Source organism: Pseudochaenichthys georgianus, chromosome 11 (assembly GCF_902827115.2).
Source record: "Pseudochaenichthys georgianus chromosome 11, fPseGeo1.2, whole genome shotgun sequence".
Classification (NCBI taxonomy): domain Eukaryota; kingdom Metazoa; phylum Chordata; class Actinopteri; order Perciformes; family Channichthyidae; genus Pseudochaenichthys; species Pseudochaenichthys georgianus.
The window spans coordinates 14581641-14642588 of record NC_047513.1 but is presented as its reverse complement, the minus strand read 5'-3'; the positions used below and the strand labels follow the sequence as shown (position 1 = coordinate 14642588).

General features: G+C 40.5%; 4 protein-coding genes and 2 long non-coding RNA genes across 12 annotated transcripts in view; 3 read left to right on the top strand and 3 right to left on the bottom strand.

Annotated features, from left to right (window-relative positions):
- Positions 1-1443: 1443 nt before the first annotated feature.
- LOC139434767 (uncharacterized) lies at positions 1444-2783 on the bottom strand. The gene is made up of 3 exons (XR_011644072.1): positions 2570-2783; positions 2158-2339; positions 1444-1685 (listed from the first exon to the last, which is right to left on the bottom strand). It is a non-coding gene; the product is annotated as an uncharacterized lncRNA (long non-coding RNA).
- A 9176-nt stretch (positions 2784-11959) lies between these two features.
- On the bottom strand, positions 11960-13858 carry s100a10a (S100 calcium binding protein A10a). Its single transcript, XM_034093787.2, has 3 exons — positions 13749-13858; positions 12336-12497; positions 11960-12223 (listed from the first exon to the last, which is right to left on the bottom strand). The coding sequence occupies exons 2-3, from the start codon at positions 12474-12476 to the stop codon at positions 12062-12064; spliced, it is 303 nt and encodes a 100-aa protein (XP_033949678.1). The 5' UTR covers positions 12477-12497; positions 13749-13858; the 3' UTR covers positions 11960-12061.
- Positions 13859-25846: 11988 nt separating this feature from the next.
- Positions 25847-26778, top strand: LOC117454667 (uncharacterized). Of its 2 annotated transcripts, XR_004553013.1 has the most exons (4): positions 25847-25872; positions 26032-26068; positions 26239-26400; positions 26517-26778. It is a non-coding gene; the product is annotated as an uncharacterized lncRNA (long non-coding RNA). The 2 variants fall into 2 exon arrangements; XR_004553012.2 differs by lacking the exon at positions 25847-25872 and having other exon boundaries at positions 25900-26068.
- A 900-nt stretch (positions 26779-27678) lies between these two features.
- Positions 27679-42345, top strand: trim46b (tripartite motif containing 46b). 4 transcript variants are annotated; one of them, XM_034093934.2, is made up of 12 exons: positions 27679-28097; positions 30731-30992; positions 31225-31414; positions 31810-32008; positions 32775-32921; positions 33478-33573; positions 35845-36098; positions 36292-36413; positions 37041-37379; positions 39578-39807; positions 40364-40431; positions 40928-42345. In XM_034093934.2, the coding sequence occupies exons 1-12, from the start codon at positions 28011-28013 to the stop codon at positions 41379-41381; spliced, it is 2448 nt and encodes an 815-aa protein (XP_033949825.1). In that variant the 5' UTR covers positions 27679-28010; the 3' UTR covers positions 41382-42345. The 4 variants fall into 4 exon arrangements, with proteins under 4 accessions (XP_033949825.1, XP_033949826.1, XP_033949828.1 ...); XM_034093935.1 differs by lacking the exon at positions 27679-28097 and adding an exon at positions 28811-28877; XM_034093937.1 differs by lacking the exon at positions 27679-28097 and adding an exon at positions 29016-29105.
- An 8275-nt stretch (positions 42346-50620) lies between these two features.
- dpm3 (dolichyl-phosphate mannosyltransferase subunit 3, regulatory) lies at positions 50621-54091 on the top strand. Of its 2 annotated transcripts, none has more exons than XM_034094508.2 (2): positions 50621-50824; positions 53148-54091. In XM_034094508.2, the coding sequence occupies exon 2, from the start codon at positions 53195-53197 to the stop codon at positions 53471-53473; it is 279 nt and encodes a 92-aa protein (XP_033950399.1). In that variant the 5' UTR covers positions 50621-50824; positions 53148-53194; the 3' UTR covers positions 53474-54091. The 2 variants fall into 2 exon arrangements, with proteins under 2 accessions (XP_033950399.1, XP_033950397.1); XM_034094506.1 differs by lacking the exon at positions 50621-50824 and adding an exon at positions 52851-52927.
- Positions 54092-59637: 5546 nt separating this feature from the next.
- The window catches only part of efna1a (ephrin-A1a), a 13769-nt gene continuing 12458 nt past the window's right edge, over positions 59638-60948 (bottom strand). For both annotated transcript variants that reach the window (XM_034094449.2, XM_034094448.2), the window contains exon 5: positions 59638-60948. This exon is cut by the window's right edge. The gene's annotated coding sequence lies outside the window, so the exon portion shown is untranslated.

Below are 60948 nucleotides of genomic sequence, written 5' to 3'. Positions count from 1 at the left end.
CGTCCTCATCTGGAGTAGCTTTTAATATCCTTTGGGCCAGAGGAAGTTCCGAGTTCTACGCCAGCTCCGGGAACAACCCCTCTCTTGTGTGTCAGCTAAAGGCCCTGACACACCAAGCAGTCACCAGAGGACTCGCCGACGCCGACTGTTGCGTCGCCGTGTTCTCCTGCGTCTTGGCCATGTGTCGCACGGGAACACACCGCAAAGACTTCAGTGCGTGAGTGACAATAACTCTCCTTACCAGCAGGCGGCGGTAGTGTGTATTGGTCATTCAAAAGAGGCAACAACCGGAAGACAGAGAAGAAGAACAGACCGTGATATAAACAAACAACAAATAGCGTGTGCGTTCCATTTTCACTCTCGTCCATCGAAAACATGTTTCTTGCGGCACTGGAGCTAGATTTGGGTTCTGCCCGCTCTGTATTAATGGCATGTTGACAGGTTATCATCATGTAGGCGTTGATAAAAGCTCATTCTAATGTTGTGTTATGTGTGTATGAAGTTGCGAAATAAAGTTTTGCATTGCCTATCCTGCTATTTGTGTTCTTTTAATCACACAGCGATAAGAAACAATAACAATGTGCCTACATAACTGTCAGTTGCAGCCCTAGCATTAGTATTGTTTATAGTAACAGCGACAACATTAAAATACTTCTAGGCAGATTGAGGAGGATAATGGGAGAATGAACAGAGAAACATCCATCTGAATAATAATAACTTTATTTGTATCGCACCTTTCATACAGGGGATTGTAGTTCAAAGTGCTTTACATCAGTAAGAAATAAAATCAGTGTAAAACAAGCAGCAAGAGCAAAGCATAAAGTGGGATCAAATAATGCAGATATTATATATATATATATATATATACAGTTGCAAGAAAAAGTATGTGAACCCTTTGGAATTACCTGGATTTCTGCATAAGTTGGTCATAAAATGTGTTCTGATCTTCATCCAAGTCACAACAATAGACAAACACAGTCTGCTTAAACTAATACCACACAAACAATTATATGTTTTTATTGAACACACTATGTAAACATTCACAGGGCAGGGTGGAAAAAATGTGAACCCCTAGGCTAAAGACTTCTTCAAGAGCTAATTGGAGTCAGGAGTCAGCCAACCTGGAGTCCAATCAATGAGACGAGATTGGAGGTGTTGGTTAAAGCTGCCCTGCCCTATAAAAAATACACACCAGTTTTGAATTTGCTATTCTTAAGAAGCATTGCCAGATGTGAACCATGCCTCGCACAGAAGAGCTCTCAGAAGACCTACGATTAAGAATGGTTGACTTGCATAAAGCTGGAAAGGGTTACAAAAGTATCTCTGAAAGCCTTGATGTTCATCAGTCCACGGTAAGACAAGTTGTCTATACATGGAGAAAGTTCAGCAATGTTGCTACTCTCCCTAGGAGTGGCCCTCCTGTAAAGATGACTGCAAGAGCACAGCGCAGAATGCTCAATGAGGTGAAGAAGAATCCTAGAGTGTCAGCTAGAGACTTAAAGAAATATCTGGCACATGCTAACATCTCTGTTGACGAATCTACGATACGTAAAACACTGAACAAGAATGGAGTTCATGGGAGGACACCACGGAGGAAGCCACTGCTGTCCAGGAAAAACATTGCTGCACGTTTGAAGTTTGCAAAAGAGCACCTGGATGTTCCACAGCACTACTGGCAAAATATTCTGTGGACAGATGAAACCAAAGTTGAGTTGTTTGGAAGGAACACACAACGCTATGTGTGGAGAATCCAAAGGGTTCACTTTTTCTTGCAACTGTGTATATATATTAATCCCAACAGGCCACCTTGTTTATGGTTTGAGAGGTACATTGTAGACACATTGTGATGCTCTATTCAGATGCTATAGACATACTTCTAGAAGATTCAGAACACTACAAAATATAAAGACATATTTTATCATGTATTATTATAGGTTAAGATAAAAGCATTATTGAACCCATGGTGAATTTCATAAGCTACCCAGCAGTATATCATGTAATTTCAATTAGCTCCTCCTTTACCAGCTGCAACATTAAGGTGATGAGCACATCAATAATTATATTTAACACTGTAACCACCAAATGAATGAAAATAATGTTTTTGTAAATGAAAGAAGCAAGAAACACTTATTTGTACTCAACAAATAAAATAGTTACCGTGATGGTGAGGTTCGAAGTACTCTACTTCCTTCTTGTGTAGGGCTCTAAAAACGGCAGCCTGGTTATGATCCACTGCTGTCTGCCAGTCCTTTGTGCTCCACAACTACCCGAAGGGGCAAGTCTCCTGTACCGGGTGTACTGGGTTCGCAGAGAATCCCACTTCTTCCTCAGCTCTTTCTCTGAAGCACACAGATAAACGATGTAAGCATTGTGGCTAGTTAGCATGTCCAATTCATATCTATATGCAGTGCCAAACGGCACAGCTAGCAACAGCTAGCAACAAGATAACAACAAAACACAAGGTTGAAATAACAAATTACATTTCACGTTACATCACTGTACGCTGGCAAACAATAAAAAGCCAACGGTATCTGCTGAAGAGCTCAATTGATGAAAAAGATAATCTTACCCGAGAAACCAAGTTGCGTTTCAATCTCTCGCCAGAGTCCGGTTTTCACTACTCGGTTCGAGTACCTTTTCTCTGTGATGTCGTACAGAGCTGGCCTCTCCTGGATCAAGGTGATGAGCAGGTCTTCGTTTGCGTCATTCCAGATCGCCATGATGAGATGAAAATGAATAGCAGTCTGTGTGTGCCTTCTTAAATCGTTTGTTTACGTCCCTCACTTCCGTTTCGCTTCTCATGCACTGATTCGCTAGCTGAACAGCCAATCAGAGTGATTGTTTGGTCCGACTGCCTGACCCGATGCATGGCCGATTCAACATGTTGAATCGGCCATGCATCGGGTCAGGCAGTCCAAATAAGGTATGTCACGATCGACGGTGCGGGACACACCAAATTGAGTTTGGGCGACAGGACACGCTTCGTCTTCCGACTTACGAAAACAGCCGAAATCGGCCTGGTGTGTCAGGGCCTTTGAGTCGTACTGTCTCTCGGTCGGCGGGTATTTAAACAACAAAAGGCAGGAGCAAGCTGACCCCGGCATTCCCAAAGTACCTGCCATCCTGTCCTACCATCTCGAAGTAAAATCAGTGCTTGAAGCCTTTAATTCCACGATATTACCATGAACAAACTCGATTTCCTCTACTCAATGTAAACAAATGTTTCTACTTCCGCTGACGTCACACCCCCGAGGATTCACAAGTTCTAGCTTCCTGCCCCCTGCAGCAGCAATTCCTTGTGCGAACGCAGCATTAGGAATCGCATCTTGGCAGGTATATAATACTATTCTGCATAAGCAATGCTTTATTATGGAAATATTTGGCCTGCAGTAAGTCATATTTGAGGCAATTATACAGAAGTTGTAAGTGTACAAGTATACTACTATACATGGAAATAAATTAATCATTTCCGTTACGTGAATATGAAGGGAAGCGCGATACATTTTTGACCATCATTTTAGACTTCAATCAGCTGTGACTTCAGGTGTTCATGCTACCGACATACCCGTTTCAGATCCTCATAGCAGATATCAAGCAAGAGCGAGAGGAGAAGACCTCCATCCGCGGAAACACGGGTACGTCCGGCCGTCTCGGCATAAGTGAACAAGCCGATCCGGCATCAGAACCGAGTCGAAGCCCCTCGATCAGCTGATCCGTGAACACGGAAGTGGCATTACCACAAGCCGACCGCGTGCAGGCCCTCTACGCCACATTCAGTAGGCTTGTTTGAGACAAGCAAGACCTGCGCAGTTGCGATCAACGTCTTGCTAGTGCGTTGCATGATGGTTAGTCATTTTGTCCGACTTGCTCTGGAGGCTCGCCCACATGAGACTTTGAAATCTCGTGGGACAAAGACACCCGCAGCCTTGAAAGCGAGGCGAGGCGAGTTGGCGCAGCGAAATGCTTGATGGGAAACGGCTCGCTGGTATCTCGAGCTGAGCGCTCATTGGTGGTTTTTACCACTTGCTGCTGATGCAACTCTCCAATTGGCTGGAAAAAGTTTGTTGTCGTTTTGTGTCCGTTTTACGTCGCCACATCCATTCCCATTTTTCATCATTGTTCCACAATGTTTATCATCATGAAATTAATATCTATATATTTTATACTATACTGCTTACCGTTTTCATACTTTATATATCTTAGCATATTCATACACACTGTTCATACTGCTCACAGGCTGATATCTAGTGTATTCATACCCCACTGTTTATTCATCATTCAATTCATTCTATATGTTATTCTGTAGATTGTGTACATTACTTTCCACTTCACTGCTTGTTGCACCTGGTTAGAAGATAAACTGCAGTTCGTTGTCGCAGTACCTGTAATATGTGCAATAACAATAACGTTTCTCTTTAAGTTAAACCAAATCATTAAAATAAAATCTATTGTAATGTAATGATTTGGTTTAACCTTATTTATTGAATACATCATTTAAAATGGCAAGATTAAATCAAATTAAGAAATAAAAAGATACGTAATTACCTCCGCAGACGGTGTTCATCTTGTCATTCTCCATACAATACAGGTGGGATTGCATCCACTTCATCTGCAACGAAAAACGCCAACGCAATTTCCGCCATTGCAAACCCAGCCAGTCAAGCCGACTCCGAGTCCGAGCTGTCCGATTTAAGACGAGCTTTTTGACACCTCCCCCGGCTGTGATCGGCTACTCTCGTCTACTTTCGAGGCGAGCCGCAATGTGTCTCAAACAAGCCTAATCCCTCCCAGGAAATTCAACAAGCAGATAAATGACGTTTATCCGTGTTCACAGCACGTTTAGGCATGATCGCCCCCGTGTCTCATCAGATTCGTATCTCGGCACCCCTTTGGGTTGGGGAAGTCCGGAAAAAATAATTATATATTTAAAAATGAATAATATAAAAGAAAGGAAGAATGCACAGGTTCTCCTTCATACTTTCATGCATATAACTGGTGGTGGTGCAAACCGTGCTTGCTTTAATGATCATACGATCCCCTCTATCTGGTACCTCAATAGCATACCTCAGCTAATGTCTCAGTGCACACTTTTCCGTCAAGCATAAGGAATGGATGCAATATAAACAACTCATGCTCAATGTAGTCTTGCAGCGTATGTCTCTCACAGCAATGAGTCACTCACTCGGCTCACGTTTTAATCATCTGCAGAATACCTTCATTGCATTACATTATTCATTAATCAGCACTTCCCCAGAACGGTTTCATCTAATTGCATCCCTGTCCTGTCATTCTCTGTTTTATAATGATTGCTTATTCTGCCCTTGTGCGTGTAACCACACGTCCGACTATCCGACCTGATATCCGCACCGTACTGGCTAATCAAAAACTGTTAAACTCCTACGGTAAGCTATGCATATAACTGGTGGTGTATCACATCCTTCTAAGATAATGTTTTACCACATGCTATGCCTCTCTCACTTATTCCAGCAGACTGCCTGAGCGATAAGAAGTCTTGCAATAGCCAGCAGACTGCCTGAGCATCAGAAGTCTTGCAATAGCCAGCAGACTGCCTGAGCGATAAGAAGTCTTGCAATAGCCAGCAGACTGCCTGAGCGATAAGAAGTCTTGCAATAGCCAGCAGACTGCCTGAGCATCAGAAGTCTTGCAATAGCCAGCAGACTGCCTGAGAGGTCAGAAGTCTCACAATAGCCAGCAGACTGCCTGAGCATTTGAAGTCTCACAATAGCCAGCAGACTGCCTGAGCATCAGAAGTCTTGCAATAGCCAGCAGACTGCCTGAGCGATAAGAAGTCTTGCAATAGCCAGCAGACTGCCTGAGCGATAAGAAGTCTTGCAATAGCCAGCAGACTGCCTGAGCATCAGAAGTCTTGCAATAGCCAGCAGACTGCCTGAGAGGTCAGAAGTCTCACAATAGCCAGCAGACTGCCTGAGCATTTGAAGTCTCACAATAGCCAGCAGACTGCCTGAGAGGTCAGAAGTCTCACAATAGCCAGCAGACTGCCTGAGAGGTCAGAAGTCTTGCTCCATGCAATAGTCAGTATCACAGAGAGCGCAGCTCACCCCATCCTATTTTCCTTCTCTCTCCATGATGTTATGTTCATTCTTTTATAAATGACCTTGCGATGTCTTCAGATCCTCTCTAGTTACTTACAGATGCTGCGCCTTCTGCTGGTTCGGGGGATTTCACAATGAGTGGTTGCCCCACCAGCTTGCCATGCCCTTCGTTCAACCAAATGACTGGATCTACACGTCAAGCCCCTCAAGGATTTCCCATATTCTGCCTCCAACCAAGAGCATGATTCAAAGCATACAATTCAGCTTGGTACTTTATCTTCTTCTGTCCCAACCTCCTCTGTGTACTTATGCAATAGATATAATAGTTGTTCATGCATTAATTGTATTTTCATTCAAATCCTGCAATCTTCAAGTGCTAAGTATTAAGCCACGCTAGAGTTCATTCATTTGCTCCTCAAGGGCCTTAAGCAGGCAGGTCCTCCACGCAATGATAAAGACTGCCTCTTAACTTCGCACCCGTGCAAAGGTTAATGTATAAGTTCAGGCAAAGGGGTTTCACTATACATTGATAAACATTGATAAGCTTTCTATTGGTTTGTCAGGTGGTGAATATACACAGACCTCTCACCTTTTAATCCTCAGCATAATCTCTCCCTTACTGAATTAACTTTGGAGATCAAATATACACATTGTTTTGAAACATTCAATGTCTGATATTTCTGTTTGGGGAGTCAAGGAACACTGTTTTCTTTGTCCTTTATCTTCCATGCTGAACTTCTCACATCATTGCCCTCTGACACATGCGTCGGCACCCATGTGTATTCGATGGCTGCAAACCCAACGACGAGGGTTCTCCTCCAAGCTGCGTGATCTCTGCCTAAACTGCGACCTGCCCCCAGATCGCTATTCCCACTGTTTAAGAATCTGCACAGCCACAACCGCAGCTCGATATCCACCTACCTCAACCCTGAGTATCCTGGGCCGTCGGTCATCTTCTGCCCACCAGCGCTATATCATGCCTCACATGAATGAGATCCTTGCAGCACAAACAACCATGAACTCTTGCATTACTCGATGATGAGTAAACGTTCAAAGATGTATATCTGTAGAATTCTGTTTTTGCATACCAGGTGGTTGCTGGGTTAGATTATATTTATTTCATTATAGTATATTCCCCTCATAGCTGCATGCTTGGGGGGGAAAGCTCATTGTTGCTGCCTCAAAGACCTAGACACAGCAGTCTTGATAGGTAGTATATTCCCCTCAAAGCCGCGGTGCTGGGGGGGGGGTCGGCACTGGTCACTTCCAGGCCTACACATAGCAGTCTCTCGAGGTAGTATATTCCCCTTAAAGCCACGGTGCTTAAGGGGGATGGCTTTTCGGGCTGTTCCGGGCCTTCACATAGCAGTTTCATTAGGTAGCATATATAGGTAGTATATTCCCCTCAAAGCCGCTGTGCTGGGGGAGGATGGCTTTCGGGGTGTTCCCGGGCCTTCACATAGCAGTCACTAGGTAGTATATTCCCCTCAAAGCCGTGGTGCTTAAGGGGGATGGCTTTTCCGGCTGTTCCCGGGCCTTCACATAGCAGTCACTAGGTAGTATATTCCCCTTAAAGCCGCGGTGCTTAAGGGGGATGGCTTTTCAGGCTGTTCCCGGGCCTTCACATAGCAGTTTCACTAGGTAGTGTATATAGGTAGTATATTCCTCTCAAAGCCGCTGTGCTCGGGGAAGAATCGGCTCTGGGCTATTCCTCAGGCCTACACATAGCAGTCTCACTAAGTAGTATGTTCCCCTTAAAGCCGCTGTGCTTAGGGGGAATGGCCACATGGCAGCTCGCCAGACCCTCTACTTATCAGATTTACATCACCAGCGTCAGGCTCGGGCTACGCAGTTTTGGGGGTTAGTTATTTGATCATCACTCATCGTGCTATGTATATCTATGGAGTGATGATGCCCGAGCCTAGTCGCCAAACTTAACTATATGCTGCTTCTAATAAACATGTTAAAGAAACACGTGAGTTGTCTGACTGAAATGGGGCGAAGCCTGCGAGCTAGTTCAGACAGTCAACTCGAGCACTTATGCTGCATTCATAACGCCCCCTTGCCGCTCTACAACCAACCAAACAGAGTCTCCTTAATATGCCGCTCTATTTAACCTGCCAGATCTCTCTCCATGCATTGCTTGCTGCTGCTATTGCTGCAGCTACCTCTACGTCGCTGCTGCTTGCCTGCCCCACCACCACCCCAGCTTCCACCTGTAGGCTCGGGGGTTAGTTATTTGATCATCACTCATCGTGCTATGTATATCTATGGAGTGATGATGCCCGAGCCTAGACGCCAAACTTAACTATATGCTGCTTCTAATAAACATCTTAAAGAAACACGTGAGTTGTCTGACTGAACTAAAGTAATATCACTTTTTTGCATGTGCATGATAAATTATAAATCCACCCTTTTGTTTGAGTGTACTGTTTGTCCTATTGTATGTTTGTTTTGAGTTAAAACATTTTTTTTCTTCTTTTGCCCAACCAGGTATCAAATAACACTTTTAATTGTAACTGTTCCACTATTTTATTCTTTATATATAATGACTTTTTCTATTTGTATTCAATTGTTTGAGATGTGCATGATTAAAAAATGAAACTTTTGGGCACAGTGACTCACTGAGGGCCGATGTTATGGTCCTCCCTTTCTTGCAATTTTCTGGTGGAAGCTGTGACTCACAGTCATGTCCCTGAAGCTCATGAGTCACGCTGCAGAGACCAGAAATCACAGACATAAAATCTGCACGGTGGCAACTCTCTGTGCTTGTGTTTTTCAATGTGTTGTGTGTGGTCTGTTGCATGACTTTGAGTTAGAGATATCAAAGGTCTTTCCTGATGTCTGTCCTCTTTGGAAAGGCTGCAATTGTTTTGGTCTCTAATTAACAACTTCAATCAAAGTCCAGCAGGCCTACAGATCATAGGATAGAAATCAAGTCACTCTCGCCATCTCTCATTTACCAACATCTGAGATTCGTAAGCACTGTCCTTTTAGCTTTGCAGAAAACTCCACTCAAACATTTTTCTCTGTTTTTTTCCATACCCAAGTCTGCCAAACAGTGAGGGAGTACCCATGGAAACCACATCCTGTTTTAATTCCAGCTGTGAGTCATATGAAACTATTTGCAGTACAGCCAAATACTCATGGCCAACATCATGATTACACTCTTGTGCCATCTAGTGGTCAAGCAGATGAACACTGACGAGAACGTTTATTTTCCTTGCAGCCATGTTACTTAAAAACAGATGTCCCAACTTGACCTAAAACGCCCTTACCAGCAGTACCCTTACCAACATCCAATGTTAGTACTAGTAGTCACAAATCTCCACAATAAACCCCACCCCACCCTCTGAAATAGTTGCCCAGAAACAAAAAATGAGGTTGCAAAGGAGGTAGAATGTGGGCTTTGGTGGCATTTTAAGCCTTTTTTAGAGCGACAAAGTAGAAAGATGATGGAAAGTAATGCAAAGAAAAAAGGTGTGTGTCAAGAAACAAAAGTTCCCATAGTAGTGGCTCACATTTAAGTGACAGGAAACAAAACACAGACACAAAGTACATCACTTTTTTTATATTTCAGCATGATCACAATAGTTTGAAGTCATTTCCCTCTGCAGCAGCTTCAACCCGGATGTTGGAAGGGCTTGGTGCGTTCAGAACATCATTGCTTTTATTGTTTAGCAGATTGCATTGTCCACAGAGAGGGGCTGTTCTGCCTCTGTGTGTGTGTCCAAGGAAGGTGAATGTTTTCTAATCTCTAAAGTGACACCAATACACACCTTCACTGTGTACCAGTTGAGAAGAAGTCAAGCTGGATGAGAGTTATTCCAAAGGTATTTCTCATTAGGGGAACACGCTTGGGGCAGTACATTCAGTGACCTCACAGATCCAGAGTTATTCATCTTCACAAATGATTGTTTTGTTTATCTATCATTGCATTCAGTAAACCTCAAGCTCAACTAAACAAAAGGGACTTTGAGAAAACAGACAGCAGAGTGGGAAGTCCCTGCTGTAAACTCAGCTGTGGGTCACATGGGTGTGATGCTTTTGTAGACGAGGGGTAAAGACACACACGCATGCACACACACGCACACACACACACACACACACACACACACACACACACACACACACACACACACACACACACACACACACACACACACACACACACACACACACCACACACACACACACACACACACACACACACACACACACACACACACACACACACACACACACACAGCATGGTAACCTAGCAACGTTGGTATTTGTTCTGTAACCATGCACACTGGAAGGCCACAGATAGCTCTGGTGTGGTTAAGGCTGTTAAGCATTTTCCCCCCCTGATTTTTGCCTTCGAGGCAGATCTTATATGTTGCTTTTAAGAACGTTTTTATTATTGTACTCTTTTATCTCACCATTTGTATGTCTTTGTATCTGTTATCTTTGTGTTCACATGTGTACCTTTCCTTGGCCTTTCCCTCTACTATACTACTCCTACTCAGACTGTTTAAGTTCTTCCCAGTTAATTAAATGGGATCGTCCAACCCTGACCTCAACCGTGGGCCAAGCCCTAATTTACAGGAGACATACCTTTCTAACATTTATGACTAACGTGTTAGTAGAGCTTTTCAGTGCCAGCAGCATAGCCTGAGCAGAAGTGCTGCCTGAGAGACTTTATTTAAGCCTCTTTTCAGTTCAGAAATGGAGTCAGAAGGCGAGTGTTATTCTGATCATCTCTCTGGTGTTATCCAAATGTCACCAAACTTGAAACACAATGATAATATTTGGTGCATGACCCACTGTGCCATGTGATTCAGCTGTCGAAATGTCTTCACAGTGCTCAGACTTGACAAGAATGCAACAACACAAAACGCACCTTTCACTAGTATCGAAGAAAACATACATAAGTGGATGTATATGTATCGTGATTAAATCTGTGATATTAACATAAACATGTTTGTGTGACACATATAAATCTAGTTTTAAATTAATCTGCAAAGATATTGTGCATTCTTTCCGTAACAGGATGCAGTTGCGTAATCCCCACTAATCTCCTTGGAGACACAACAGACACACGGTCTTGTTGTATTTACTCTTTTATCTAATTGCAACGTGGGAGAAGTCGCGGGATTCGGGAACAATGAGCGTTTAGGGTTACACTAAATCACATAGCGGCTTTTTCAAAGACAAAGGCTGCTTGATTAAGGGTTTGGGCGGAGAAATATCTCTCATTCCCCTCAAGTATCAACTGTTGCAACACTGACATGATAAATGTTTTAACAATGCTGTATCTGTATTCTTATTCTATATTTGATCTTATTAGAAACTGGAGGTATAACTGACAACTGTATGTGGAATTATCTTCTCAACTACACTATCATAAATACTAGTCTTGCTTGGTCTACATGATTCAGTACTTTTTTCACTTGTAGATTATGTTTTTTAGGTATAATCAGGTAAAAGAAGTTTCACTAAATAGATGGATCCAGCAGGATATATAAATATGTTTTATCAGTGTCTGCTGGTTTATCTGTTCATGCATTTATCAAAGTTTAGAGAGTTGCAACATCAGCTTTACAGAGAGGTATTCATTACTGGAACATTCTGCACATTCCTCAGAGCAGCGATAAGCAGGACTTTATCAAACAGAGAGGGAGAGGTCCGTCTGCACTTCACACACAGGAAGCCATAAAGTACAGGTGGCAATGGCATTACAACACCTATTGTCAGTGCCACAGTTCCCAAGGGATTGTAGCCATTATGGAAAGTGCATTTATGATTAAATGAAATAGATTTATGATAACTTGCAGGCAAACACATGTGTCAAAGTATACAGTAACTTGTGCATTTAATAACCACCAGACTTGACACCAGACTTGACAGGTTTGAAATTCTTCAGTACATTTTAATGAACAAAACTATCTTTACAAAACTTGAAATGCTTTTTGGTTTCTTTTCCTTTCTTCCGCTGTTGTTGTTTACTTCTTCCCCTGCTTCTTCATGTGCGTCTGATAGCATTGCTCACAGGCAATGGAAAGTCCAACAACCAGAGAAACAAACTCCTCAAAATCCACCTGGCCATCACCGTTGGTGTCCAGGTCCTTCATGATTTTGTCAATAGCAGCAGGGTCCTTCTGGGACTGGGTTCAAGAAGAAATATGTTAGTTGGGCATCAACAAGAAAGCTATGTGATAAGTGATATTATAAATGAATTCTGGACACGATGCACTCTACATATCAGTCTCCACTCACCAGGAGGAAGTTGGATAGCTCGTTCTCCATCAACTCTCTGAGCTCTCGCCGGCTCAGTGTGCCGGATCGCCCATCCTTAGAGGCGTAGCGGTGGAACACCTTGATGAGGGACTCCATGGCTGTTTCCAGTTCAGAAGGCATGGTTGCTTTCGTTCTTTAAGACTATAACAGAGTTCAAATAGACAATGAATTGATGATATGATCAACTAGTTTATCTTCTTAGGGAAACTTTCAAACAAGACCTTAAAGAACTTTCATGAAAAAATGGCAGTGATACTTGATGATGAACTAATCAAATTGCTCTTTTACAAGAACATGGTTTACTGATGATGAGCTTATCGGAGGATTTTAACGGGCATGGGGGAATGAAACGTGAAACAAATGCTAGATTGACATGTAAACAACAATCTCCCTCCTGAGCTCCATTAGGGGATCTAGCTGAGAAAGTAACAACACTTTTTTCCCAACGCCCTTCCCATTGATGAGTACTACTTATGGGAAGTGAGAGGTCTGTTATTAGTGCTAAAATGGCCACTGGCATGAAAAGTTACAACATCAACCACAAATCTCAATCCATTCTGCGCACTGTAGAATTTAAACAGCAGAAGTGGGAGGGCAAACAGGGGTTGGATGTTATTTGTGTTAGAGGGAATGGAAAAGTCTCGCTGAATGAGGGGGGAAATGTGCATAGTCAAAGAGGTGGTGATGCAGCAAACTATGGCAGCGGAGTACATGTGTGTACAAGCCCACATAGTCCAACCACACCCTTTGCTGTGTACATATGATATACATGGACTCAACTGTGTTAAGATAACAAGAATCAATCAATCAATCAATCAATGTTTATTCATATAGCCCAATATCACAAATGTTACATTTGTCTCAGTGGTCTTCACAGTGTGTACAGAATATCAGTATGACAATACGACACCCTCTGTCCTTAGACCCTCACATCGTACAAGGAAAAACTTCTGGAGAAAACCCACAGTTTAAAGGGAACATGGGAGAAACCTCGGGGAGAGCAACAGAGGAGGGATCCATCTCCCAGGACGGACAGACGTGCAATAGATGCAGTGTGTAAATTGAAAAGATAATACATTTGCAACATAGGTAGTCCAAATGAGAGACATTCCAGTGGAGTCAATTGTGATCAACTTGAGGAAAAATAGTTAGCGTGTGCTTACTGTAATAACCAATCTTCTATAATTCTTGTATAACTTTTTAAAAGATGTAAAAAACGTTTTGATAAAGTAGAAACTTCTTCTTTATAAATGCTTCACTACAGAAAACCACTTTTACAGATAAAATGAACTAAACTAAATCAATTTCTTCCCCACCCTACCGTTATTTCCTGCTGTGAAAATCCTTACAAAGCAAAGTCAGACAAGTCCTTTAAATTCCGTTAGTTCTTACCGTCAGAGCTGAGACGTGGTCGGCGGAGGAGAGAATGTGCAGAGGTCGCGAAAAATGTGGAGCAGAGGTTTTATAGCGAGGCGACGCCCTGCTGCTGTGAGTCAACCTGCGGTGGACACTGGACCCGGGAAGAGAAGTGAGAACGAGCACACGGTGGTGGGCGGTAACTCTAGAAACACACTTTATATTACTGTCTTGGAGTTGTTGGAACAACTTCTAATTCCTTATGAGATTACAGTTTAGTTATGAAAAGGGATTTAAATAGATATGCTACACATAGACGGATCTCTTCAGACTGTATAGAGAAAATGCGACTATAATGCGAACAATAATCGATAAATCGTCTTACAAATGAAACGTTCTTGTGCTATTTTAAAAAGTCCGTTCCTGGCACTTTACATATTGCATACAATGGTAGAAAAAGTATCAAGATTCTTTACTTGAGTACCACACTGTCAACACGCTTAATTTCAAGTAAAGGTAGGCCTACTGCATCAAGAGTGGTACTACAAGTACAATGTAAGATTAGGAAAATTAATTTAAAGTATTGGGAGTAATAATTTCTGAAAACAAATATTTTTAAATGTTTTAAAGCAAAGTAACAAATCTAAGAAGCTGGAACTTTGACACATTTTTAACAAAAAACTTCAGAATTGCTGCTAATTTATTTTCTATTGATTCACTAATGGTTTTAGTTATATAATGTTCGATGGTTTAATATATAATATATCATATATATATATATATATATATATATGTGATCAAATAATCACATTTTTATAAGATTTTCACTTAGTATAGTTGTGTCAACATCTGAATTTATAAACTAACTATACATCTGAAAAGAAACATGTAGTGCACTAAAAGTACAAAATTGATCTACAAAATGTAGTAGAGCACTGAGAGCAGAAGTATACAGCCTGTCCTCCTACAAAAAACGACCAAATAGGTCGATTGTTTAAGCACCTTAGATTACGACCCATAGCCACGTTTTAAAGTGTAGCACCTCTAGTGGTCGTGTAAGAAACAACATGCTCCCGTTTATTTACAAATAACCCTCTCTGGAAAATCCTAAATTGTAGAACAGTTTGGCCATTAAAATGCTTTTTGATTAGATTTCTAGCGAGAAGTGTATATTGTACTTTTAGAATCCACGTCCAGTGGAAGTGTAGGATCTATAGTTTGATAGATATTACGAAGATGATTTGAGGTCTCGCCAGGAGAACGTGTATATGCGGCAGGTTCCATGTAAAGTTAGCGCGGGTGAAAACAGTATTTCCGGTCTCGAAGTTTTCAAAATAAAACCGGATATATTCCCCTCACTGTCAAATGATTACACAGTGATATCTGCATTACTCATCCACTAAAAAACATCAGTTTATCCTTGTTAATTACACAATATTGATTGGTTTAAATGGTGTACAATGCTTTTGTGTTTTTAACCTTCGAGTCAGAGAAACAAATAGTTTTTTAGGAGTTTAGACCATAGACTGTATATATAAATGGACGTAGGGTCCGTGACGTCACCCATAGGATTCTGCAGAGTTGCCGTGAAGCCCTTAGTAGGCGGAGTCGGTCACTAACGGCTCAACAGTGACGTCAGAGTTCAACTCCCGCCTTCTCCAAATAAGGGTAAAGAGGCGGAGCCGAGGCGGGACCTGCTGCCACCGAGCTGGAAGTTCCAGGGCTAGCTGAAGCTACCAAGCTAAGCTAACATGCTCCCCATCTGCACGCTGCCGTCGCATTTTACGTTTCTAAGGTAAGCGGGCTTGAAACTATTCAGCAAAACTATAAATAATAATCTAAGTTATTGAGTTTTTAGCATAATACTTCAGAATCTTAAAACCCCTTAACGTTTGTATGCAATTGTGCTAAATTCAACACTGGAATCAAGCAAATATTAATGTTTGCATGACATTAGTTATTTATATTTTGATATCACTTAACTATATGTTTAATACATTTAAGTCAAGCTAAGGTACATGTGATGGTAGCTAGTTAGTGCTCTTACCTGTGAGGCCTCCTCCATACAGCATAATAACCAGACTGTATCATTCAAACTAAGTACCAGTTCTAGATCCTTGACTTTAGACAAACAATTCAAAAGACAAAATGTATTTAAAGACCAATCTTTATTTGAAGGTGCCTCTTAACCTGAGATATTAGTTATACAGTAATAGTATTGACAATCTAAAAAAACGGAGCAACTCAACAGTCAACTTTATATTTCTTATTGTCTAAAGCATTTATTATTTTCATTTTCCCCCTCTCATATTCAGTGTGGACGGATTGAGACAGCCTGGTGTCCAGAGAGCAGCAGAGACTTCAGGGAGAAACATCTGTGTGATGGACGTCCTGTCTGTTGGTTTGGAGAGGACTGAGGGTCTTTCCTCTGCGAGGAGGACCAGGGCTGATGGAGGAGCCCATGCTGGGCAAAGCTGATACCAACTGCACAGGCCTAGTCTGTCACGTTATTTGACTAAATGTGTTTACTTATACATTTAATAGGTTTACACCTTCTGTCCATAATATGTGCTTTTTATTTAAAATATTTGATTAACTTTTGGTTCACATTTCAATAAATTGTATTTGTATCCTTTTGTCCATTATTCTTACTGAAAATGTTAGATTACACATTCACATCTGACTGAAGATTGGCCCCATTTATTTGTGACGTTGCAAACTCTGCGGTACAAGGCACAAGTGATGTGAAGCTCATAAAGTGAGGCACATAGAAATAATCAGCGGATGGAGTGTAGATGTGGAAATAGCTGCATTCGATCAGCTGACTGTTTTTACAATAAAAGTAGTTTCTTAGTGAATGTCCTGTCCTGTACTGGTCTTAAAATCTCATAATATCAGCTTTTAATGATCCTCGTGGATGTTCTTCTTGACCCTCAGAGAAGGAGAAAATGTCGTGTCTTTCAGGCATGTCCTTTCCTAATAAAAATGACAGGAAACATAAAACATATTATTGCAGAACAAGTGTGTTATTTATGAAAGCGGTGTGTTTGTGTGTTATGGGGCTGTAGATATAATTATTTTGTAATTGTAATGTTTTTATTTTATTTTAACAGTGAGCTACAAAGACGATCAGATTATGAATGAACAGTATGAAGTTCATCAACATTGAAATATATGTTATTATCAAAATAATATGTAACTGTTACAAAACGTAGTGCAACTGTAGAAGCTTGCTCTGTTGTCTCACTGAAAGAATAACTTTTACCACGTTTTACAGACAATATTGAGAGATAAATAGTAGCAGTTCTCACTATGTGTTAAATATCTTTGCCTTCAATACATTAAATTAGAAAGCTGACAAAGTCATATTGCTAAATATCTAAATGTAACTTTTTGCATGGAATAAACCCTCAACTTAACTGATGTGTAGGTGATCTGGTATTTAGTATTGTTTATTGGAATGTATATCAGTGTATTCAAGTCAATACTTCATTCATTTAAACCAATATCTTTCTTGATTCTTTGTACAGTATGAAAAAAGAGTCTTAGTACCTGTGCTGAAGTGCACTGCTGTGAGGAGTCCAGTTCTGCCTCACTCTCTGGTCCAGCCTGTCTGCATCACCTGGACACTTTAAACAAACAGATATATATATATATATATATATATATGTAAAGTACCATGTGTACAAACAATATAACTGATTCTCTTCTGTTGAACATGTTGGATTGTGTATTGTCCGAGTCAGGGTCCTTTTTATTTTACTTTAACTTTGGAAGTTGTGTTACCAATGCTTACTGTTTATTTGATACCCATTTGGTAATGCAATTAATAAAAACAACAAGGTTTGGGTTCGTTCTTCAGATGACTGTGACGTTAACGTGTAAGCTCAATAATGAACTCCAGCTCAACCAACCATATTGTAATATCTAAGTAATCATCTTGAAATATGACATTAATAATTGTAATATACACACATCTTATTGTGAGGTTGATTTCACATACACTACTTCGACATTAGCTTGTCTACATACTTGAGCATAGCCAATTTAAATTAACCTTAGATGCATACAGTTCTACCTACATAATAAAATATCTCTAAGTTACAAGGATGTAACCTTATTTTATCAACCTCAAACAGAAGCCGTTTGTTCAACAGTATTATCCCACTTAACACTTGTCTATTTCGTTTTAACCTTTATATATACAGTCTATGATTTTAACTTGGAGGCTACGATTAGCATCGTTAGCACCGATGTAGCTACCACTAGCTTACATGCTAACCCAAGCCTTACCATTCATTACGTAGCTGATTAAAATCATTAACACATAAATAAAGCACTCGAATTTTACTTACCGCATTCATGCACCGTCTGTTTTAACCGCAGAGCGAGTCACAATAGTCCGATATATAAGCATGAAGAACAAACAACCACGGCCGGCTACAAGTTGTGTTTCCTGGATGAGCTGAGCAGGCAGAGTCCCTGTAGCTAGCTTCACGGATCAGCTAGCAGAGAGACAAGAAGCTAACAGCGGCAGGCACTTGACAGAGCCGTCACTCAATGTGACCACGCCCTAATTTATGTACAAACTTTAAGACCTAATATAAATAAATGGGTCGCGTTAGAAAACAATTCACTCACAGATCCATAATCATGAAGGTGCAATCTAACTATATCGATAATAAAATGTATGGAGCCAGGGGTAGAAACATGTTTTTTTCTGCTGTAAAGTTGGGCATTTTAACATGGGGGTCTATGGAAATTGCTCCTTTCTGCAGCCATCGCCTATCGGCCAATATATGAACTGCAGTGTGTGGCACTTCCGTATTGGCTTCCCGGCTCTTCCCCAGAGTTTGCCGCTTGGTTTAGACCAGGGGTGCCCACACTTTTTGGGCCGGTGGGCTACTTTTGAAATGACCAGCTCACCGAGGTCTACCAACCAAAAATAAAATCCCAAATTGCAAGGAGCTGAATAACACGTGTTATGTATGGGATATATATGTATATATATATATATACATATATATATATATATATATGTATGGGATGTATGGGATAACTACAACAACGCTATTTGGGTTCTTGAACAGAAACAAATACATGAATACATAAAACTAAAATGGCATGTTAACCTCTCTCTATTTCTCTCTCTCTCTGTTAAGAAACACATAACAAGCAGGCTAAGAAACCACTCTCCATGTCCTGAAATCTTAAACATAAAACACAAATATAAGTACAAGGAATACAATAAACGAGTAGAACAGTCAACTTAGACACCAGACTCAAATGGGTCCTATGAACAGTCTCTCAAAGTTATAATGGAATAGGCATATTCTCTCTCTCTCTCTCTCTCTCTCTCTCTCCGTTTTTTTGTTTTGTTTGCGGAGGGATCTAGATCGGCATGAAGGCACATTATGCAATCTGCAATGTGCACATTATCCCGCTTATTACACATGGCCACATTCTCAACAAAGTAACGACATGACTCCCAATATTAATTGAAATGCTTTTATGGATTTAGAAAATGATTTTATTGATTTAAAAAATAGTTGTATGTATTGATTTAAATTGACATGCATCCGCTAAGAAAAGTAGTCCGTTGTTACTGTTTGAACTAACGTAACAAAGGCAGGAACTGCTTCGATAGTGTTTTTGAGGAGCTTTTTTATTACAGATTTGAAAACATCGTTGCTTGCACAATGTGCACAAAGTAGCACAATTGCTGCAGCCTAGCAGCTGATCTCAAAGCACGCTCCCCTCTCCTGCAGGGGGGCGTGGTCAGCTGCAGCTCACAGAATCAGATTCTGTCAATCAAGTAAACTCCTGAATTAAGTGGCAGGGAGGACAAGGGAGGAGGGATCAAAACCTGTTTTGTCTATTTTAACGGAGCTTGATTTTTTTTTTTTTTAATGAATGACTCGCGGTCTACCAGCATTGCCCCCGCGGGCGACCGACGTACTGGGCACCTCTGGTTTAGACACTACAGTTTCCGAAGACACTACACTACCCAGAATCCCCAGCTATCGTTTGGGACTACAACATCCGCCTTGCTTTACAAACCCCGTGATTAGTCATCAAGCCCTGTGATTGGATGTTGGAGTGGCAGTGCGACAAGGTTACGCTGTCAAACAGCTCTTTGAAATGGAATGGAACCACGGCAGACTTTCCAAAACTGGAATTGGACGGGTCCAGCCCCCGGCTCCTGCTTCCCTCCCCCCCCCCCCCCCCCCCCAGAACTACACGTGCTGACTATTGTGTGTTTCGCAATATATGGCACGTCTCTTTATAAGACGTTTTCGTATTTCCCACAATTAGAAGTTGGCAGTATTAAACGTGTACACCCTGGAGGTTTAGGGGATACGAAACACAGTGGTGTTATCAATTGTAAAACATATAATTAATAAATGGTGAAATAATATACCCACATGACACCTAAGGTCAGAAGAGCTTTATTTAACAGATGGTTTTATGTCTACCCCTCCTGTTGTTCATTGATAAGCCGGAAACATGCACTTGTCAAGGTTTAGAGGCACATTTTGCAAATATGGCAGTAGCCATCGATCATCTTAAGATAAGATAAGATATACTTTATTGATCCCAAGTTGGGAAATGTTTTTGTTACAGCAGCATGTACTACTTTGTTCTACTCCACTACAATTCAGAGGTTAACCTGGTATTTTTACTCTACTACATTTATTTTTGTTACTTTGCAGATTCTGATTAATGATGTGAAATATAAACAACCCTTAAATCAGACTTTAGTTACACCTGAGTAAAATTCAGCCTTATCAGTTTGTCTGTTTTGCACATCCTCCTGTTAATATCTTTGGACGTCCTGCACTAAACTGTTTTATTGTAGAGATCACTACAGTATCTTCTTGATATTTTCCATTCTATATTTCTATCATTGACCCCTATGTTGTATGTAGGCTACTCTTAATATTTAAATGTTTTCATCAAATATAACTTATTCTACAACTAAATTCAATAACGTGCTTTAACCACTAGGAGGTGCGGTTTAGACCAGTGGTCTAGTTAATACAACATAATAATATCGTACATAATATGACTATCCCTTTATATCAGCTGTGCACCTTTATGGTGTAAACACAGCCTATCTACTAATTGGATCAAATATAAAAGTCAGCCGAATTAGTGTTGATACTGCAAGAAGACGTATTGTGTGAAAAGAAATGGAAGATGTTGTTTAATTGTTGATATATGTATGGTCCACGTGACGTATTCAGTTTTGGCGGCATCTCTTCCAGTTTGTCAAAAGGTCTTCTGATCAGGGCTCTATAAATACATATCTACGGCAGATCTGTAATATTTAATGCAGCCGAACCGTGTATTGCAATGCCGTTATGTGATGACTTTCAAAGAGAAAAGCAAGAGCACTCGGAATAAAGTTTTATTATTATTTTTTGAATGTTTTCCGATTTCATATCACATAAACACCATATCCCGACGTGCATTGCGGCGTGATTTTAGCCTATCAAAACCTCTGAAAACAGAAAGGTGTCTCTCAGAATCGAAAGAGAAAAACCTATGGGAAAAACACAAAAGCATTGAACAGAATTTAAACCAATTAATGTCGTATAATTAACTAGGATAAACTGATGTTTTTTAGTGGATGTGTAGTGCAGATATCACTGTTAAATCATTTGATCATTGGTTTTATTATGAAAACGGCCAGACCGGAAATACTGTTTTCAACCCGTAACTACATGGAAGCTTGCCGCATATACACGTTGTCCTGACCAAACCTCAAATCATCTTCGTAATATCTATCAAACTATAGATCCTACATATCGACTGGACGTGGATTCTAAAAGTACAATATATACTTCTCGCTAGAAATCTAATCATAAAGCGTTTTAATGGCCAAACTATCCTACAATTTAGGATTTTACAGAGAGGGTTATTTGTGAATAAACAACCCTCTGTAACGTTTGCATTGAACGGGAGCACTAGAGGCCGACAATTTTAAAACGTAATTATAGGTCGTATTAAGCGCTTGAACAAACGACATATTTGGTCGTAATAAGGTTCTTAAACAATCGACCCATTTGGTCGTATGAGTTGGAGGACTTGTTGGAAGTATAACGTAGTATAAAAACGAAATACTTGGGTCAAGTACTGTACTTAAGTACCTCAAATGTGTACTTAATTACAGTAATTGAGTAAATGTACTTAGTTACTTCCACCACTGGTATCATACTGCACAGATTTTGTTCTCAGACTAATGCTGAATTACATAATTGCAAAAATAAACAGGTTAATGAGTGACCAGAGGATTTCTAACAGATAAGCCTTTTGGACTGATGTCAACAGGAAATGATGAATGGGGCGTAATGTAATCAGCAGGTTAGCCAGTAGAATTTTTCCACACAACAACTACTGTCTCTGAGTGACTCACAGCAATCAATACAAATCATAATGAGAGGCGTAGACGGAAGTCAAAAGCTCTTCTAAATGTACAGTGTTTTTTTTGTTGTGTTTATCTTTATGAACTGCTTTAAAGCATTTATCTCGTGGAATTTGAGCATGCAGACAATCATTAAACCATTTTTTTTTACTTTTCGCCTCTCTTCTATTACGAAATGTTGTTTCCATTTTGTTTCCAAGTACATCAGGTTGCTTGCTTACTTAACTATCTCATAATATTAACATTTTCTGCCACTTTATTACATCTTGCACAGTAGGTCTACTGATATTTTATGCTGAAATCTTCAAACTTAAACGTGACTAAAAGTAACAAATACATGTATATATTACCAAATCCCACACTTCCCCCATACAAATCTTAATCCAATAACTTTATAAACATTTACATGCAAGGAGCTATTATCCAAAATGAGTACTTTTGGTTATTTAAGTTAATTGTTATGCCAATTAGTTACTTTTACTTAAGTGAACTTAAATGCATGCCTTTTACTTCCAACAGTATTCATATTTCTGCACTGTTATTGCTAACAGTAATGAACTTCTTCGACCCTTGACTAAAAACTGACTATTTGCACGTTTTATTAGATGAATGGCAGCCCCTCTTGTGGTTGAAACACGGTATTACACACACAAATACAGCTCTGTGTTCTTCATCAAAGAAGTCTGCATTGTTTTTCTTAAAATAGTCTTATTCTCCTGTCATGCCCATGAACAGACTGAGCAATGGATTATTTAAAAAAGAAAAGATTATTAAAAGTGGTAAAAGTATCCAGATACAAGTTAAAGTAAAAACATACTGAAACATAAACATCCTCCATTCAAAATAACAGTTCTGCATTCATAAAGTAAGTACATAAGCAGTTATTTATCCGTAGGTTTACTTGAAACATCAAAAATATGGCGATGTTATTTTTCTATATATTCTAATGTTGGATTATCAGGGACACGTTATTGTACATGCAACAATGGCATTGCTGTTCAAAATATAGCTAATTTAATTTGTTTATTGTAACATAATTTACTTTTTGCCATCCAAAAATCAGCATTTATGTAAATTCCTTATCTGAAAAATAAACTGTCAGATCAATGTAGAGCAGCAGTAAAAGTTGTGTGTGTGTGTGTGTGTGTGTGTGTGTGTGCGTCATCTTGTGGATTTAACTGGTAGTGCCTGAGGGTCTGCATTTAATTTCTGCTGTAGCCAAACTTCATGGTTAATGGATAAGTTCTATGTTTATGTGAGAATTGTTGTATTGCTGCCCAGCAAATAAACAACAATACCAGAGCTGCTGTTCTTCCTCTGTTATGCTCTATTGTGAAGTATTTAATTACTCAAATCCTGTCAATGGAGGTAGGCCTACTTGTACTTTAATTGAGTATTGTCATTTTAACGCTACATTATACTTCCACTCTAAGGGAAATGTACCTTTTATAGAACCACATTTTTTTGAAAGCAGAAAAAAAGGTGTGTTTTCTCAGTTTACTTGACAACACAGTGACTGTTTCAGGTGTAACCATTTAGTTTCTCCATACATTTCAAACTCCATACCTTAAACTTGGGTTTGCCTGGAAAATATATATATATATATATATTTTTTTTTCTTCTGTTTATGTCATGGCCAAAGTAGACCAAGTTAAGGTCACAGATAAATTGTATAGTTAACTCGAACAACATGTTTCTTTGCATCCATTGCATGCAACTGTGACGGTGTTTGTTGAGCGTTGAGCGACTGCACATAAGATTCCCCGAAGTTTGCACTTCCCCAGCACTCACAGTGCTTTCTTTCATGCATTTCCACATGATGTGCAGCCTGGTTATGATACTGCAGGAGAGTATGATTTATTACAGAATGAATGCAATGTTTCCTAAATGGCATCCTTTTCATCTGTCTGCTGTGGCTTAATCAGATTCACCCTTCCTTTGTTAAAACAGTATTGTGGTTTATCTGGTTCTGATATAGGGAACACATCAAACATAGAATAGAATAGAATCGTTTACTGTCATTATACATGTACAATGAAATAATAATAAATGCTTCTCCCTTTCAAGGGTGCCATCAAAACAAAAACAAAACATCACAACATAAGACAACAAAATACACGCAGCATACATACTTAGGAATAAGGAATAAAGGAATAAGGAATAAAGTGCAGTAATTATTTCCAGGGGTATACAAATAAAATCTGTAATGTAATAAATAATAATAATAATAATAGTGTGTATTTATAATAATAATAATAATAATAATAATAGTAATGATATATATGTATATGTACAGAGTCCCATTGATTCACATGATTTAAGAGCAACGATGGCTCTTGGGAAAAAACGGTCTTTGAGTCTGTTTGTTTTGGATGTGATCCACCTGTCGCGCCTGCCGGAGGGCAGCAGGTTGAACAGGTGAAAGCCGGGGTGTGAGCTGTCCTTGATAATGTGTTTGGCTCTACTGAGGCAGCGGGAGGTGTAGATGTCCATCAGGGAGGGGAGAGGGCAGCCGATGATCCTCTGTGCTGCTTTTACGACTCTGGAGCCTCATCCTGTCGGCCTCAGAGCAGCTGGCGTACCACACTGATGCAGTATGTCAATAGGCTCTCGATGGTAGAGCGGTAGAAGGTCACCAGCAGCTTAGTGGCCAAGTTGCTCTTCCTGAGCACCCTCAGGAAGTGCAGACGCTGCTGGGCCTTCTTGATGACAGCTGTGGTGTTGTCCTTCCAGGAAAGGTTGTTGGTGATGAGGACGCCGAGGAACTTGAAGGTGTGGACCCTCTCCACACACTCACCGTTAATGTCGAGGGGAGCGAGGTCGGTAGTATTCCTCCTGAAGTCTACGATGATCTCTTTGGGTTTTGTGGGGTTAGTGCCACTGAACTGAGAGCTTCAGTACCTCACTCCTGTAGGCCGACTCGTCTCCTCCTGAGATGAGCCCCACCATAGTGGTGTCGTCAGCAACCTTGACGATGATGTTCTCTGGGTGGGCTGGACTGCAGTCGTGGGTGTAGAGCGAGTACAGGAGAGGGCTCAGCACACAGCCCTGAGGAGAGCCGGTGCTGAGAGTGCGGGTGGAGGAGTGATGGGGGCCAAGTCTCACACGCTGGGGGCGGTTAGTGAGGAAATCTTTGATCCAGGAACAGGTGGGTGGGAGAAAGCCTAGGTTTGACAGTTTGCAAACTAGAATGTCCGGGATGATTGTGTTGAACGCTGAGCTGTAGTCAATAAAGAGCAATCTGACGTAGCTCCCACGATGCTCAGGTGGCTCAGTGCAGAGTGGAGAGCTATGGCGTCTTCAGTGGATCTATTTGAGGCGAACTGGTGTGGGTCGAGGGTGGGTGGAAGGCAGGCCTTTATGTGATGTAACACCAGCCTCTCAAGACACTTCATGATCACAGGTGTGAGTGCAATGGGGCGGTAGTCATTAATGCTGTCTGTGGTTGCTTTCTTAGGAACAGGAATGATAGTGGCAGTTTTAAGGCAAGGTGGGATAACAGCGAGTTTCAGGGAGAGATTAGTTAAATCTTAATTAACTAATGCAATATGAACAGTGTTCACATTCCTGGTGAAGTTTAATGCAATTAAATGAGTGTTTAGCAGCATTAGGACTTGTTCGACAGGATTCCTTAAACACCAAGGTGTGCCAGAGCCAGGGAGCGTCCCCATGTGCTCCTATATTTAAACCCTGCAGACGGCGCTCTCTTCACCGTGTCGACTCATCTCTCAGGTAGGAACGGTTGTATCAATGCATTCGGGTGTACCTTTTCTTTTACAGCAGGGTTTTCTCCGTAAACGTTATACCTGTTTTGATGCTTGACTGTCGTGACTCGTTGGTGATTTTATCTCAAACTGCAAGCAGCAACATCTTGTATGGTTGTGATTTCAGGTACTAACTTCAGTAAGGCTGCCTAACATATTGACAGGTGCGTACACAAATATTTTAGAGAAATGCGAAAAATGTGTTAAAAAATCTTTTTAGAATTTGGTTTGTGGATGACTCAGTCTCCATTCCTATTCTCCATCCTGTTAATATTTTAGTAATATTATGACAATGATTGTCATTGTTATTGATGTTTTTCTATTATCTGTTCAGATCATCTACCCTCTGGAAATGGAAGAGTGCATGAACCTAACTGGATTGGAAATCTCTCTGGTTTCCATGTATGCTGTCTTTGACGGGAACAAAAACAAAAATGGAAAAATGGACAAGGATACGTTTTTGAGAGTGTTGAAGGAGGAACTGCCTTTCTTTGCGGTGAGGGGAATCATTGTATTTGTGTTGTGTACACTGCGTCTTGTTCTACAGGCATTTACTTAATAAATTACTCTTTCTATTCTTTAAAATGAATATATTCATTTTTTTCATTCTAGCAAGCGGCAGCTAAGAACAATTGTGACATGTTCAGCAAAGTGGACCTTGACAACGACGGGTTCGTGGACTTTGAAGAGTTCTCCAAAATGGTTTGCAGTTGTGCTTGTTCCAGCCATGACGCTTTGGAGGAAGCCCACAAAAAACATGAGCAGGAGAAGGAATAAAACAAATGACCGTTTATGAACATGGCTAATACTTTTTCAGTACTTTCTGACGAATGTGATTTCATCTTACAATAATAAAAGTGTTTTTGTTCCAGTATTACTACTTGTTTAGTTTTTTTAATTCTTTTTTTATTAGGATTGATACAACTTCCAGTACTTCCTACCAGTTTAAAAAAAAGTTTTTATATATGAAATGCTCTGTTTAGTCGCTCTGCTTGTAACTGATCCAGCCAGCAGCAACAACATTGGGGAGTGTGATGTAATGCCAGCTTGTAATAACAAGCACGTTGATTTTGCAAATAGTGGGGATGATGAATACAAGTAGAATTTCAAGCCATTAAAATAGACGTTATTTTTATTTCTATCACAAGAGACCCCAACACTTTACAGAATTAATCCAAAAGAAGATTTAGTGTCTCATTGTGTTATATGACCCTCCAGCAGAGGAGAAGTGTATGGGAGGGAATGGGGATGCCATAGTTTTAACATCGCATAATACAAAGTGGTGTAAGTGATTTACTACATTTGACATTTTTTAAATATTTCTATTTGATTTGGGTATTTCCATGTTCGTGGAATTAATACTGTGACTCGGAAATGTTGTTTATTCCAAAAATAGTGAAAAGAACATAATATGACATGTCTCGCTTTTAATATTATAAATACACTAAATAAGTAGAGGAACTGAATGTCTTTATTCACGGCTGACAAAACAGGCCAATTCCCCTTTATGTAATTACACTTTCTGTTATAACAGTTATACAAAACATTGTGACCTATCTCATTTTACCATATGTTCTGAGTATCCTGCAACGTTTAACGCAGCCTTTAAATGAATGTAAATGGTCGGAGGTGTTATTCTGAGGAAACAGAAAGATTTTATATAGATGTATATTTGTTTTATAATTGAGGATACAGACCGTTTCTCCTCTCCTGACATCAAGCTTCTATCCTGCTGTGCCACATCATTTGAAGGCATCCGGTGCGGGATGGGAAGGGTGGGGGGTCGGGATGTCTGGGTGAAGAAATAAGCCACAGGCATCTGTAAGTGTGAATGTACATTGACGTTAACAACCAATGTAGAAATCGTTGTCTTTCTATTACAATATCTGTTTCGACAGCCCAACATAGGTTGATGCTACAGCGTTTTTTTGCGTGCGTAAAAACGCCCAGACCGAGTCTCTTTTGAAGAATCACCAGAAAACGAAGGATTTACTAAACGGTATACCGGCATAGATTGTGCTATCCACAAAGGTTGCATATAAGCCTTGAGTCTTTTGATATGTACCGTGTGGTGTATGGAATAGACACATCGCGTTTTATATCCAGATGATGAAATCAGGAGGTGGCTATTTTCAGAAAATGGCAGAGATGGATTGTAAAACAACAACGATGGAGGCATTGGTTCGTATGAGTGTGAGTATCCATGTTCTGCTGTCAATGGATGTATTTTTACATAATATTCTTCTTTACTCTTAATAAAAATACATGCAATTCTGAATAGAGAACAGACTTACTGGTTGTAGGCTGTCTCAATGTTTCACCTGCGGACAATGTATGTGAATGGGCCTTCATATCATTTTCTTTACCAGGAATAAAGGCAGTTGAAATGAGAGAAAAAACATTGCTTAGATAATCTGAATTCATTTTCTACCATGGAATTATAAAATATTTCGTTACGCAGGCTAGTAATGCTGTTAATGTTCCTAAAAATGCCTCGGTACACAGACTGAACTCCTCCTCTGAAATGTCAGAAAATCAATGCTCTTTCTACGTTTTGAAACAAGGTTGTTTTAAACATCATCAAATGCAAAAACAGTGTGGTTGCAGCCACAAATTACACATTTAATTTTTTTGGGGGGGGGGGGGTGAACGGGTTTCCATGGAGACGGGATGCAGGACATCGGGTTGTGTGGCTGCACCAGCCGGTATAGGGTTAAAACAAAAAAGAGATGGTTACAATACACCATTGTGGGCTGACTAGATGCATGTTAACGTTGCCTTCACCAACTATTTGGGATATAATGTGCAGCATCTTTTGCTGCTGCTGCCACCAGCCTCTCATCTAGACCCCATCTTTCTTGCTCATTCCTCGCGATGCCTCAAACCCCTCCCCTATTTCCCAGAGACAGCGCTCTCTTGATGCTGCATATATACACGTAGTCTACTGCTATGGCGCCTAGATTCCAGGTGAAGGTAAGGATGCCCTGTCGCATCGCCTGTTTTACGCCTCCACCTCGCTGGGCTCAGCTTTAGCAATGCGCACTATCCGTTTGAGATGGATACAGCAGGGCTACAGGCTCGCGTGGTGTACATAGCCAGCTGGAATTGCAATATCCTGAAAACGAAATACGCTACATTTGCTAGTGGATGAGAGAAGGGCAGGCCGGAGTTGACATTGGAGAATGACACAGAGAGACTGAGGTGGGCTGATGGAGAAAGTAGGTTATTTTGATTTATCCAATTAATCCAATGTAACGTTTCAGAATGGGTCTATCATTTTTTACCATGCTGCTGTAGCCTCTTTCTGGGTCATCTGAAAACGTGTAGCAGTTATTTTATTGGACTATTTAGCTTTCGTCAATCTACTTTTTTATATAATCCCAACTGTGTTAACATCACGTGAGTGCTTAATAAAATCAAGAGATCATGCAGGAATAGTGATCCCCTGTATTTAATCCTGCTTCTGCATCCACACCCCCAGACTCAGTGGTTTTAACAGTGGTCTCCGGTGTGCTAGCTGTCCCGATGCTACATCTTATCACACCAAAGTGACCAAATCCCCAAGCCCCCAATGCAGCAGGCAGTTTGTCTGTTTTTGTCTTTGCCTGTTTTTGAAGTTAACTCACAGTGTCAGTGATGTTCATGTTTTGCAGCTTACACTGCAACAGTTTAAGGTTGAGGTTGCATTTTAAAGGCATCCAAAAAGCCAACAGGCCATTCTGTAGCAATATGACAGAAAGTGTAATACTCCTCCTGTGTGCTGCACTAACAAATGCTGACTGAACACAAACAACTAGAGCAAAGGAACAGATCCTTCTCATTGAGGCAGTATATTAGTGTGGTGACACTGTAGCTGTGCTCTGTGCAGCCAGTGTGTCCTTTTCAGTCAAACCCATGTCCTTGAGCAGCAGGCCTATGACACACCAACTGCTCCAGTGGGGCGGCCTTCACACCCACCATCTCCAGCTTGGGCCACTGTGCTTACAAGGTGCTGGTTCAGCATTGAGGTATTCTTGTGCATCACTCCTCTAAATACAAGAAACCAATGAGCTCTGGATTATGTGGTGAATAGCGATCAAATGACCTAAAAAGTTTAAAGTATTCTCAGTGAACATTCTAATGCACTGTGAATGTTGTCCCGTTTACCGAAATGCCACATTTACCTCTAAAATGCCTTTTTTTTAAAAAAATTGTCATAAAGGCAGGAAAAGGCTGCACCATCTCAAAGCATAAGTGACAACTGGTTAAAGAGTTCATGTTCATATGCAGCGCTGCGATTTAAGGGATGCACTCTGTGCAGTGGTTGAATAATTAATGACTGGTCTTTATCCATATTTAACAAGAATGATGGCCTATGTCACATGTCTTTGATAGTTTTTCACATTGCCCGGTACCTCACTCTCTCTCAATTCATTTCCTATGATGCTGAATCTCCTCAGAAGTACAGGCTGAAAGGTGTTCGTAGTTCTGGACTGTTCAGAAAACTGGCATTGAGTTTCGGTTTGACTTTTTTTATCAGATATTTTCTTAGTCAAATGAAAGTGTTGCAAATATTAGACTTAAGTTATTGTATGCTTGTGTTGAGATACAATGTCACATTTGAAATCTTTGGCTACTTTTATAAGGGTTTTTTGAAAAAACAAACAAGGAAACATATCTCACAGTTAGGTGCTGAAAAGAAGATTTTGCTATCAGAAAAAAGAATTGAGGTATTATTTCAGCATTAGTATTAACAAATGCAAGTGTTACATGTCCACTCAAAAGCTATTTATGCACATTTGTGTTCTTATGTGCATACCCTAATCTCTCTCCTCTGTGCCTCACAGTCTAACATGAAGAGCCTGGAGCAGGAGTTGCATTGCAGTGTGTGTAAGGACATAGTCAAACAGCCCGTGGTGCTGCCATGCCAGCACAGCGTCTGCCTCATGTGTGCCTCAGAGGTGTTGGTGGCAAACGGCTATCCGCCTCCAGATCTTCCCCCGGAGCCCAACTCCCCCGCCTCAACACCCAACACCCGCTCACCGCGTCAGGTTCGAAGGCCTACACCCAAATCTGAGCAGCGACCTATTGACCGCGTGCTGCGCTCAGGTAGGAAGTACTTCTTAATTCGTCATTTTAATCAAATCTCTTGAGGGGGACGTTTATGTCTTGTTTGGATAAAAGTGGAGGCCCTTTGGATTGACATGCAAATGATTCTATTTACACCTAAACCCACTCTTGATGTTACTCTAAGTCAATGATCAAACATATCTATGTAAGGAAAAGCTATCCTGTCATTTTCTGTCTCCTGCTTATAACTGGATTCTCTGTTTGGTTTGAGGTCCCCACCTGCCTTCGCCATCCATGCCCCGGTCTCCGGGCTATGGCACGTATCAAGGGCGACGGCGTAAGGAGGCCCCCCCCCTGGTGATGATGTTCCCCTGCATCCCCTGCGGCCAAGATGTAGAGCTGGGAGAGAAAGGCCTTACTGACTGTCTGCGCAACCTCACCTTGGAGCGCATAGTGGAGAGGTACAACCCGAGAAACACACGTATTATGTTCTGAAGCCAAACATACACAAATGGAATGATTGGGTGTGAAAACCAGAGGGTGTGGAAACATTTCCAATTCAGATTAATCAGCAGAAACTAAGCTGTTGAGGAATCCTGCAGAGCGTGCACTGCATACTGTAGCTTCCGACTGAGTGCTGCCACAGTCTAGTTGTTTTCTGTGTACTTTATCACCTATTCAATACTGTTCGGCTCAATGTTTCACAGTGAACCCTTTGCGCTCTCATTTCAAAAGCTTCCACAACCTTTCATTTTATGTTTTGGTAGATGATGCTTAATACAAGTTATTCAACCACTTCAGAAGAAGCCCTATATAAAGGCTAACACAATCTGTTTTCTCTCCACCCCTCCACCAGGTACAGACACACAGTGAGTCTGGGCAGTGTGGCTGTCATGTGCCAGTTTTGTAAGCCTCCTCAGGCTCTGGAGGCCACTAAGGGCTGCGCTGACTGCAGGTCCAATTTCTGTAACGAGTGTTTCAAGCTGTATCACCCGTGGGGGACACCACGGGCACAACATGAACATATCCCACCTACACTCAACTTCAGACCAAAGGTGCGACAACAGGACAAGTACAATTTATTATATTGAATATGAATATATCATAAGCTTTATCGTACTGCAAGAAGAAACGATTTGTTTTAAAAATCACAACATTTTTTAATTTTTGGTAAAACTTTGTAAAATGTCTTAAATAATGGCTTCATTAATGGTCAATACATCTTTAATAATACCTTACAGATCAGGTGTAAGTAAACTATAAAACATGTTTGGCTTTCTGTGAGAACATTTCTTTAATTGGCGTTATGTTTGAATTATTAACTTGTAAATGTTGGTCATTTTTTAATAAGCCACACACCTGTAGTTTGAAAACATAATTATAGATTAAGTGTATATAAAGAGAGAATGAACTTAGTGTCTCTTAACCGGAGCTGTTGATACATTTAAAATATAAAGCAATTGTTAACCTGATAGAGGATGATTTATCACAACTAGGCAACCCTAAAGAGGCAAATGGCCTCTAACTGATCATTAAAGCTTCAGAAATTATATATTTAACAGGATGGTTGTTAAATCCCTTTAGAAGTGGTACCAAGCCCTGATGTTTTTCAAGATCTAATTAAAATAAAAAAGCCAATGCAATTGCTTTTTCTTTGGATATCTTGACTGCTGTTGCTTAAGACTTAAACAGAAGACTGGCCGTGCGACACTGGAAAGTTTCATAAGTATGCATGTATCCCCGTAGCGATCTACTCCATCTCCTTAAAGGTAAAATGTGCTTCAGATACAAGTTTAGATTTAATGTGGCTCTTGTCCTCAGGTTCTGACCTGTCCGGAGCACGACCAGGAGAAACTGCAGTTCTACTGTCGGTCCTGTCAGCGGCTGCTCTGCCCGCTCTGCAAGCTGCGCCGCATCCACACCGGACACAAAGTGCTGCCAGTGGCCCACGCATACCAAGCCCTAAAGGTACGCGTCTGAGTCTGACTGAGTTGATCTAAATGAGAGAGAATGCAATATTGCACTCAGGATTTTTTGAGTTAGTTGAACGGAAGTATCAGTAAAATAAACTTCTGAAAATGAAACTGTATCAAACATTTCATTGGTGCCTTCTGTGTTATGTTCAATGTTAGTTTTGTTTAGTGATGTCGGAAATCATTTCCAAAAAAGACAGAACTGAGTTTGTGTGTTTTGTGCTGGCATTTTAATATTTGTTTTAATCATATTTTTCTCATTTTCGTGCAACCTTAGTTAACATAATTTAAAATGATACTTTTATGTTATTAAAGGGCAATATAATAATGGTTGAATAAAGGTATATTTCTCAACAGTATCTATGTTTGATATTTATTGAAATCAACTATATTTGAAAATGTTAAAAAGAAGCGGATATTAATGTATCAGAGACCACGGTGTGTACAGTAGTTGGGCAGATGCAGAGTGAATATACTGCCCTGTGTACACTTGAAGCCGTCTGATGTGCATTTGTTGTGTGCATGTTGTGTTTCTGCTGTCTATTTGACAGGAGAAGATTACGAAGGAGATGAACTACATTCAGTCCAACCAGGACACAGTGCTGTCTCAGATTACCCAGCTGGAGAGCTCCATCACTCAGACTGAGGTGATTATTACTTTTGGCTGACTGACAACATGTAGCTAAACATGACATTGACACCAGTCAGCAGCTAAACACCAAAACACTGTTGAGAGTCCTGTCGACAGATTGATTTGACAAGCTCATTTTACAGACAACTCAATTCACATGCTCCTTTGGGACCTTACTCACACTTGTTGAAAGTTGACTAAATATAATCCTGCTAAAAATGTAATTCAAGCATTCCCATATGTGTGCATTGAATAAATAAATAATGCATTGTTTATAACACACTATAATGCAATTGTAATCACATTTTGTTAAAATGTCAATAACAACAAAGTTATTAATCCTCCTGAAGAGCATTTCAAATGTGTGTATAAAAGTCCACTTTATGATTTTTATCACCGTTTTTTTTTATACCTATTTTAAAAGTTGGTTAAATTGCGTTACAAATGTTATCAAAACTCAAGCAGACCTTCTTAAGATTTCTGCTGGTGTTCTCAGCTGCCTCGCATGGCCTTCATCAGCTGTCATGAGAATAATAACATGTTTTAAGTTCTGATTCATACATATATTAAACACATTCCTAGTATTGATAAACAAAATTAAGAAGTTCTGCTTAATTATTATATTTTGTACTGTAATTTACGGAGCCCTGGAGGGTTCATTTGAGAGAAAAATAAAAAACGTGGCCACGCTTTATTAACTCGTGCCCACGCTTTATTAACTCGTGCCCACGCTTTATTAACTCGTGCCCACGCTTTATTAACTCGTGCGAACGAGAAAGTAAAACGTGGCCACGTTTTATTTATTTTGAGGGATTCCTGTCTCTGTGGCACCAGTGGCCTGTACTACGAAGCAGGATTTGCTATTTACACTATTCATTCATGAAGTATGACGCTGCGCTGTCAACACCCGTCTCCATATTTGTGATTGGTCAAATGTTGGTAACCCCGTCCCTTTCACGTGAACGCGCTCTCAACCGGACAGAGAAACCCTGGTTGATTTGCTGAGTTGATAACCAGCTTCGTAGGACCGCTTAGCGACATCGCGTTTGTTAGGGTTAGTTAAGCCGGGTAAATCAAACATATCATGGGTCTGTTGAACTGGCTTCGTCGTACAGGGCACTGGAGGCAGTAACGTGTAATTCAGCAGAATCTGAGAAGAGCAGCACCAGCTGCAAAGAGCGGTGCCTTTTACTGTTTACTTCACTGCGTTGCCCTTCATTAGAACCGCTGAGTAGAGATCGAGGCTGCTACGTTCAACCACACACACCTCTACACACATCGAACTACCAGAGTATTCCCCCTCGTTTTATGAAGGAGATGTCCTGTCACCGGGGCGCATGATGTGTGTGTGTGTGTGTGTGTGTGTGTTTGTGCTCAGCTCCGCTCTGTGTGTGCGTGTTCGGTGTGTTTGTGTGTGTCCGACACCCCCGGCATTTGTTTTCAAATTACCACGAACAGTAATTTACACAAATCTGGTTCTCCATAGTTATATGTGTATTCCCAAATGAAAGAAATTCGTTTAATCTTAATCTCGATGTGCTATAGTCCTGCCGGAGTGCACCGGAACGAACGATACTATCATAAACAAATGCCCACACACACACGCACGCACGCACGCACGCACGCACGCACACACACACACACACACACACACACACACACACACACACAGACACACACACACACACACACACACACACACACACACACACACACACACACACACACACACACACACACACACACACACACACACACACACACACACACACACACACACACACACACAAAAGGAGGCCACCCTTTAGTAACTCGTGCGCACGCTTTAGTAACTCGTGCGCACGCTTTAGTAACTCGTGCGCACGCTTTAGTAACTCGTGCGCACGCTTTATTTATTTCTCTCTCGATGAACCCTCCAGGGCTCCGTAGTAATTCATCATCTGTTTATGTATTAATAATGGATAATCAGCATGAGGAGTTATATTGTAGTTGTAGACAAAAACAATAGCAATGTTCCTATATCTGCCTGCAACTACATTATAATTTGATATCAATCTAAATACTAGCTACTCAGAATGTTAGAGGCATTTAATTCAATACACTTTTATTATATTCAATGTTATAGAGTGCACAAGAGTAATCTATCCATTATAACATTCTCTTTGTAACCCTGATTGTATGAATCTGCAAAACTGTTTCGATGAAGGCTTTCTGAATCAACTTAATGGCTCTTATCTGCTGGGTACTATCAAATATGTAAAGGTATCCCCCTGTGATTGATCACCAGGTAAACAGTGTGTCAGCCAGAGAGCAGCTGGCTCAGAGCATCAGGGATCTGACAGCAGCTCTGGCCGAGCGCCACTCTTCGCTCACTCAGGCTCTGGAGTCCACACGGAAGAAACGAGGCGAGGCGTTGTCTGCTCAAGTGTTGGAGCGACGTGGATTAATGGAACATGCAGGGTTCATGGCGTTTACCCAGGAACTGCTGAAGGAAACAGACCAGCCCTGCTTTGTACAGGCTGCACGCCAGACCCATAACAGGTTTATCATGACTATCTGGAATCGCTTTTTCACTTGATTGAACAGAGTTTAGTTCTGCCTTAGCCCTTGTTGATCCCTGGGAAAGAAGTTGCAACTGTTCAAAGATAAATACAGATGTCTTCTTTTCAACATGTCCCATAAAAAGTCCAAAAGCAGCAATGAACTGAGCTTTCCCTTTTGTTCACCGCACCAGGTTCAGCAAAGCAATCGAGAATCTCCAGCATTTCACTCTGGCTGCTGATCCATCCTTCAGACACTTCCAGCTGGACGTCGCCAAAGAACTCAAACTCCTGACAGATTTGACCTTTATAAAGGGTGAGAAGGGGAGTGATGGGAGGAAGTGAAAGGGGGGAGGTTGAGAAAGAAAGCGGAGGACAAAAAGACAGAAGCCTTTTGATTACTTTCTTATATTCCATAGATCTATAGCAGAAATGCAGTAAGTGTAAGCCAGTAAAATAAGTGAAGGTTTAGATTTGTCTAGATTTGAGTTTGTCGTGTACATTTAAGGGGACATATTAGGACAACTAGTGCTTGTGTGAAATACATGTGGGCGTCTGGAGTGCCGACTAACCCACACACTGTGAAATATGACAACCCAGTCAGTGTTTTGTGGGTTGTCTGAGTCAGAAAACATGTGATCTAACAAGCCATTCATATACGGCCCCCTTCCTAATTCACAATTACGCTCATTAGAATGTACCACCCCCCATCTGAGTATCTCCACCCACAGAAAATACAGAATACTACCTTTTAAAAATGTTTTGCTTGTCGATAATAGAGCTGGGCTTTTTCAGTTGGGGGGCTTAAAGAGACAGAGAGTGCATACAGGTACATTCAGAAAGACAGCGTGAGGAAAATGCATGTAAATCTGTCCTAGTAGAAACCCAGAATAGAAGTATGAACATCAAAATGAGACTTATGTGTCCCTTTAAAACCTCACAGCTCCAGTGGCTCCAGTGATTGACACCCAGCACACCATGGCCTATGACCAGCTGTTCCTCTGCTGGCGACTGCCCCAAGAATCTGCACCAGCCTGGCACTACTCTGTGGAGTATCGTCGTCGGGGTGTGGTACCAGGAGGAGCATCTCGAGGCGGGGTCAGGGGAGGATTGGCCGCCGCCCGCTGGGGCTGGCAGCGATTGGATGAAGTGAGCGGGACGAGCGCTGTGATTGACAGGCTGGAGATGGACAGTGTGTACGTCCTGCGGGTGAGAGGCTGCAACAAGGCGGGCTATGGGGAGTACAGCGAGGAGGTGTACCTGCACACCCCGCCTGCACCAGGTGAGTGTACACGCAGAACTGTTTACTTAATCATTAATAAGGTCACTTTAAGTTTGCCTCGGGGATACCCAAACAGAGGTGTGTCTGCCCTGATGAAGGATACTGTAGGGAGCAGTTTGCAAAGAACAAGCATAAGAATCCAAATTAAGCTCAGTTAATGCTTTAAAAGTCCAAAAACATCAACAACTAAGCTGGGAAAGTGCTTTGGGAATCAGGGTCAATAAAACGACATCACACAGTAGATCTTTGAAACACGCATGACTAAGATTGTGGAATTTCTGAAGTGTAGTTTCAAAACACTCATTTCACACCAGCAGAAATCCCCTCATCAGATTATCCTCCCTCTTGAGGCAAACCTTGGCAGATCAACATAAGGGAACTCAAAACAAAGGCAACTTTCAAAGAGACAAGATACAAAAGAAAAAGGCAGGACTATAGAAAATACGCAAAGAGGGTTTGAAAACACAAACATTTAAGATAAAATAAGCTAAATACACATTGATGATGGCTGTACTTCATGTACTGTAAGTATGCTAGTGCCAGTATTTTTGCGCTGTGCACACTGGCAGAATGTACTGGCACAAAGTCAGCATTTAACAGTGCCGTCGCCCTGGGCATTGCCAATTGAAGCCTTGATTTAGGCATTTGTAATTCACACATTTCTAAGATAAGCGGTTGAATGTGAAATGATGAACACGAGGTGATCTTTAACAACTTGTCTTATTTGTATTTGTTTATAGTTTTATGATAGCCTTGCACTTAACCAAAAAGTACATGTGAACATTGAAACATGTTGTCAGTGCTACAATTAAGTCTGTTGGGGGAATACTTAAAAGCAAAACACTTTTCCTTAGTGATTTATTTAGATATGGTTAGAACAATAGGTTAAAGTTGGACTGTAAAATGTGAGTTGCTTGTATCATGACAGTTTGGGTAACTTTTCCTTGGGGTATCATTTAAAACTTGTACAATTGTGTGACATTGGACTTCTTTATAGAAATGTCAGTGCAATCTCAAATCTCAGCAATTATCTTTGTGATTACAGTACTGTTTTAGTATGAGGAAAACAGCCTCAAAACTGGGATAGCGTTTAACTTTCTCCATGGTGAAGATGAAGGTCCAGAAGGGTCATCCCCCACCTGCACAAAGTATCCAGAATCTTTTATTAAAAAAATGGTATCTCCCCTTTACTATGCAAGAGTCTTTCTACAACATTTAGTTAATGACTTATAAGTCAGTGACATATTTGACAGCTACAAAATCATTACATCCACACAGCAAGCAGTGGTTGCTGTCACCCATCTCTTCACACCTACTACTATTATTAAAAGGCATGTTGGATGTTATGATGTGCAGCTAATAATTCACTCTCTTTCTTTCCAATTCCATTTTCTTAACTTCCATCACATCCTCACTTTATGACTCATTACGACTTCATATTTCTCTCATTTCCATGTCACAGCTTTGCACTTGTCATCGCTCCTTCCACGCTGCCAACCTACATGCCTCCTACGGAACGTAAGAAGTGCATTCACATCTCTTGACCGCCCTTCTGTGCCCCTATACGCTTCTCCTCTTTCTTTTTGTGCTCATCCCATGCATCCCCTGTGCTTCAATCAACCCCCATTTAAACAAGCTCTCACCCCTGTGTCTCCCACTCTACCTCCCATAACAAGATCTGTCTGGGCGCTGATGAGGTTTGCAGTTTGTTAAGACTTGAAGCTTAACAACATGGATCGGATTCAGATCCGAGGCTTTTCAGTGGTCGAGTTGAGTGATTGATGAATTCCTTGTGTCCTGTAGGCTGTTTTTCCTTCCTGCTGTTAAGTATGTTTTCCTCAGTGTAATGTACATCCTTTGGGAAAATGTGCACTCCCCACAGCAAGAGCTTCTTTGTGACACCTTCTGTAATTTACTCTGAGTCATCAGTTTATGTACGAGGGTCCTTTGTCTTCCAGTGCTGGAAGGAGGCGCATGAAGCTCTCTTTTCCTCTCCCCTATAGTCTCTCCTCTCGATGGCTTCATTTTGTCCTGATTTCTCTCCTTGCTGCTCTGACTGTAAATCTGTTCCACTTTCCTCTGTCGCCTCCTTTCTCCTCATGCTACTAAAACCCCTATATGTAATTTCTGTTTGCACCTGTCTCTTTTTCCTCCCTTTCCCTCTGTTTGCTGTGTCCTATCTCCTCGTCTCCTCCCAGTGCTCAACTTCTACCTGGACTCTCGCTGGGGTCTCCATGCCGACCGGCTGGTGGTCAGTAAAGAGCAGCGCTGTGCTCGCAGCGTCCCGGGTCTCTCTCTCCTGCAGGCCGCTGACCAGGCCCTCACTTCCTGTCACCTGACCTCAGACCTCTTGGTGGGAGATGTTGCTATTACACAGGGACGACACTACTGGGCCTGCTCAGTGGAGCCTGGGTCCTACCTAGTGAAGGTAATACAAAACAAAGGAATGGTATTGTATATACTCTGTTAAAGTAAAAGTTCAATAATCTGAACATTGATCCCTTCAATCTTGAAACTGTTGAAAGTGGATTTTTGTTATTACTATATACTGTGCTAGGTAGCACAGTATATAGTAATAAGGGATTAATAAAGTGTTCACTTCAGCCTATAACAATACATGGGAACTGTTTGTTTATTTTATTTTGTATTACAAATGTACAATCTAGTCGTGAAAATGTAAAGCTGTAATTTAATTAAACATAATAAATTAAGAGGAGTATAAATATAAAGTAGGAAATTGAAGTATAAGTATAAAGTAGGACATTTAAATAATTGTGTAAAGTACTTCAAATTGTATCTATGTACAGTACTTGTATACATTGAGAAAAAGGACTATCATCTAGTGAAGATGCTTTTGGAAAAACCAATAACATGCTTTTTAACAAATCATAAATAAGAATTAATTGGTTAGGTGAAGATTTGCTACAAGATAAATGTTTATTTAAATGTCAACTTCAAATATATTGTTTTGTTCTTATCAACAGGTGGGAGTCGGTCTTGAGTCTAAGCTGCAGGAGTGGTTTCATCTTCCTCAAGACATGGCCAGTCCCCGGTAAGTATCTAGAATAAAAAAATATCTGACAAAATTCAAAGAAATAGTAGTATCTAATCAGGTGCATTTAATTAATCCCTGTACTAGGTAAATATGTAATGTCCCTGAATTGGGTTAATCTATAGTATGTCCCACTTTATTTTGGGGGGAATATTCAGCTTGTTGTGTGTTTGATGTAGTGCTTTTTAGATTTCAGAACGCAAACATTGGATACAATAAAATGTGTCAGTTGGTGAGTGTGAGGCAACAGAGATAAAACCCAGATGCAGGCAAAGCAGGCAGTTCAGGTATTTGTTTATCAGATTACGGAAACAAGGGCCAGTCACCCGGTAAAACTGGGAAAGCAAGTTCTAAAAAAAACACCTTGTTCCAATTGTCACGTAACATTGTTCAGATTACTGAAGATGGCTAAGAAAGGCATGCGGCAGTGTGCCAGAGATGACTTATCCATAACAATAGTTAAAGCCTCATTGTTCTCACACTGCTCTCTCTCCAGCTACGACCCTGACAGTGGTCATGACAGCGGAGCAGAGGATGCTCTGGACTCTGCTCCACCCTTCTGCTTCCTCACAATGGGGATGGGTAAGATCTACCTGCCCCAGCACAACAACCACCACCACCACCACAGTAGCCATGGGAACGGTAACCGAGATCACATCACCAACGGCAACGGCTCCTCCTCACCCACGGGCGTCACCTACCCACTGCCCCCCCGGCTCGGCGTGTGCCTTGACTTTGAAAAGGGCCGCGTCACCTTCTACGATGCCCACTCCCTGCGACCTCTGTGGGAAGGTCACGTGGATTGCTCCGGCCCTGTGTGCCCGGCGTTCTGTTTCATTGGTGGAGGGGCCCTGCAGCTGCAGGAGCTGGTAGCCAATCGAAATGCAGATCAGACTCCGGTCAGGAGGGTCACCATCCAGGCTCGCGGTTCTAATTTAAATAACAACTGATGGCAGACCTGAAATCAAATGGTAGTTTGGAATGTAACGGTAATTGTGAAGTATTTACTCAGCTAGAGCGAAAAGTTAGACATCTCAGCGATTTTTGTTTTGTATTTCATTTACTTTGTATAAGAAAAACGTTTCTATAGCAACAAATATGCAATGTAATTAAGTTTCTTACATTTTTGTTATATGCATTTTTGCAAGAGTTAATGCTTAAGTAGTGTTCGGTTTATCCAGCACATTATATGTAATTATATCTTTAATGCTTGCTGTTGTAGACAGGCTAAATGCATACATTTATAAAGCTTATACAGCGCCACACAATGTCGTCCTTACTGTAGAAGCGTTTACTTTGTTGTTTCATGCCTATAATGTTAAAAGCTTAAAAACTCTTTGTTTTAAAGATATGAACTCTATGAAAAAATGCCTTGTCTATTTGATTGCATCTTATGGTAAACTTGGTTTTAACCACATCTATTTGTTTGTTGTCAGTCACCCATTTTGATCCCAACCAAAGTTGTTGTTTTACCGGGATGTAAATGTGGTAAATTAGAGATAGAGAGGAACAATGGGGCAATACTGTAATTAAAAGCTCCAATTATACCTCTGCCGCACAGCTAATTACTAGTTTCCACTGTTCTGTTTGGGCATTGCTGTTTTGTATTTCAAATACATGAGTCTGATGTGTGTGTGTGTGTGTGTGTGTGTGTGTGTGTGTGTGTTGCCTCTCCATGCGTGTGTGGTTTGACTGATAACAGCATTGATTCATTTGCCGACAGTAAAAAGTTGTTTTCTCGCAAACAATGCTTTTTTTTTTATCTTGCCTGATTATAAGTTAATGAGCAGTGCTTCTTATGAAACTATTAGCTAAATAAATCCATATAAAATGTAGCTGCTGGAAGATTATTCGCAAAAGAAAAATGGATTAAGAAAATAAACACTGAATAAATACAAATTTAAATTATAAAAACACTTTGTTGGTTCTGTTTTATTCACTTTTCTTTTTTTTAACCTCTACAGCTGAATTTACATTGGTTTGCCACTAGGGCGCAGCAAGACCTAGTAGAACCTCAGATCTAGCAATCCGAACACACTGCAGCTATTGCAGCGGTCAGAATATTCTTTATTTGGAAAGGAAAATAATTGGACCCATTTTTCATACAAATAACCATTCTTTATAGCATATTGGCAAGCACAGATTCCTGAAATGTGAAACTGGAAAAATTGGCATCATTTTCCAAATCTCCTAAACTCTAACAGATTTGCTTTTATGGATCTCTTACTTTTATATAATATATCACCTGCCTTTTTTGGTTATTATGGTTCCAATTTTAAAGGACATGTTCTGTATTTGCTTTTGAAGAATCAGACTGTCTATGAAATACAAGGTGGTGTGAGGCAATGAGAAAAAATAGGGGAACATTTTAAATCATTGACATCATATATATTTTAAACGATAACCATATTGCATTCCAACCTTTGATTGATTGTCATTGATAGCTACGATAATAAATGACTCAGATTATAGCAACCTTTCACATGTTGGCCACATTTTTCAAGTGTTGGATTGTACTTAAAAGCATATGTTTGCCAAGGGGTCTCTTATGTGTATGGATGGATTTATATGTATTTATAACCACAGATAAAACTTTATTGTACACACGTGCAATAAAATGCATGATAACAAGCCATAAAATATGTACATATATTATATAGTATGTATGTAATACATGGCATCTTATATGCTGAATATAACATGAGTTGTGATGTGTAAAGTGCAAAGGACGCCACCTATTGGCCAATGACAATTAAAAAACAGACGTGTGTCTGACTTAAGAGATGCTTACTCAATGAAACCCCCTGGAAGAATAATGAATAGTGATTACCATCTGCTTTTGATAAAGATATTAACACCTCACATGTGTAGGTGCTTAGCATTCCTTATGTAAATGTAATGTAAATTGCTGGCGTTTACCTTTTATGAGCTTCAATATGAAAATCCACATGTGTGTTTAATTGGACCAACATTCAAGGGGAAACTAAGGGGGGATAAGGGTTTTCCTCAACCACAAAGGGAAAATAAAAATGTAGGAAAAAAATAGAATTGAGAAAAAAGAAATGATAAAGCGCACAGCCTTGACACAAGCCAAGGTTCTTTTTTTTTAATGTGTTAATAATAATAATATATTTATATATACAGTCTATGGTTAATACACACAGATAAAAAAACCCTGCCTCCATAGGGAGGTTTAGCTCTGATCCCCCATTATATAGAAGAAGTGGAATGTACTGTAAAGCATAAATACATCACAGCACAGCCTTACACCCACCCCCATGTGCTTGCTGCACCTCTCTTCTTTAGTCCAAATCTCTAACAGATTGGGTTTAGTCTGACTGGAGGTATGCAGCCACAACACCACATGTAGGGGTCTGCATAATCCCTGCACTGAGTATTAAGGACACAGCATGGGCATTCTTTTAAAGACCTGCTGGAATTACCAATACATAATCTCCATGATCATCATTTAGTATAGTTCAGTGGGAGAGGATGGGGGCAGGGGGATCTATAAGAGATATATGCAATCTGTGAGACAGTGTGTGCTGCCATGTGGAGAACAAACAGGACCCGGTCTGTTGGAATCCGCTAACACAACTGTCTTAAACAACATGAAGCTAAACCACATGTGCAAACGTCCTGATTTGTTTGTTAAAACCCGCTATGCGGTTTCTATAGCCTGAAGTGTTACACATTGTTTATAGGCTACCTGCTGAAAACTATTCTGCTGAATCATGGATCTCTGGGGTGGAAGCCTGCAATGGAAATGAAGTAAGCAGGGGGTGAAATAAAAAAGAAAAACATGAATATAATGTGTTCCTGCTGCCAGCTCTGTTTATTACAGCTGCTACCTGCACTTTATAGACTTTTTACTTGATTAAGAAGTAGATTAATTATTTATCTTCATATGCACACACCTTTACATTACAAGAGGTGACAACTCTTCACTTCTGTCTCTCCATATGTAACAGATGATTTTTTGAAGGGATTGAATCAAACTCGCATCATTCATTTCTTTTACATAGCTTGCCCTGCCTTTAAATTCAATAACGTCATCTAGACATTATTCTTCCAGACGTGACCACTGTTAAAACATTTATGTTTCACCTTCTCATCCATCCATCTACCCATTAGACTGAACCGCATTAATCATTTATAACTTCCTGCTTTTATCACATTGATAATCTGAATAGGGGAAGAAGAAACAAATCAATCAGCTAAATGTTGGCTAAGAGGATTTGAGGGGCATAGCAGAGCCATCTTCCCTCACTATAATAAATGAGGGGTGACAGTAATGCTACACAGAGCCCATATGGCCACTGTAAACAAGTGCACTGCAAGAAGACACAAGGCTAATTCTGTTCCACATTCACACTCCAGTGGCATATCGTCCTGTATTGGATTTCTGTACTGTACTTTGTTTTCTGGTTAATGAGGCGGGGTACAATGCTTGAGTGGTTTATTGCATCAATCAAACTGCATGCAGTGAATAGTGAGACAATTAGAGGGCCGTAGGCTGTGATGTCACAGGATGCATTACAGGAATGATAAGACATTCCAGAGAATATTCTTATTCCCTTTATTGCGTAGAGTTTAATTCAAAGATTGATGACACTTTCATGTTTCTCCATTAAGTATAAGGCTTTAGCTGGGTAGAGCCTACCACGTATAACATGAACAAAGCTACTTAATCATTAGGTTACATCTTTCTTTTTGAAGACGTTAAAACGCTCCTTCTTTATTATACGATTGTTTAATTTGCACAAAAGAACTACCACTACTACTTCACTGCTTCTGGGTGTTTCCCTCGTCTACTAATCTTTATGCCAAGCTTACATTCTGCTGGCTTTATCATAACACTTCATAATTGTAATTGACGTTTTTTATTACCATGGTGTATTATAATTGTCATAAGTATTATTTTCATAATCCTTTTTATTATGCATCATAATTTGATTAAGACTTACTGTAAGTTGTCATTGGGTGCTTTAAAGGAAGTAAGAACATACCTGGGGTTAAGGTTTATGTCATACATTCAAAGCTGATTTGAAGACACTAAAAGTGAACAATATTTTCTTTAAAACAAGTAATATAATATATTTAAATCTGAAATGTCACAAAACCACCAGCGAGTATCAGCTTTTAAGATAATGTACCTTATAAAAAGCCTAATTATGTTATGATTATTCTTTTAGAGTATTATAGAGTATATATATTTACGGATGCTTATAATTCTACAATGCTACAAGCAGATTGTAACACTTTATAAGTATATTTATAATGCATTAAAGACATGGTCATACAAGATGTTATAAAAAAGCTCTTGCAGGTTTACAGTCTGAAATGTGGGGATCATATCCCTAAAGAACGATTTCATTTTGAACCTAAAGTAATGGTTCACTAGTTTGAACCATTAAAATCTGTTTTATGGATTACGAGAGAGAAGTGGACCGAACTATATAACACAGCTTTTGGCTCTCAATTGTAACTTTAAGCTGGCGTAACTTCAGATATATATTTTTACACTCCGCCTGTAACTGTGATATTATTTTTTCCATAAAACCAAGGTGTGGAATAGCATTTTAGCGAGACTAATGACACAAAATTCTTCGTAACAAATGGTGTGAGCAGGTGTGGGACCGTTGCACGTGTGGTAAGAAACCATGATTTTGAATGGAGCTTTATATACTATGTGACATTTCCATTCAGTGAATAAGTCAGTCAGGACGTAGCAGATTTTGAGTGGTTTTCCATGGTGGTCAAACATGCTGAGTCCGACCTCAATAGCCCCCTCGCTGTTAAAATTCCAGGTCCCTGAAAAGTGAAAGGCTAGTCAAATCAGTATGTCAACAGGGGATCTGTAAACCACACGTTTCCTGGTCGGCTCTGTCAAAACCAGCTGTGCATACATCATAGCCTGCATGATCTGTGAGTACAGTTGAAGAAAGAAAGAAAAGACGGACAGAGGAAGGACCGACGTGAAGAAAACAACAGACAGAGAAGGAGACAGACGTGTAACAACAGATACCAACAGACATTTACAGAATTTGAGGAGGAGCAGGGGGAGTTGGTATTTGATCTCTGTGAAAAGAGAAAAACAGTTTGACAATCTCTCTGAAGTCTGACAACTACATCGTCCTATCTGTTACCGTGTCCAGGCTTCACAACAGCCCACCCTGGCCTTCTTGTCTGCCCCTCCTCACCTTCCAGATGCTCAGCCAGTGAAGGGGTGAAAGGTTGGCAGGTGCCTGGGGGAGCAGCCAGGAGCCTCAGGGTCAGATTTCTGAGGTCAAGCAGTCGCAGTATGTGGGTTAAACAGGGGCGGGCGGGAGGACGGGGGACAATATGGCTAGTGTCCAGAGCAGGGGATAGACGGGACCACAGAGCAGCAGTCTGCTCTAATCAACTTAATTTACGAGCATTGACAGACAGACAGCCACGCCTTAGTGAGGCGGTTACAATCAGCTTTCAGGGTATTACCCACTGCCCACCACAAATCCAAAATCCTTGACCTTTTGCATTTCCAACATAAGGTCAATGACGGCCACAATTGACATTTGACAATGTCAAATACATTGACAAAATGTACATTGCATTTGTGCGATAACAATTCCAAAACTCATCCGTAATGTGAAATAAAGAAGTGGCTGTACATTTCAAGTGGCATTTATCGATCATATGTGACGGACAAACTGCACCACAATTGAACTCTGTGCCGTGTTTAAAGGCAAACTACACTGTAATTAGTCTGACAAATCCATCAACATATTGATGTGAGATTACTGTGATCTCCCAAAGCAACATAACCTGGTTAAGCAGGAAGAGGACATTGTCCCTATAATGAGAAACCACTGGCAATGTATCGAATGCAGTGAGTGATGCTCACATCCATCGACTGGACTTAATGCGAATGTAACTTCATGTGCAGTTTGGCTATTGAATGCCCCAGTTTCTACAGTGCCCCTTCACTACATCAGTGAAATGAGGCCATAAAGTTCCTGATGTCTGCTCTGAAATCAAGGTGGTATTGGCAAGAGTTATGTCGTCTTCCTTATGGTTTATAGCTGAATTAATCTTGCAATACAACTCACTTCAGTAGCTACTTCTCCCCAAGTCCTCCCTGCAACACATATATCAAGGTAACACCATGTAGTGAGCGGATCGTATACTACCCCCTCTTCCTCCCATTACCGTCCATTATGTAAATACACAATGAAGTCCGTTTGTTTTAGTCTCGACATGAAGCCCCACATCATCCGCCCCTTGCTGAGCGCCGAGCACTGACCCACATTGATACATTTATAATCAATACCTCCCGAGGTCTCGTGCGCCGACTCGCCTATTGGATGTTGAAGGAAATTGTCCCATCCAATTTAAAATGGCCAGGGGGAACTTTCATAACCATGTGCCAATTAGTTCCACTGTCAATAATGGTAATGCTAAAGGACATTGTGTCCCAGGGTGAGCGCAGAGGAAAGATAGAGGGAGGAGGGAGACATCAGCTTATGGCCGTTGTTCATTGTTAATGGCTGTTACACTGACAAGAAGCATTTGATCAGACACACACACACACACACACACACACACACACACACACACACACACACACACACACACACACACACACACACACACACACACACACACACACACACACACACACACACACACACACACACACACACACACACACACACACACACACACACACACACACACACACACACACACACACACACACACACACACACACACACACACACACACACACACACACACACACACACATTTTGTGGGCCATGGTTGAGGGGGTTGTGTTATAGGGCAGAATTACACAACCCATGATGATAATAAGTAATGACGTCTTATAAAGGTCAACAAACAAAGCACTAGTGGGACAAACACAGGCCGTGTGATGAGATGCATTAGAACAGCATTGAGAGCATGGAGAGAGAGAGGGGGCGAGTAGGGGGAGGGAATTCCTTAGCTGTACCACTGCGGCCGACACAACAGCAGCTGAAACAGGTGTGTGTCTTCACGTGGGGCACCAAGGGCAACACAAGTGCTATTCTCACATGGTTCAGACCGGTCACACTTGACCGCACTTTGACCTTACACCCACTTGAGGAGCCCGAGACTTTATTAAGTAGGCCCTAAGTAGCGCAGGGGTCTCACAACTATTATCCCAGCAATTAAATACAGACTGTCCCCGTCAGTAAATTATCTTGGCTCAAGGATATTTATGAGCAGTGTGCTTGTCAAAGTCAAAACTCCCAGAAGCCCTGCTATGAATTCGGGACCCCTGATGCGCCGTATCAAGGGGCTCTCCACCCTGATGCTTCTACTTTGATTCGTGGTCACCTCGCCTGTCCGAAGAGACTCTTGCAAAGTCGTCCTACAAAACTTTCAATTAGTAACTTAAGATGTGACGTCGGAGTTGAGAAAAGACACTGATTGTAGGAAGTCTAGCTGATTGCTGGCATTCAACCAAAGTGTTCTTGAATGTGAGTTATTTGTTATTATTTATTACTCGCACATCAATAGAAATGCATTAGCTGTGGAGCCTGCCACATTACTGTTGCCTTGGTGAAGACGGCATAAGAATGAACCCAGTCGCCCTTTTAAATAGTTATGCCTGAGGAAATATAAGCTTTTAACATAATGTATCTCCTTTCTCAGCCAAAGACAACTCAAGAAACTGGTGTTAATCTTTTTACAAGATGTAAGGTTTGGTATAAACTTCTGTCGAGTGACTTAAGACTGTAATTGGCCTAAAAACTCTTAAAAAGAGCTTTGTTACTGGTCAGCTCAGCTTTTCAGACTAGAATATCATCAATGTATGGTTCAATTGTAAAGTTTCTCCTGATTGAGGTTTGGCCTTTTTTAAATAATGCTTCATTTTTAGTCAACGATGTGACGTTTAAATAGATTTTTGACAACTTCTAAGAGGTTTGAGAATGTTTCTCAGTTGAGTTATTTTATTTCCATACCTACATTTCATAGCTTTAAAGATCTTGAGCTTGTTTTGCCAGGCTCACCTCTCTGTGGCACCAAACCAGTATCACTTCTCGCTCTGCCACCAGCGATATCCCTGGAAGTGACGCACTTTTAGTCACTCTTTCCCTTTCCCAAACACATCGACACACTCATCTAACGACAACATAACACACAGCTATGGTCTCCAACTCAGGAAACAGAGGGTTCCTGTTTTTGAGTCAGAGCTCTATTGTTATCTTAAACAGCATTTTTGACAGTACATTCTCTCTCTCTCTCTCTCTCTCTCTCTCTCTCTCTCTCTCTCTCTCTCTCTCTCCTGGTTTTCCCTGCCTCTCCAGCTCTTGCTTCACACACTTGAGATACAACAGAATTATTATCAAACCATATCTTGACTCCTATAGCTCTTTAGTAGCACACCTTCTTATCGGGACCTGTCACTCTACTAATATTGACAAAGCCAGAGAGATAGAGTTAACACAAATCTCCATTAGCTATGTTCCTGTTTGATCTATGCCTCTTATCTTTGCTCTGTGGCACAGTCACATATATTCCTGCACGTGAGGATCAAGTATCTCCTCTTCCATCGCTCTGCCTTTTCTGATCCCTCTCACACACTGCTTTCAGGCTTTTTTCTAATTTTGTACGGCTATGCATCTCTACCCACACTGCATTGTGGGAACCAAGGTGCTGCATGCAGCCTATTGCACAGTGGAAGGTGTTAGGGGGATTGAAGAAAAGTCTGGATAAGCAACAGCTGGATTTAATGCACCGTTAAGGTCATTGGTTGTTCAAGCTGCACCTGCAAATCCCCTGATTTCACCCCCCCAACCCTCGTCTAAACCTCTCTCCCCTGCCTGCTCCCTCCTCTCCTCTTGTCTCTGTTGCCCTCTCCTCTTTCATCCACATTCTCAGTCCCCCTTTCTTTTCATTCCTGGCCCTCTCAGCTTTCTCGCTGCTGCCCTGTCAGCTATGAAATCCCCCCCCTGCACACTTTATTTTCTGGTTCAAAATTAACTGTTCCCACTGCTTAACCCCTGTCTCACTTTAATTCGCTGTCTCCTTTTCTGTGTCTTTTCTCCTTGTCACCTTCATACTCTCTTTCTCGCTCTATCTGTTTCAAAGCCCCTTCAGCTCACATGCTGTTGTGTTGTGTCTGCCAGGCTTTCTCGGCTGGAGCGCAGGTTTCCTGAGTCCTGGAACGGAACAGGAGCTGGCAGGGAGAAACACTGAGAAAATCCAGCTCCACTGTTCCCACTGAGCGTCACACTGAAGCAACACAGGCAGGACACAGCACACACTATGATGTATGTAATGATGCAGCACGTCAGGGGTAATCCCACCTGGATTCAGTTTAATGAATGGACTAAATGAAAAGAAACCTTACCTTCACAGTCTGGTATGTATCACATCTTACTCAGTGTGGCAAGTAGCTGCAGGCTGTTTTGAGTTGCCTCAACACAGGGACTAATTCATACATTTTATTATTTGATTTAATTCTGAAGATGTTTTTTAGTCCCCACCATTTAATTTACCACTGGAGACACCATTTAGGCAATACGATTCAAAGACAATTTAAGGACAACATTGTTGATAACTACAGAATAGATTATTTTTGCAAGTTTGCAAAACATGTATTGGTTTTGAATTCAAATACAGAATTTAAGTTTTATAATGTTGGAAATTGAATATCATAATTTATTCTTTAACCCGGACAGCGAACATTAAACCTCATTTTAGTTTCCACATCATTGTAAATACCCAAAGTTAGTTAATCGGCTAATTTTCATAGTCCAGGTCAACATATGAGATACACTCATCATTATATATGATGTATATGAGAGATACCCATCATTTTAGGGCAGTGGATTTTCATGGTGAATAGGAAGATGTTACATTCGATCCATTTTGTTTTGTTTTTTTCATTTACTATTAGATTATGAAAAGATAAATAAAAATAGTAAACTTATCAATTATGAAAGTAATACTTATTTGCAGCTCCTTGGTAGTACAATACAACTGAATAATCATGGGCAGACAATAGCAGATATCATGGCTGCTACACAAAGCCACAAAGATAAACCGTACTCAAACTGTAGCAGATTTGGAAAGATTTACAGATTTATGTTTCAGCAAACAGACAAAGACACTAACTATCTTCTAGCCATGCACATAACTGTCTCCATAAACAGAAGAAACAGGCTTTGCCCTTCTGGCAGACAGACGTGCAGATCGTCGCTTACACTATTAACACTGGTGAAGACAAACATAAACACCACCGTCCTAAGAATAACTCCATTTTCCCCCAAAGAATGATGTTTATTTCTCAGTGGCTCTCTGCTGAATGATGTTTACATCTCCCACTCCTCCTGATTTCGCCCTGGAGAGGTCCGTGCCCTCTGCACCTGGACAGTTCACCGCCCTGAATGAACAGAAGTGCCCCTCAGCACCTAAAGAGACTCTGGGATCAAACAACAGTGTGCTCCCCGAGGCCCCTAATGAAATTGTTGTTGCATTCTCAGGATTTGGAATAACATTATGGATAGCTCTCAGCTAGTACTAATGGTAAACTAATTTTCAAAATGGCTTTTCTAAATTAAGAGGATGGCACAGAGAAACAGATAAAGGTATAATGTGTGCTAAAAGCCTGACTGGGGCCTCATTATAGACTCAGTTGAAATAAATTGTTTTGTGTCCCTCAGCTGACAGGGTGCCGCTGTTGTTAATTTATCAGACAACAGTGTAGGGCAGCGTTTTAATGAAAAACAATGACAGCGACAACCATTTGAGATTTTTCAAAGTGTGAGGCATGTAGTAATTCATCTTTCAGACCACTGTCTTCTCACTCCACAAACAATTATACTCTTGTATAATTGAGATGTAACAATAAAATAATCTTGGGACAAGCAAGAAAAAAGGACTTAATGGCCAAGAATATAGTGTTAATTCAATGGTAAAAGTAATATGATTGCAACACATGTAGATGCAGGTCCACATTTGTATATTTATTAATGTGTGAATTCAGATTAAAACTTGCTTGCGATTAATGCATTTTGCAAAAGATTATGACAATTATTTAGGTAACTGAGGGATTTATAAACGCTTCTTTTTTAGTTATTCTGCAGCCAACATAGTCACTTTTTTAAATCTACATTAATGTATGTAGGCTATATTAAAAAAATAATGGCACTACTATGGTGTTGATGGATTTACATGCCAGAGAAATAACAACCCACTCAGCACTTTTATTACTGCCATTTGGTCCCTTTGAGAAAGATATATAGATAGATAGATGGATAGATATGTTGTTTTATCTTAAATACCACTGGGGAAAAATCCATGTTATGCATATCTATCGACACAAAGGTAATATTCCCCTGTATCTGTCACAACCATGGATGTATTAATAAGAGGTCACAACACATCAGGGACTACGTTTCCCACAAGGCGTTTCGGTCTACGTCATAAATCTGCGCAGAGCTGAGGTGGCTTTAGAGCGGAGGTAAACACATCGGATTACTTCCTTTAAACTTGTTTATTGAAATTGAAATTATATCAACACGAATGTGAATGTTATTAGAGTTGCTTGTGTACGACTGTTATGTTCCCGTAGCCTTCGTCCTGTCTTTCTCGTGTGTTGTTGCCACATAGCTAACGTGCGGCTACTTTGGTGTGCTAAGCTAATTGCCTAACAGCCTTTCAAACGTTCGTTCCTCCTTCAGGTTGTTTTCCCGGCGGCTCACCTGAATTCCCCGCTGCTACTCTCAACATGACTAAACTTTTGGAGTGGCTGCTCGGCGTGTCCCTGGTGTTAGCGGCTTGGGCTGTGGTGTCTTTCGACCTGTTGGAGCTGAGGCTGCCGCAGAGCTACCGAGAGGCGGCCTGGCCGATGCCCCTGTACCTGCTGGTGTCTTTCGGCTGTTACTCCCTGGGCACGGTGGGGTACCGGGTGGCCACCTTCAATGACTGTGATGATGCGTCCGCCGAGCTGCTGGGGCAGATACAGGAAGCCAAACAGGACTTGAGGAAAAAGGGCTTAAAGATATAGAGCTTCTAAAGGACTATGTAGACGTTTTTGAGAGACTGAAAGGGATGCACGGACTACTTTTACTAACAACATAGTGAATACAGAACACATATTGTTGTTTAGGGTGTGTGAAATGTGTTGGATGAAACTTTGAACTTGTACACTCTTTTTTTGTTTACAGCAGACATTGAATAATCATCTATCACAATAACCATTTATGCAGCAGTGTTTGTCATTATTCAGTGTCATCTCTTACAGATTAAATACTGATCAGATGGTCTTCTGGAAATGAGAAATAAACAGCCTGATACCTACTTGTATGAAGCAACATATTATTTAACAACACCATATTCTGTTTGAGTCCTTTAAGAGCAGGTGGTTTTACTGATGAACACATCTCAAACATCATTGAAATGCTAAAAAATGAAACCAAACAATGGGACAATCTCACTTAAGACTGTTACCATGGGGAATGTTCAAACGCTTCAATTTGTATCATGACTACACAGTGGGGACCGTGTGTGTGTGGCTTGTCTGTATAGATGCACTAGATTTTATCTGTGAAAAAGTGTACATTCCATTGTGCAGTCTCAGATGCTATAACTGGAACAAAATTAAAATTGAGTCTATTTTTCTTCATGTTTTCTTCTGACACGTGTTTTTGGGTTGGGGGTGCAGATAGGGCCAGGAGGTATGTGCATGAATGCTTCTATATAAGAAGCATTCCTTTTCCTTGAATAATCCACATGACTTTAGGACTTAATATATACTGTGCAAGAAACAGATCTCTTTTGTCCCATTGTGTAGTTAATGACATGATAGTATACATATACAGCATCCTCTTATGTATTCTCAAATCAGAAAATGTAAGCTAAATGCAAGCTATGGACTAATCTGATGTTGGCAAGCCCACTTCTTTTGTGTGAGCCGTAAATCGCTGCCTATGCTCATTTTCAGTAAGTTCCCGCTGGGCACAAAGCATAGCCCAGCCAAGGCATCATTATAGGGTTTCAAAAAGCTCCTGTAACTTCAGAACAAATGCGAAAGACTTGGCATTTTTTTTGTGAGCAAGCTATGCCTGTAGTGCCGTTTGGCTGCAGCCCCATCATGCCTTGCAACTTCACCCCCCATGAATGTCTGCAAGCTGTTGCAAGAGCAGACTGGATGAAAGGCAACCTGTTATTTACCAGCAAATGTTCTACTTTGGCAATTACACCAAAGGCTTCACTTGGTAGGCAGTTATATCTTTACTCGTAATCACATGTGAAATAGTTAATTACTTTTTCTTTGTCATCATTCCCTCTGAATCCAGCTTTCGAGATATCCATCTGTTCATTTTTATTCTGCGGGCTAGGAGACAGAAGTATAAATCAGATTAGGCCAAACATCTTTTCCAACATACACATAAACTTAATCCCAAACATAACCCTTTACATGATGTCAGGGGAAATCAAGTGTAATCTGATGGACAGACATAGATGTATCAAAGGCTGTCCTAAACAAACCTCAACTACTCACGTTACTCAAATACTCTTTTGTTTTAAATCTCCATGCATTTCATTTGCAGCACACGTAAAACAACTAGCATCAGCACTGTTGTTATTAAGCATCCTGTATGTTTAAAAGCAGATTTTGGCTCACCAGTGGGTTTTTTAAACGTTTCTTTCCCTGGCAATAATATGCTCTCATATGTAGCTGTAGGAATCAAAGTTGTACACAGTCGTTTTTACCATATCCTATTTGTATTATATAATTCGGATAACTTTGAGTTAAAAGCTTACATAAACTATACCAGAAATAATGTGACATCAAAGTTGAGTTTCAGTTCTTTTACACTGAATATGTGAGGCTGGTTTGCTATGAATCAGATAAATGGTGTTTTTGCTCTTGTATCACAAAGTGGTGAGTTTTGTCCACTTGACTCATGTGTGAAAGTAAGCTAAAATATCCCAGTGATGTAACATGTCTAAGTGGCAACTTCAAAATCCTCTCACTTGGATTGTTTCTATCTTCTGGTTTTGGGTTATGAAAGCCACTTACAAGTGATTTTCATAATTGCACTGTCTGTCATCGACAGGAAAGGATTTTGACAGTAAAGATGTCTGAGAAAGATGACAAACGTGCATAGAATGTTCTTCACTTTCTGCTCCAAAGTGGCACATTGATAAAGTACAGATAATTAGGAGAGGAGGAACAGGAAGAAAACCTATGGGGTTAGAGACAGAGTGAGAGAAGGGCCATTGGGTTGAGCCTGCAGCATGGCCCTACTGAAACCTTAAAACACAATACAAAAAGCTTTCCCAGAGACACTCAGTGACACTGCTGGGAGAAAATCCATCTCGACAGGCTGAAAACAAGACTGAAAAATGATAGGTTATCATTTTTCTGCAGAGAAAATACTCTTTTTTTCCCCACCCACACATTTCACAGCAAAACCTCAAACCCATCTAGTGACGCAAAGAAAGAGAGATGGAGTTAGTAATCGAGGCTCGGAGCTGAAAGAGATGGAGATTTGACACAGACACAGAATGATGAACAGTAATGACAAGATGAGAGAGGTGGATCGAAATAGGAGATAGGATACAGAGATGGTTTAGAGAGGCAACCCAAAAAAAAAAATTGGATGTGGGTATGAATAAAGAAAAAGGAAAGTGACTAAATCACACGAACAGGAAACCAGAGCATGAGCTGGAACAAGTAGGATGACCCTGGAAGAAAGTATGTGACAAGACTTTTTCGGGAAGAGAAAACCACACCCCGACCGCCGGCGATGGCAGGGGACCAAAATGTGCCCGGATTGGCCCAGCAGCTCTGACTTTAGTCTGTGTAACCAAGGTGCTTCCTTCCCATCAGCCCAGTCTGACCCTGCAGTCACCCTAAACTTGTATAGGCACTGAAGCAGGATTCAGGCAAAAGAGGGAATGAAAGAGCTTCCAAACATGCCGCTACAATAAAACGACATTTAATCCGAGCATGCAGTAGGCCTACATAATCGCTGAATAAAAATAATGTGGATGAGGTTAAAAAGTCAATCATGGGATTGTTCTTTCACTGCTCATAAACAGCTTCTTTGATACTTAAAGGACACCGCGGGTTCACATTTTAGGGCAGCATGGAGGCTTATAAATGCTACAAATAGCTTCAATAACATTAGGTAACCTCCCAACGGCCCAGTAAGGCAGATAGTCCTGGCTCTTCCGAGTAGTAACATACGCTAGCAGGCAGACAGGGACTGGATCGTCATGTGTCCTGCTGATAGTGAGGTATGACTCAGTCCAGAGATGCAGAGATACACCAGCTGGCCATGCCAAAGCTACTCTGAATTGTGGATTTTTCTTGCTGCGCCTCATGGCAGATTTGAGTTACATACAATGTCCCGCTCGGTTTAAACGCAGATGATGATAAATTAATAAAAGCCTAGTTTTCCTGCTGGTTGGGAAATGTTTAATTTAATATAGCCTCCCATGTGTTGCTATTACACAGTCATAGAGCTGTGGAGGCATTCCGATGTTTAGAAGTAATGTTTGCCATTTTCAAAATTGTTATCATTAGTTGTGCAGGTTCAGTCATAAAACAGCATAATACAGTTCTGACCCAATAAATTGTCAGGGAGTCACCACCTGGGGAACATGAATGTCTGTCGAACATTTTATGGTAATCAATCTAATTGTTGTCGAGACATTTCACACAAAATCGACTCGTTTCAACCTTATAGTGGTGCTAGAATAAAAGTCTGCGATCACTAAAAAGTAAACCAAAGGATTTATCCTCTGGTGACCATGAATGATGTGCGAATTAATCCAGTAAATGTTGCAATATTTTAAATTGTATCAAAGTGGTGGATCAACATAAATATATGCTATCCATAAAGCTACATGCTGCTGAAAATCTCAGAAGTTGCTGTTGAATTCCTAGAATCCTTAATGATTCTTCTACCATCCGATTAAAAGCAATCTTTTCATCATGCAGCTTTTCCTTTTCACCCGGATGATTGGAAAAGTCTTTGTAGATTCTAGAAATGCAGAACAGCTGTAGGTGTTATGAATCCATCTAAATATATATAGGCTTATTTATTTATTAAACTATATGCTTGGCTCTGTGAATACAATGTTTTTACACAAGACACAACACTTAGGAGAGATTTAATTTACAATATATAGAAGATGTTGCCTTGAAGAGTTTTGAAAATTGATTTTTGAGATTAAGATTCATGCTGACCTTGGAATGTGTATGGTCTATAGATTTGGGCCTTAAAATGTTATGCAAACAGTACATGGAGATTTCTTGGCCTGTGAAAACATTGCCCTCGGGTTGTTCATGCTCAAAGGTTGTTCCGGTTATCTACTGACCGACCCTTAACATTTAGTACAGCGTTAAAAGTTTCACACTTGCTGTTCATATTTACTCAAGCTGGTACGCAGAACGAGTGAGTAAATACAAATAATTGTCTCCTCTTGACAAGCCACTACTCAGTGGAGGCTCCTCTCGGGGTCTGGCGGTTAAGAGGCCTGTCTGCCAGCCCTAATTTATGACCAAGCCTTTGAAAACATTTGGGAGTTGTGGGGCCGCACCAGTTTCTGGTGCTACAGCTGTTTTTATTGTCACGGCCGTAAAGCTCCCCTGGGAAGGGAGAGACAAGAGAAGGAGAGGCGAGAACAATGGCTTGACATGCAACTTTGAGCAAAGTATCATGGTTGGAGAAAAAAGGAGGTGAGTATTGTGGGAGGGGAGTTGTAGCTCAGAATGGAGGTTAATCATAAAGTTGAGATAGAGACAGTTGAGGGATCACACCTGTGTGAGTCTTCATGCCAAAAGGCAACCTTATCAGTAATAATAAACAGTGCCCTCCCCCCTTTTATGGTTTATCTCTCCAGTATTTGTCTCCAGCCACCATGGCCCCGGTTTTAGGTTTGTGTTTAAGTCATTATCTGAGCTTTTGTCGCCTTCTTTTGAGATATTTTCTGTTATCAAAAGTAGAAAGGGGCTTGGTTTTCTGAAAGCATTTAAGCACCACAATCACCTAAGTTCCCTAAAGGCGAACAAATTATCTTTAATTTAAGATGATGCTAGGTTGTTGGTTTTTTCTTAGGCTAGAATCGCTAGATAATTAAACCATTACCCAAAATAGCATGCAAGGCTGTACTTTGGGACTGTGTTGCAGCGAGCTATAAATGGCAAAGCTAGCGTGCTAACAAACTCAAAATGGCATTCACATGTTGAACTTAACCCTCCTGTTATCCTCAGATTTAATTTACACCCTTTATCCTCTGGGGTCAATTTCATCTGACGATGATCATAGTCCACATTTGAACCAACATGTATGTCTCTGGTTCTGTAGGTATCTTAGTTAACCTACATAACCATTCAAATAAAACGTTGCCCCAACTTCCCCCCCTAGACCCCTATGTGACCATCGAAAAATATATAGATCACCATAAAATCTCACTGACTGAAATCAAATGTTAAAGTTAGATATTTTTGATGTTGTTAAAGGACCAATAACTAAAGCAGATGGTAGTTCTTTTTTTACAATGATACATTAGCATGTAATGGTCACCTCAATATCATCCTACACAATCAACACAAATATGTGCAAAATGTTGACATTTTTATATATTTTATACTACTAAAACAGCCTGGGGTCAAATTGACCCGAAGGAACACCGATGCATACAAAGTGCGTACAGGACATTTAAAAAAGATCTTCATGTTCATATATGTTCACCCATTAGTCCTCACTAAATTAGGAAAAGTCATGAAATATTAAGCAAAACAAATAATTTGAACAATTATTTTAGATACGTTAAACATTGAATGGGGTCCAATTGACCCCAAGGACAACAGAAGGGTGAGGTAGGATTGTTCACCATGTTCACCATAGTTGTCAATGTCTTTTGAACACATCTCAAGCCTATACAACAGACAACTTAACACTTCAATCTGATGATGGTTCTACATTTAAAGTGATCAATAAGGTTATTACAATTCTTCTTGAGAGGGAAATACAAATCTGAACCAATTATTTTTGCATTCCGTCAAATGCTTTTTGAGGCCAACATTTCAACCCTTAGAATCCTGCAAGCCATACGATAAACACACCATCTCAAAATAACCCCAAAACACAGTCATGGTTTTCCAAAAATATCTTTTTTTATTTCACATGAAATGTTCACATTTAGCATATTTATCAAACAGGTTTTTTTATATAATCTTCTATATATATATATATATATATAAATATATACATATACACTTTTCTTACTTACACATGTACAAAATTAACAGGAATTCAGATTTAAAAAAAAGACTGACTTTAATGGTAATCATACACAGTTGTGCTTTGTGGATCAAGCCAGCCTGTCGGGTGAAGTTGTGCTCGGCAACTCGGTTTGATGCCTTGTCTCGTCTGTTGTGAACTTGTTCAAATCATAAATTAAGGTTTTAATTATTCTGAATATCTAGTCAACTTTACTTTATGTTGTTAGATGTATATGCTTGTGTTGAATATATGAATGAAAGCACCGTGACACACAGGGTTAGGTCCTGTATTTATAAAAGATACCAGCACTTCATGTCAGGCAGTTTAACTAATACAGCGGCAAAGATCCAACAAATAGAGAAGTCCAGCCTCTCTGCACGCACACCTCAGTGTTTGCTTTTGGCAGAAAAACATTTTATCTCACCACTCTTTCAAATAAATTGCTCCCTTTTTTTCTAACTCTCACACTCTTTTTCTTTCACACAAGTACTAACTCTACCAGGAAGAAAATAAGAAAAAGTCCCCCGGTTGCCAACAGTAAACATTTCTTTTTAGGAGCACATGGTATATACAGTAAACTTCTCAGCTGCAAATGTTATAAATTATCTTCACAGAATGTACACATAACACAGTAAATGTAGTGTGCTTTAATGTCTGTCATCTGATGTCAGTGTGTGTTTGTCTGTGTGTAACACAGTTGTGGAGTGTGTGTTGGTGTTTCCGTACTGTGCTGTATTAGTGCTACAGTAAAAGCACATGGTCGAGTTTGCAAAGGAATGGTAGTCATGAGAAGAACCCGCGTGCCTGTCGATGCTACATTTAGAGAAAGTAATCACTTGGGACAACAATGCCACTCAATACCATTACGATAACAACACAACAAATAGTACACAATACTCAAGGGTGGAATAGTGTACAAGTTGGAGAGATGACTGATCTTTGGCTCAAAAGGTAGGAGATAACTTTTCCATTGAACGTGGATACATCCGTCTAAATGTATACAATTCAAAGAGAGTTGCGCTTGATTGTTCTTCTGGTTCCAATTCAGCTTCTTCCTATTATCATTAAGGGTTATCATCCAAAGAGGTTCATGTTTTTCTGGAATGAGCACTATAAAAGAAAAAAATCAAGGAGAGCTTTTCCAAGAAGAAAATAGTCACTTTATGAAAAATGAGGCAAAGCTCACACACTTTGTCTCAGGAGTTAGTTACTCAGCACGTGGAAGTGCATTCGAGTC

Bases quoted from the DNA above. Each gene is read 5' to 3' on its own strand.
- s100a10a (XM_034093787.2), bottom strand. From the start codon at position 12,476: ATGCCTTCTGAACTGGAAACAGCCATGGAGTCCCTCATCAAGGTGTTC. The intron at 12,224-12,335 runs GTGAGTGGAGAC...TCTTGAACCCAG, and splicing joins AGCTATCCAACTTCCTCCTG to TCCCAGAAGGACCCTGCTGC.
- trim46b (XM_034093934.2), top strand. From the start codon at position 28,011: ATGATGAAATCAGGAGGTGGCTATTTTCAGAAAATGGCAGAGATGGAT. The intron at 32,922-33,477 runs GTACGCGTCTGA...TCTATTTGACAG, and splicing joins ACGCATACCAAGCCCTAAAG to GAGAAGATTACGAAGGAGAT. The intron at 40,432-40,927 runs GTAAGTATCTAG...CTCTCTCTCCAG, and splicing joins CAAGACATGGCCAGTCCCCG to CTACGACCCTGACAGTGGTC.
- dpm3 (XM_034094508.2), top strand. From the start codon at position 53,195: ATGACTAAACTTTTGGAGTGGCTGCTCGGCGTGTCCCTGGTGTTAGCG.